Source organism: Nelumbo lutea, chromosome 2 (assembly GCF_056320005.1).
Source record: "Nelumbo lutea isolate HS-2025 chromosome 2, American lotus-T2T, whole genome shotgun sequence".
Lineage (NCBI taxonomy): Eukaryota > Viridiplantae > Streptophyta > Magnoliopsida > Proteales > Nelumbonaceae > Nelumbo > Nelumbo lutea.
In genome coordinates, this window is record NC_142685.1 from 52412044 (window position 1) to 52484132 (window position 72089).

Sequence of the window (72089 nt, forward strand, 5' to 3'; positions counted from 1 at the left end):
ACATGATGAACTCATGAACATGGCCCAAAAAGTAGAAGCAATTCAAAAACGTATCTTACAAAGTTCAATGTAAGGATGCTATATATAGCTATATACCTATTTTAATTTATTTAGGGCACTACTATACTATCTAAGAGGGAGGTCTTGAAGGATTTTTTTATTTGATTTAGGGTATTAAATTTGATTTGATTTGTGATTAAACAATTCAGTTTAGCTATAGGAATGGGATCCAACAAACGTAGGTACCATCCACGAAAAAAAAAGTAATTTGAAAGCCTAACTTTCAAATTACTTTATTAAATCAGAATTATATATTTTGTTATTGAAGAATTAAGTTAACTTTCCAATTTAAATTATAAACCAAACAACTTTAAGAGTAGAGTGGGACCCATGCCACTTTACATATATTTAATTTTGAACTGGAAATTTTTAACCCCCTTATTTTTTAGTGCGAGGCCAAGGCACTTATTTGTAGGAGAAGTTTTCCTATCTAAGGGTTTTGTTTAGGCTATGTTTGGTTTGAAGGAAAAAGTAAGAAAAGGAAGGGAAAGGTTTTTCTGTCTTTCCCTTCCTTTTCCTACTTTTTCCTTTAAATCAAACACAACTTAAATGTATAGCAGGAGTGATACGAATAAGCCAAGAAAATAGATAGAGAAAAAAAAAATATTTCTTGATTTTACATTCATTCAATATGTTACAACCCTTATTTATAATAGAGCAACGATACAAGGTCGGCTAGCTAAGTTAGAATACAAGGAGGATATGTAAACCAACTTTCCATAGGACTATCTCTCCTAGAATTAAGGAGATAATGATAGGATACTAATTGTCTCTCCTTAATTCTAGGATAGTAATGTCGATAGAATACTAACATCCCCCCTCAAACTCAAGATGGTAATGTGTCAGTCATCTAGAGTTTGCCAACTAGAACACATAAGCGAAGAGGAGAGTGAGCTTTGGTAAATATATCGGCAGACTGATCCTGGGAAGGGATAGGAACAAGGCGAACAGTACTCTCGAGCATATGATGATGAATAAAGTGACAATCAGCCTCAATATGTTTAGTGCGCTCATGGAATACATCATTGTGGGCAATCTGTATGGCGCTACGATTGTCACAGTAAAGTGAGGTTGTAGATGAATGAGTAAGTCCCATGTCATGGAGTAACCATCGTAACCATAACAGCTCAGAGGTAGTGTCAGCAAGAGCTCGATATTCAGCTTCAGTACTGGAACGAGAGACAACCGTTTGCTTCTTACTATGCCAAGATATAAGAGAATCTCCAAGAAAGAAACAATAACCAGTAGTGGAGCGTCTATCAGTAGGATCACCAGCCCAATCAACATCAGAGTATGCGACCAACTAAAGAGAGGAAGAACTGGAGTAGTAAAGCCCATCAAACAAAGTGTAACGGATGATACGAAGCACAGCAGCATAATGAGTAGTGCGAGGGGTAGACATGAACTGACTTACAATATGAACAACATACGCAATATCAAGATGAGTAACAGTAAGGTATACAAGACTACCAACTAGTTGCCGATATAAGGTGCAGTCACTAAGAGGAGTACCGTCAGTAGCTGTGAAATGGGCATTAGGCTCAATCGGAATGTTAACAGTCTTAGTATCAGTGAGTCCTGCACGAGAAATAAGATCAATAGCATACTTGGCCTGAGACAGATAATATCCCAATTGGTCGGAGGAGACCTCAACGCCTAGGAAATAACTGAGGCAACCAAGATCTTTCATTTCAAATTGTTTGCTAAAAAAAGTCTTAAAAGCGGAAATGCCCTGCAGATCATCGCCAGTAATGATCATGTCATCCACATAAAGGAGGAGAAGTACACAACCCTGAGAGGTCTTACGGATGAACAAGGCATGATCATAAGTGCTACATTTAAAACCAAACTGACAAACAATAGAACTTAATTTGGAGAACCATGCTCGAAGCGCCTGCTTAAGTCCATATAGAGCCTTACAAAGACAACAAACCTGATTAGGGAGATGATCATAACCAAGAGGGGGCTGCATATAAATCTCTTCAGAAAAATTGCCGTTGAGAAAAGCATTTTTAACATCCATCTGAAATAGCTGCCAGTGCTTAGCTGCAACAATTGCAATAAGACTGCGAACAGAGGTGAGATGGGCAACCAGGGCAAAAGTCTCCTCATAATCAATGCCATACTCCTATGTGAACCATTTAGCTACCAATCCAACTTTATACCTCTCAACAGAACCATCTGCCCGGGTCTTGATTTTGTAAACCTATTTACAACCAATCACGGATTTATCTGGAGGCAGGTCAACTAAATCCCAAGTGTGAGTGCTTGTAAGAGCTTGAATTTCTTCTGCCATAGAGAATCAGTACTAGCCTCGCGATAGGTGCAAGGCTGGTATAAAGATACAATGGTAGAATAACAATGAAAATCACGAAGAAGAATGGAAGGTTTAGTGACCCTACCAAAACGACAGAGTGGAGCATCAGAACGGTCAGAGTCGAACTCATTAGGAGCAAGCAAGGGCTTAGAAGAAGGTAGAGGTGGAGGATCCATAGCCAAGGTAGATGCAGTCGGAGAGGTTGCAGGTTGTACAGTACTGTTAGAGCTATCAGAGGAAGAAGTAGTCGGACATGCAGGTAAATCATCAGGAAAAAGCGAAATAGTATGATCAGTAAAGAAATGTGAAGGTGTTGTGGTAACTCGAAATGGGGAGAGACTTGAGAACATTTTGTGTTCCCAAAAGGTAACATGATGAGATATGCGAAGTCGTTGGGAAAGAGGATCCCAACACCGATATTCTTTATGTTCAATACCATACCTGAGAAAACAACATATACGTGCTTTTGGTTCCAATTTGGTATGTTCATGAGGTTGTAATAGAATAAAACAAGCACAACCAAACACACGAAGAGATTGGTAATCAGGGCAATGGCCATACAATCATTCATAAGGAGAAATGTTACCAATAACAGGAGAGGGAATGCGGTTGATGGTATAAACCGCAGTGAGGGTTGCTTCCCCCCAAAATCGTTAAGGACAAGAGGAAGAGATTAAAAGAGCTCGAATAGTGTCAAGAATATGCCTATGTTTTCGTTATGCACGTCCGTTTTGTTGAGAGGTATCGGGACAAGATCTATGAATGATAGTTTCATTTTGTGAAAGAAATTGGATAAAGGTAGAATCTCGATATTCCATGGCATTATCAGTGCGAAAAATTTTGATGATAGAGGAAAACTAAGTTTTGATCATGGTGGCAAATTGAATATAAATTGTAGGTAGTTCAGATTTATTACGCATGAAATAAATCCATGTATATCGAGAGAAGTCATCAATGAAAATCACAAAATAACATAAACCACCCATGGTATTATGAGGCGAAGGTCCCCAAATATCAGAATGAATAAGATCAAAAGGTGCAGAAGAAACAGAATCACTGATATTAAAAGGCAAAGCATGATGTTTTGAAAGAGGACATGAAACACAATCAAAGTGGGTTGTTTTAATAGGACCCAAACACCCATTAGAAATTAAAGATCCTAATCTAGAGGTAGAAATGTGACCAAGGCAAGCATGCCAGACACTAGAGGTGACAGCAGCAGCAAGGGATGGTAATTGAAGAGATGATAGTTCAAACAATCTCCCAACCTTACGGCCTATCCCAATGATCTTCCCTGTTCGTGGATCCTGCACAATACAACCACAACTTGAGAAATGTATTTTAAAACCAAGTTCACATAATTGTCCAATAGATATAAGATTTAGAGATAATTGAGGTACCAAAAAAGTGTTAGGAAGTGATAAACGACGTGTTGAAATAGTTCCTACACTTTTGACAGTTAAGGTGGAACTATCAGCAGTATGAACAATTAGTGCAATAGAAGGATGTGACATGGAAGTAAAGAGGGATGAATTGGATGTCATATGATTGCAAGGCAGAATCAAAATACCATGATGAGGTAGTACCTGGAGTGACGGACAAGACTGAATTAGAAGGCATACCAGAAGCAGGTTGGAGCTGGTGAAGAAGGGCTTGGAGGTCTCGAAGAGAAAATTTTGGAGAGGTGTTATTAGAAGAATCCTCTATGGCAGCAACTGCAGTAGAACTCGAAGCCTGAGAACCCACGGATGAGGACTTCTGTCCAGACGCCTTTTTGACTTGCAATCGGCGGCACTCAGAGATAGTATGACCAATCTTCTTGTAGTAATTGCAGAAAGTCCATTTTGAAGATTTAGAGGAAGTTGAAGAAGTAGCAGGCATACCCGGAGTAGCAAGAGCAGCATCAATAGATAATAAGGATCGCTCATCTCGAAGTGTTTTTAGTCGAGTTTCTTTAGAGAGTAAATCTTTGATTACAACTTCAAGGGAAGGCAATGGGCTACGATGAAGTAGAATACCACTAAAAGGTTCATATTCATCCCTGAGAGTCATCAGAAGATGCCAAACACGTTGGCGATCGTGGAGCTTAGAATAAGTAGTAGCTGTAGAGGTACTATCATATTCAGGTTCACCTGTGCTAGCTGATCCCAAAGAACTTGTAATTCAGAGATATAACTGTGAATGGTTTGTTCAGGTTGCTACTTCATACGATGAAAACACCTATAGAACTGGAACTGATGTACATCATCAGAAATAGAATAACGAGCTTGTAGGAAATCCCATACCTCTTTAGGAGAGTCATATCTGCGAAATTCCAACTTAATGCTTGCAATACAAGTATTGTGAAACCATGTCAATATTTGATGATTTTTCCCATCCCATTTTTTCAGTCGTTCAGCAAATTTATCTTCCGTTTCATCAACAATTTTAGTAGGTTTGGGAATCTCACCAGTCACACATCGCCATAGAAGGCATCCCTTAAGGAAATTGCACATCTCTTGGGACCATAAATCATAATTTGAGCCATCGAAGGTAACAGTGATGGGATGAGAGATATGTTGAGCAACTTCAGATGAATCCATGAGAAGAAACACAGATCTTTGGAGCAACACAAATCACGGGAAAATCGTAATACTGGCCGGTGTCAAGAAGCTTCACCAGATGCAAGTCGTTGGAACTTTGCTCGTTCCTATGAAGCAAACACCAGCCTGGTACTTGCCCTTTACTAGAAAACAACCCGAAAGAAGACTGACCAAAACAGTCCTTAGAGAATCACCAAATCAGTCTCAGGAATGACAGGGAAGATATGCACTTCATTCGAAGTAGATAGTACCCAGGAGAAAGAGCTTCATGGGTGCAGTCTTCTAATATATACCGGAGCTTCGAAGAAGTAGAGAACGACTGAATCCGGAAGAGACGATCGACAACAGTTCCAATAGAAGTGAGGGAATTGGTCGAATTAGTAGCCAAGCAGCTGCTACAGTAGTGTCCACCCAAGACAAGAAATTGATGTCGACCCAGATGACGAACTCGCTGCCAAGAGTGTCCTCTCGGTTCTAAAGCAATATGCGAACGGGGTTTCGCCCAACCTCAATGATCTTAGGTGTGTTCTGGACCATCTCCAGATCCGAAGCTGGAATGAGTGCAATGACGAAATCAACACGACAGGGTGCTGCTGCTAGCAGTGTGGTGGGATTTATGAGTTATTGCCACGCTGTGATGCTCGATGTCAGTGGAGAAGCTTGGACCATCAACCCAAAACTATGAAGCTCTAACAATCTTGAGGTTCTTGATTGCAAGGGGAATGGACCCAGAAAAAAAAATAAAAATAAAAAATAAAATAAAATAAAAACCAAGATGTTCGTCCCATGGCAGAATTGGAAAGCCGAATTCGTTCCTCTAGGCTTCTTCCCTGAATCTGAAATGCCAGATGAGTTGGATGCTCGAAAGATTTATTTGCAGGGTCTCTCTAAAGATGGACACCTGGTCTTGATCATCAAAGCAAGCAAGCATTTACCTTCCAAAGATCATCTCTGGCTCTGATACCATGATACGAATAAGCCAAGAAAATAGATGGAGAAAAAAAAAAGAATATTTCTTGATTTTACATTCATTCAACAGGTTACAACCCTTATTTATAATAGAGTAGGGATACAAGGTTGGCTAACTAAGTTAGAATACAAAAAGGATATGTACACCAACTTTTGATAGGACTATCTCTCCTAGAATTAAGGAGATAATGATAGGATACTAATTGTGGTAGAACCATCTCTCCTTAATTCTAGGATATTAACGTCGATAGAATACTAACAAGGAGATTTGGGGAAAATAGGTATATTTAACCACCAAAAAGAATTTAATGATTTGGAAGAAAAAGATTATGGAGTGGTAGGGAGAAAGTAGGAGATTAAAGCAAGTTAGAACTTAGAAGAGAAATGGTGAATGGTGAATGGTCATGTGGTAGGAGAAAAAAAAAAGATAAAGTAAGAAATAAGAAAGGAGAGGAAACATATTCCAGGTGTCATGTGTGAATTAAATTTTACAATTGTCTCTATCCTATGATATAGAGCATAGATACTCTCGTCCTTAGTAAGGGGCCTTCGACTATTGGTGTGGCAAGTCTTGAAGCAATTTAGATTGGTTTTTTGCTTGATTGGGGAGACTAAATTAGGCTTCATTTGCAATAAACATATTTTATCTAGGAAATTGGAATCTAACATCTTGGAATTGAACTCACTTCCTCTGTCTCCTTTCCACAGCCAATAGCAATCTGCCACACCAGCCTCTTTTCCCATTTCAAAATTAAAGTGTTTTTTTTTTTCTTTTTAATGATGTGGGAGATTGTTATTGGTCTGGTGCAGAAAATTTTTTGTACCAAGGGGGCAGAAGATGTGAACTTTTTGGAATTAAGAAACTAATTAGATTTGGTTTGTGGTGAAAGGATATGAACTAAGGCTACGTTTGAAAATGATGCAAATATGTGTGAATGCAAATATGTAGAGCGTAAAATGGTCCATATAAAAAGTAAAGTTGGGTTAGTTTTGCATCGACAAATTTAATTTTTTACCAAACAGACTTTTAGCTGTAATGGATGCAGACAAGAATTCCAAGAAAGCATATGCTTTTTTTATCAAAAGGCCACTTGAATGCAAATTCACTTCTTTTTTATTGATGTGCTTTTACGTCTTATTATCAATGTAAATATGCATTGGAAAATGTGTTTTCTATCATTTGCCAATGCATAAATTGTAGTGTTGCCAAACACAAATAAAAGTGAATCAGAGTGCAAATTCACCCTGAACTGGGATTTACACTCTATTTGCATCGTTTTCCAAATGCAACCTAAATTTTTTATTTGAATTAAGAAGCAAGATGATTTTAAAGCTAGCGTAGCGTAGGACACACTCCACATTACATATATAGTCCCTACTGTATTCTCAAGTTGAAGGAGTAGCCATGTATTTTAAGGAGAGAAGCACCCTTAGGCTGCGTTTGGAAACGAATCAAATGGAGTGTAAATCCCGGTTCAGGGTAAATTTGCACTCTGGTTCACTTTTTCTTGTGTTTGGCAACATTAGATTTATGCATTGACAAATAAATGATAGATCAACGCATATTTACATTGATAATAAGATGTAAAAATATATCAATAAAAAAGAAGTAAATTTGCATTCAAGTTCAAGTGGGCTTTCGATAAAAAAAAGCATATACTTTATTGGAATTCATGTTTGCATCCATTACAACTAAAAGTCTGCTTGGTAAGAAGATAAATTTGTCTGTGCAAAATTAACTTTATTTTACAATTTATATGAACTGTTTTACACTCTACATATTTGCATTCACACTTATTTGCATTTTTTCCAAACACAGCCTTAAAGATGGTGAAAATGTAAACTAGTAGGAAAGCCCATGCAGATGCATGGGTGCGCATGGCATGAATTGCAAAATGTAAAAATAGATCCCACATAATAGATGGCATGTTTATTGTTAAATAAGGTTATCAACGGGGCGATCTTCAATGTGAATTGTTTTTATTATATATTGCTATTTTTTCAAAACTGAAACGAGAAACGTGTTCATGAATTTCTAATTTAAAGAACATGTTTTCATCTGTTTATTTAATATCATATATTCTATAAATTATATAATTTCTATGCTACAAAATTTAATTGTTTTTGTTTTTAAAAATTATATTTTGATGATTTGAAAAATATGTATTATTTTTTAAATAAAACTAACCTTTTTGGCTTTTCAAAACAATAACACAGTTCAAGAACATTTTTATGAATATTTTCTGTTTTTTCATGTAACTTTGGTATTTTATTCACTTTGGATTGGATTGGACCCAATCCCGTCCATTTACAGGTTAATTGGTTTAGATTGGATTGCAGCAGATGTTGTAGTTTTTTTATATATTTTATGAGTTTCTTATATTATTTTGGCATTTTATTCACTTTAGATCTGATCCGATCTATTTGCATTTTATTCGAACTGGATTGAATTTGATTTGTATAAGTTTAGACTGGATTGGGTCAAATCTATTTGTTAATGGGCCAATATAGGATTAGATCGGATTGAACCAAATCCAGTCCAATAATTGACAGCCCTACCCACAATCGCTCCATCTCTCACTTTTGCATTTTATTACTGGCATAATCTGTATTTGTTCTTCACATAGCGCTTATTGCTCCTTACACCAACCTGATAAGTCATAACACTTGCAGCTGTACATAGAAACATCCCCAATACTTGTATGTCATCATTCACGGGGAGATATTCCTAACGCACAGCTTTAGCATGCTATGAGAAGCCCTCTGTGGAGAGCAAATCCGAAGCTCCAAAACTTAATAGGTGTATATATAGATTAACCTCCAAAACTTAATAGGTATATATAGGGGTGATTGTATGCATTTTGTTTTTAAAAACAAAAACAATTACCATATTGTCAAAAAACAATGTGATTTTGGTGATATATAACTGTTAATTTTGTTTTGAATGATGAAAACACACGTACTGGAGAACACTCACTGTATCTAATACTACTAAGGCCCCGTTTTAAAATCGGAATAACCTATTTCAATTCTAACTGTTTGGTTAGATAGAATCAGAATTTCATTCCCAATCCTGTTGGAATGGGATTTCCCCATTTAAGGGAATGGTCATTCTCTGCCTCTCCCTTGGGAATGAAATCTCATTCCTAGTGACTTCAATTCCTATTTCTATTCTTATCTGAACCAAATAGACTATAGGAATGGATCATTCTGATTCTAATTCCGGAGGATTTTGATTCCGATTCCAACTGTGAACCAAACAGGCCTTAATATCAAATGAATCGCTGTCCCTAATCGTGTTTATAAAGCTTGTTGAAATATTTCCCCCCTTTTTTTAAAACACTAACCAAATAAATCGAGGCAACGTTTGATTGTGGGAATAAGGGTTTGAAATCAGAATGGGTTATTCTAATTCCAACTGTTTGGTTGGGCAGAATTGAAATTTCATTCCCATTCTTGCTGAAATGGAATTTCCCCATTTAAGAGAATGACCATTCCCTACCCATTCCTAGCTTCAGAAAGAAATCCCATTCCCTATCCCTCCCTAGTTTCAGAATGAAATCACATTCCTGTCTAAACCAAACAGACTATGGGAATGAATTCTAATTCAGAAGGATTTCAATTCCAATTCTAACTACAAACCAAACGAATACTATAACAGTGATTATCAAAATATTTGGCTTTGTAAACTAAAATACGAGCAACTATGGTGAAAGATACTAGAAATGTAATTACAATGAAGGTTCGAAAATTTTCGAGAAACTGATAAAATTTGGTTTGTCATGCCATTGTACTTTCAGCGTAGCTCTTTCCCTTACAGATTACTGTATTGCCATTTTAGCCTAAGAAAATTCAGAACAACTCCTTCAACCTTTACCTAGAACAAAAACCAGAGCTATCAATTCTGCACACAATTTCCCATCGACAATTCTCAATAAACCACCTGAAGCCACCAAAAATTCATTATTGTTACTATAGATACAAAAACCATATGAGCCACATAAAGCAACATCCTTCATAAAGGTATACCCCATACTGAATTATAATTCGATCACATTCCACATTTATATTGATAAAGTATGATTAGAGGCATACCCCATACTATCCTCATAATTCCTCATCATTCCATTCAAGAAAAAAATCACTGAAGGCATCACCCAATTATCATGTCGTCTGATATTTGGTTGTAGTGCAAGTTTATTTACATAAGTACAAATGCATGGAGGTGCAAATATAAAAAATGTAAATTCTTGTTTAATTTTGTTTTGGATTTTATTTTATTCTACTTCATGTTTTAATTTACTTTCTTTATACTGCAATCAAATAAAATAAGCTAAATTTTAAAATAAAAATAGATCAGAATTTACACTCAAATCATTTGTACTGTCATGATTTTGCATTAGTGCAATCTTATTTGCATTACAACCAAACACAGCCTTAGGCTCGGTTTGGAAAGAGTACAAATGTAAATATGTACAGCATTTACATACAAAATAATACAAAATATAAGATTTTGCACTCTACATATTTACATTGCAACTAAAATATAAGGTTTTATGAGAACATATATATATTTTTTATATCATGAATGCTTTGACTTATCCAAACAACATTTGATATCATTGTTGTTTCTTAAGGAGATGTCAAATTTGGTGTTTCTATTATAAATGCCAACACCAAATTTGATGCTTATGTTTTTTTATCTGATGTGATATGATAAGACAATTTCTCAAAAACTTGTATTGATCAATGTAAAATGTTGCAAGTGGTAATGTTACCAAATACAACCTTAATGAAGGGTCAAATGTCTACAATGGCCAACAAATATTTTTTACTTTAGATTTAATTTTTTATACTAAATATTTTGATTTGAGGCCGATTTTTTTTTTTTTTTTTTGAAAAAAAGGGGATCCAAGGCACCTTCACAACATTTTAAAGGAGAACATCCCTATCTCAGTGATCACTAAGCTCAAAATTATGGCCTCCTGAAATTTTCAAATAGTTTTTAAACCAAATCAACGAGTTTGACCAATTGCTAGGTTCAGGGTTAACCTGGACCACAAGTGACGCCAGATGTTAGTTCAAAGGGTCCAACCCCTTAGGTCAATGACAGTTTGAACTTTGAAACACTTAAAAAAAAAAAAAAGAAAAAAAAAAACCCATATCTCTGCTCGCATTTCAGTTTGGTAACAGACCATAGCTTCCAAATTTCATTGTATACAACCTACTTACTTACAAATTTCCCAAATAAATGAAGCCACTTCAAGTAGGTTTACGTGAATATTTCAAGTAAGGTTTAGTTAAAGCTTTGGCTGTTTAGCGAGCTGTGGAACCAATGATAAGGTTCCACAGCAGTAATAAAATACACAGGCCTGCAACTTTCACAGTGGGCCCATGAATTTTATTATTGGCATGGAACTTGATCATTGATTCCACAGCCAAAGCATTCAGTTAATCCGAATTCAAATATTTCATCATATGAACCAATGAAATGATGCCATGTAAGGAGTGTGTTCACATCAAAGTGATGAATAAAATTTAACCGTGAAGAAGAGACTTGGGGGGTTATTCTACAACATGACTTGGTTTTCTTGTTTCTGATTTCAAGAACAAATCAAAACCATCTGATCTGAAAATAAATTGTTTTTCAAAATAAAATACAAAAAAACATGTTCTTGATTGTATATTACTTTTTTATTTTCAAAACTGAATCTAAAAATATGTTCTTTAATTTTTGTTTTACAAACATCTTTTCATCTGATTATCCAACATTATGTTTCATAAGTTATACAATATAAAAATATTTATGGTTCCATGACAAATTCAACTTGTTGAAACAAAAAACAAGTTTAGGTCTTACTTTTTTTGGGGGGCGGGGGGGAAGCAAGGGTGACCATTTGTAGTTCGGCCTAGCCCAGCCTGAACATTTCCAAGTGAATATGTTTATTCTGTGCCCAGGCCCAATGCTTTAAGCCCAACCTGTGCTTTTATATGTTACCATCCCCTCCATTAAAATGGTGAGAACTTGAAAGAACATATTCCATGGTTCTTTGGATTGTATTTGGTTCGCAATAAACAGAAGGTCGAGATAAAGTTGTTGAGAACGTAGGCTTTTTAGGAGCAGATAAAAAATCATAAATCGGACTTAAATATCAAAATCCCCCATATTGCTCATCTTGGACACCTTGTATGTAGTTTCATAGATTTTCGAAATCAGGGTCACTTTGGTTTTTCTTTAATAAGTGCCTGCAATTTGAGTCGGATTTTTTAATATAATGAATATACAATTCAAATATGCACTCTAAATATTTTCTGTATTTTTTTATATTTTATTTATATTTTTATCTTTTTATTTATATTATTAATTATAATATAAAAGGTTGACACATTTAGCATCTGTTTGGCATCCATGCCATTGCTCCAGAAAACGGTGATAAATCAGTGCCACGTTGAAAAAAAAATGGTGCTTTAGGAAATGTCAATATGTTTGGAACTGTTTTTTCATAAAAGACGGTGCTCCAAGCCATGTCTTGAAAATCGAGAAGGCATGGTTTGGAGTAATGCCGAATTCAACATTTTCTCATATTGGAGCTCGTTGCTGTCAATGAGGATATGATGTGGCACTGGCATGAACTTCCTATAATGGGTACTAGTACTGAAAACAAATATGGAGCACTGGTACCAAACAGAAAGTATTGTTGTTACTCTAAGAAACGTCCTAACTAGCAGCAAAGTTTTCAAACAAACAAAAAAAAAACATCATTTTCTCAAAAAACGATACTTCTAACCCATACATCAGCAGAAAACGATGTTGTATCTGCAGTATCGATGTCAAACATATTACTTAACTTAAAAATTAAATGTTAATGCACCGCCAAATTGAAAAAAAAAAATACAATTTCATTTTTTATTATCTTTAAATTTTTATTTAATTTCCATCATCAATTATGTCATTCATTAGCTTTTAATTATATAAACATCTCAACCAAATCTTTTTATTCCCATGTTCACTAACGATATTCTCTTCGTATCCTTCCCTTGGACAAGGTGCGCCTTCACATGGTCGAAGTACAATGTCTTCGTTTGCTGAATGCCAATGGACCCACATGTGTACCCTGCCACCATTAACCCATTAAACCCAACACTAATCGGATCTAGCATATAGCACACCGCCCCTATGGAGCCAAGGCCGAATCAAATTTCAAATGTACCAAAACCACACACATTGAGTAGAGTCTGGTGAAAGGTGTAATATTCTTTTTTTTTTTTAATATTTATGAAATGAGAATAAAAAATAAAGGCCGTATATTCTTCTTATTAAACCTGCAGCCTTCTGTGCATTGAAGTTATTGTTTTTTGCTTACCAGTACACATACCAAGCTAAGTTACATTCTTTCTAATTTCCTTTATATAGCGTCCTGTTAGAGAATCCTTGCCTTGTTTGAACCTTTATATCCTTCATCCATAATTTCTTAATTATACACACCTCTGAAACAAATCTTTTAATCCGAGAGAATTACAAATCCACTGCATCAGGATATGGATATCTTTTACATGGGCATCTATTCCTGCACCACTTTATAAATAAAGGCTAAAAACGACTTCTGAAATACTATAGTTTCCTACAAAAAACTGAAAAAAAAAATTAAAATAAGAAACCGCAACTTCCTCAAAAGAGTAATATGAAATTTAAATATATATATATATATATATATATAAGAGCCCAATGGCCAAAGAAAATAAATGAACATCGGAAAAATTATAGTTAAGTGTACTGCGCTCCTTTTAATCATCATACACCACAGCACAACACAATGCAATGTTCCCTTTATGATGCACTCACACCAATCATAAGGTACATTTGTGTCATTTCAGATGGACCTAGAGTTGAAGCTTCCCCACCCGATATATTCATGTCCGCTTGTACAAATGTAAAACATATTATGTATTTAAGCTTTTTTATTATTTTTGTTTTTTCTTTCTTTCTATTTCTTCTTGTTTGATTAGATATTGTACGTACAGCTAAGTTTAAAGGATAGGATTTTTCTTTTATAATAAGCATACTATTCTATCAGTGACCTAGGAGGGGTTAATGGCAGAGTCAGAAATTTTTCTTTTAGTCTATATTTGGTTTGAAAGAAAAAGTAGGAAAAGGTTGAAAAACAAGTGGGATAGGAGAAGACATGACAGAGAATTGAGACATGGCAAAATTTTTTTATAATACACCTAGAAGCAGAAAATATTGTACATCTCAAAAAGTTCAATTTGAAGTTTCTCCACAAGTTCAGACCCATGAAGAAGTTAGTGGACCTCACATGAAGCAGAGATATTGGGTTTTGGATTAGAGTTGGGATACGCTCCCAACAAAATCTGTCCCAATGCATTTTCGATATGATTTCTATATACACATCTCACCATGAGACTAAGCTCTACTTACACTGATCTCACAACATTTTCAGCTGTCAGGAGCAGATGCTGCGAGGTTGGTGTGATGAGTGTTCTGTGAAGGGCAAACCTGGATTCTATGATAAAAATGGGACCCATCATGATGTGTGGACATGCATTATGTTGAAACATTTTGTTAGGAACAAGCACCATCCCACCGTATGTTGGGAACATCTCCCTCACATGCCTACGCATTCCACACCAGAGTTGACCTTTTACACGATTGACGCAGGACACTACAATCAGTCAATCACGATTACACGATTTACCAAACTGTTAAATGGCAATAAGGTAAATAACTCAAGTTCCCTCCCGCTCCCGGCAAAAGAAGCCTCAAAATCATTTTTTTTTTAAATTAAAATAGTTAAAAGGGAACGTAAAAAGAATTCCCTTCACCATGCGTGCGCTTCCCGCTGTCCCGCAGCTTCTTTCTCTTCTCAGTTGTGTCTCAACCGTCCACCTCCTCTATCCTTTTCGGCTTATTTTCTTTTCGGTTTTTTTTACCCAGTGTCTTCCCAAATCCCAATCAGCAGATTCCCTTAAAATCTATCTTTTTGTCGATCGATCAACTTTCTTCGTCATTGCCTTCGAAGCAAGAATCTATCTCACTCTATCCATCTCTTTCTTTCTTCAACAGATATTCCCTTCTCCTATCTCTTTCTCTTTCTATATCTCTTTTTATGATGCCTTGTTCTTCCTTTTTCTCTCTATTCCAATATTTTCACCATTCTTCTTCTTCTTCTTCTTCTTCTTCTTCTTCTTCTTCTTCTTCTTCTTCTTCTTCTTCTTCTTCTTCTTACTTCTTTTCGTTCCACGGAGGTTCAACTAAATCTACAATTGGGTTTTGTTGTTCATGGCTTCTTCAGAAATCAACCATGTCTCTCATCCCTGCATCCATGGTGTGCTTCCTATTTTTCTTCCCTTTGTTATTACTTTTTAGTACTATTTTTATGCTTGTTTTAAGATCTTTACTCTATTTGATTCTATTTTCACCTTCAACATTTTTGGTAAAATGCATTAGCGGTACTGTTTCCTGTAAATTCACTACTATTATTGTTGTTAGATGTCACAATGGTAATAATGCCAACGATGATTATTGATGGATGGTGATATTCAACCAATTTTTGTTCCAATAAATTCTTTGGATTGCAGTTGCTACATTTTGGAATTTTTACACTTCATGTTTGGCCAAGTTAGTTGTGGTTGGAAATAATTAATGTTGGTTTGATATTAATAAACATTTGCTATTAGAAGAGTAGTGAAGGATCAGGTTTCTCTCACTTTTCTTTTCTTCTGTGTTTTTTTTTTTTTTCTGAAATTTGATTACAAAAGCAGGGCACATTTCTGCTGAGAGAAAGTTTGGCTTTATGAGGTGGATTACTAAGATACTTAAGTTGGGCTCAAATCAAGGGGTAATGAATAGACGTTCTCCGCAGTTCCTTGGTGAGGATAATGTGGCTTTTCATACTCCGGTTAGATCCATGGTAATTTCACATGTTTTTTTTTTTCACATGATTTTTAAATTTTAATTGTTCTTTTACCCATTTCGTTTTAACTTCATTGTTATAATGATGGAGATAAATAGAAAAAGTTTAGTAAACCCTTTATGCTTTAGGTACTCAAGAATTTTAGTTTCATCTTTACAGTATTTTTTTTTTTAACTTTTCCCTTTCTTTGTTAGAATGAAAAGAACTTGAATTCAGTATTGAAATCTAAGTGGTATGGGGAAAAAATGATAGATTGATGCCATTTGTGTACAAGTAGATCTAACTTTTCTTGTGTAAATAGTCTGTCACTGTTCTAAATGGCTTTGTTGCTCTCTCTGTTTTTCTTGGGATCAGTCCCCTTCAAACAATTTTCTGTCAAAAAGCTGCATGACTTGTTTTTGTATAAGCTTATCAGGATGACCATTCCAGATCTGAGCATGAGGAGTTGGACCGTGCAGCTGCGCTTTCTCTCGCTGATGACTTGAAAAGGCCTAATGGTAAGTTTAGTATGGTGAAAATTTAAACCACAGTTGCTGGCTTTGAGATTTGTTTGACCTTCACAAACGCTCCCACCCCTGAGAAAAAAGTGTGTAAGGATATGTATAATAGCTCATAATACTTCTCCTTCTCTCTTTTTCTTTGGTTTATAATATTATACTGAATATTTGAGATTTCTTCAGGATACAGAAGACACACAAACAATGATGAAGACCTAGCTAGAGCACTCCAAGATAGCTTGAACATGCCTTCATATCCTCCATATGCTCCTCCACATTTTTCGCCTGGAGGATATAGGTCAGTTTTGTTAAATCTTTCTTTGTTTTGGTCCCTCACTCTCTCACTGTACTTCAAAAAGTTGGAGTCGAACTCATGGTTCGAATTAATTACTGCTTCTAGAGTTCTGGATGGCAAACTAAGTCAAAATGCCAGGGGCCTTGGGTAGGACCAATAACAAAATTAGTAACTTTGTGATAAACTTATCCCCCCCCCCAAAAAAAAAAAAAAAGAAAAAAAAAATCTACCAAAATCATGTGGCTGGAATTGCCAACAAAAAGACTATTACACTGTGGCCAAGTCCTATTAAAACCAAAAGAGGAGTTAATAACATATTCAACAGGACGACCCTTTGATTGAAACACCCTGCTGTTTCTCTCTAATCCAACAGCCCAAATTACAGCCAGAGGAATGCAGACCAACAAATCTTGCCTCTCCTGTTCTTGCCATTTACCCTCCAAGCATTGAGCAACTCCGACACAGATTCCAGCTGAAAACCTTGGAGATGAATAGTCAACAAAGTGCATGGCTTATCAAGTAATAGACTTGATTCAACTATGTCACAGCTCACAATCTTATAAACAACTTATGGGATTTCCCAGACGTAAATTTCCTGACATTTGTCTTGATTGGTTATGGCAGTACATATACGCATGTTCCTCTCAGATACTGTAGTGGCTGCAATCGTGAAATAGGCTATGGCAAATACTTAGGATGCATGCAAGCTTTTTGGCACCCAGAGTGCTTCTGCTGTCATTCTTGCGGTTACCCAATCACTGAGAATGAGGTACATTATTCTTTGTTGGAGTTTCAGCACTCTTTCCATCTAAGTAATCTTGACTCATTACAGGAGGCTTTGAATTCTAGAAGCCCTACCTCTTTTTTCTGTTAAATCAGTTAAACTACAGTATAAAATAAAATGTCAAATGTTTATTATACCTTGTTCTTACATTTTTATTTGTCAAATCAAGTTTTCTTTGTCAGGGAAAAATCCATACCACAAGTCTTGTTTCAAAGAATTGCATCATCCCAAGTGTGAAGTTTGCCTTCAATTTGTAAGCAAAGTTTCAGTATATTTTAACTTCATTGCTTGTTTTTACTTTATTGAAGGAAAATGAATAAATTTCAACCCCTAAACCCAACATTGATAAATTAGAATATACAAGTCCTCCTATAACTGTTTTGCTTTCAGTGTAGTTCTCCCATCTTAGAGAAAAAGACAGTTTGTAGTAAATGAAACTGTATTTATAATGATAATAGAGGACTAAAATCATTCAGTTAATGTAAGAATAACTTGACTTATGTGAATTATGTAAATTTTAGTGTCCAAATCTGTTCAACCATTCCCTTTCTATGTTTGAATTACAGATCAAGTAATTCCAGAAAGGGAATGTGGATCATGATACTAAAATATTATCTCATTGACCAAAAACAAAATGTGGATCATGATACAAAAGTTTGTACACCACAATCCAGAAAAGGAAACCCATTTCAACCTCTCTCTCTCTCTCTCTCTCTGGTACATAGAAAATCCTTTTTTCCTTTCTCCATTTAACCATCTTTTCTCATTAAAAATGTAAACTCCTTGTATGAGGCTTTTTTCCATTTTTCACTTAATACATAATACAATAATCTTTAATTATGAAAAGAAAAATAAATAAATACTCCTTCAGTCCTTTATCTTATGCCAATAAGATACTTAGATACAAGTATCAATGTTTTAAAAGTGCAAAGGGCTTTTTGCATCCGAGGCATAAGGGACAAGGTGAGGTGTGCACCTTATGAAGTAAGGCACAGATTTTCTTTTTAAAATTTGCAAATAATGCAAAATAAATAAATAAAACTTAGAAATAGTATTAGTTAAAAATGCAAACTTTAATTTTAAACTAAATGTTTTAAAAAGCTTATTAGCCCAAATTAAAATACATAAACATAACATGTAAGACATATTCAAAGTGAAAATACAAAAAATAAAATAAAACATAACATCTAAACCACATTCAAGCATGTCAAACTTTCAATCTTTTTATTTCTTTTATAATCACATCACTTCAAATAGCTAGTATGATGTTAAACATCTTTTGTTCCTAATTCTATGAGCCATCCTTTGTACCAAGCCCCTTGAGGCAAGCCCAAACAAGTACATGCTAGGGTCTTAAATTCTTAGTCCACACAAAAATGATTTCATAATTTTAATTATAGTTCCTTATCTTTTAAAAGAAATGTTTTGTATTAAGAAGAATGAATATAAACATCATTAACAAAAAGGGGGTTCTTGGAGGATGCTTAAAAAGGCACCCCAAAAAAAACACTATATTTAACTAAGTCACACAGTTGAGCTGAGACGTAAGGCACACCAGGTGCCCACTATTTCAAAGGGGCTGTGCTTAGGCCTAGGTGAGGTGCAAGCCTTGAAGTGTGCCTTGCTTGTGTGCCTAGGCGCACCTTTTAAACCACTGAGAAGTACTGTAATTAATGTAGATATTTTTCCAAATTTGACTACAATATACTTAACAACCGGCTAGCAATTATGATTCCCCTATTGTAATCCAACTAAACACATACAATTAATTATTATACTTGTAAATAATAATTATATACATATACACACACAAGAGGCTAGCACATGCAACAGAAACTTATGAGAATAATTAATTATTATACTAATAAATTAGATAGTGCATAATGAACCGTTTTCTCTAAGGGCAAAAATGTTTAGTAGAATAAATATTTATGCTACTAATTAGAAGGCCAAATTGTCCTTGAGAAATGAGGAGGTAATTACTTGCCTCTTCTGCTTTTTGTACGAGGTAATTACATACACACACAAACAGGTAATTTATGCAATGCATGTCATAAACAAAAAGTAACAAATTGTGCTTTGTGCATTTGGTGAAGAATTTAAGTATATTTATATTTGTGTTGGCATTTAAAGCCTATTTATGACTTTACTATATTGACTTTAGAGGATAGAAGATGATCAATTCTGCTTCGTGTTCCAGCTCCAAGCCTAGGCTGCCTAGCACATATTGCTTTCCATTTTAATATAGTTTCATATCATTCATACTGTAGTATGCACTATGCAGTATCTCTGGCTATACTCAGCATATACTGTGGAATCTGTTTTGCTGTTAGGGTAACTGATTTTTCAAGTTATCTTACCTTGAAATAAAAATTCTTATAATTTATTCCGTTTCCAGATTCCAACAAATGGCGCTGGCTTAATTGAATATAAATCTCATCCATTTTGGTGCCAAAAATATTGTCCTTTGCATGAGTATGACAATACGGCTCGTTGTTGTAGTTGTGAACGGTTGGAGGTATGATGATTTTCTGTGATATTCATTAATGGGGCATCTAAGAAACACATCATATGAAGTCCTTTAATTTTTTTCCTAAATTATAAAGGTATAAACTAAACAGGCCATTACCCATTGTGAGGGGTGGACTGGATACAGATCAATTTTGGGTGATGAACTTGTTGGTCTGCAATCTAGAGTAAACTAAGATGAAATGATTTGAACTTGGCTTCTAAATGCCAACCAAGTAATTCCGATGGTTCAATTGTTTTTCTCCTCAGTAGATTTCACAAAAATGTTATGATTTAAAAACAGAATGGGTTTTCTGTAATTTTTCTGTTTTGTTCTTCTTTTGATGAAGTCATGGAATGCAAGATACATTTTTTTGGGGGATGGACGGAGTTTGTGTTTAGAATGTATGGAGACAGCCATTATGGATACTGGTGACTGCCAACCCCTTTACCATTCCATCAGAGACTACTACGAAGGAATGAACATGAAAATAGAGCAACAGATTCCCATGCTGTTGGTGGAGAGACAAGCACTAAATGAGGCTATTGAAGGAGAGAAGAATGTAATTAATGACCTTTTTCCCATTGTTAACATACTTTATTTCTAGAAATTCCCTCTTTACTCAAAGCAGGTTCTTGTTCCAGGGACACCATCACATGCCTGAGACAAGGGGCTTATGCCTTTCTGAGGAGCAGAATATTAGCAGTGTATGAACTGACATTTATGATATGAAGAAATGCAATTTCTTCTTCATTGAATAAATTAGCAAATATTTATTATGTACTTTCTTTCTGTTTTTGCCTTTTAACATATGCAGATATCCAAAAGGCCAAGAATTGGCGGTAACCGCCTCATAGGTATGAAAACAAAACAACAGAAGCTGGATCGGAAATGTGAGGTCACAGCCATTCTTGTTCTGTATGGCCTCCCAAGGTAGTAGTTTAAAAACTATTTTTAACTGTTTGACCCTTTTAATTATTATGTTTATGGTTCAGAGTGCAGTTTCTTCTTTAAATTTAGTATCCATATATAATATGGATTAACATAGGCAACAGAAGATGTATTTTGTGATTTGAGATATGATGATCTTCCAGTGACTAATTCTTATGTATGGAAATAAATTAGGCTAGTTTTGAAAACTGGACCATTTGTTATCACGTATTAGGTCAATGGCTTAACTGCTTAATTGGACTATGGATTTATAAGAAAATTATTTAAGAATACCAAAAAACATTAAGGGAAAGAATAATGCACAACATATGGAAATTTAAAATTAAGAAAACAATGTTATCAAGCACGAATACTTTGATGCTAAAAACATTGGAAAAATAGAAGTTAATAAAAAAAACTTAATGAAAACCCAATGCATGAAAATGTTTCAACAAGGAGTCAAATGATGCAACTATCTGGCTTCAAACAAAATGATGCGACTGTCCAACATGGTTCAATCTCAGAGATCCTAGTTTTGGTGTTTGGTCTTAAGGCCCTAGACAATGATTTAGACTTTAGAGTGACATGTTAGATCACATTGGCTTGGGGTAGAGGTGTAATGTGGGCTGTTCCATGTCGGCACACAGGCCAAGGCAGGTTGTGCCTGCTTGGCCTAGAACCCCTCAAAGTTAAAGCTTGGCACATCTAGCAGCATGACCCCAAACGGGCCCGTGCCAGGTCAAGCAAGGCTGTGCCATGAGCCTAGGTTGGGCTGGCCATAGGCTGGATCCGTTTTTTTTTTTTTGCTAAGTATTTTCCACTTTTTTTGCTAAGTAAAAATGACAATTATTTTGAAAAAAAATCAATAAAAAAATACTTAAGAAAATACAAAATAGACAACAAAATGAAAAAAGTCCAAAAATTTTATTTTATTTGAAATTAATGCATATAATTGATCATGCATGAAGTAATAAATTTAAATTGAAAAAAATACAAGGGAATTGGAATAAAATAGTATAATAAAATTGAAAATAAAAATTTACAATGGCAATGAAAAACATCACAAATAACTTTTAAATAAAATTGAAAACAAAATTTACAATAATTTTAAAAATATTGTACAATTTTTGAATATACAAAAAAACATTGACTTCAATATTTTCCACCTCCTCCATATCCTTGATCTTGATCTACATCATTTGCATTTGGTGAACCATCAATTGAGGTGTCATGTCCTCCTTGATCTTGCATTCTATTTTTCACATCCAGTCAACCCTTCAAACATATGCATCTCTAGACTTTTGTCATATAGTTTCTCTTACCGTCCAATACCCTAATACCTGCACTAAAATAAGACTCCTATGGAACTGTGGATACTAAAAGAGTTAGTAGGTCACATGCCATGGTGGTAAGCACTGGATAATTTTTTCCATATTCTTTCCACCAGGATAAAATATCAAAATTATGTAATTCCTCAGATGTGAGGAAATCTCATAAATTAGTAATAAAAATGAAATTTAGTACATGAACTTGGTTCATGAAGTGGCAACTAATCGTTGCCTTTTATTTATTAAGGGCCAAACTTTATCTATTCCACTATTGGAACCAGTAGTGGAGGCTATACAAGTTCACCTATGACCTAATGCTTGTGATTCATAATTTCATATATAATATACATTTCAAATAATAAATTTAACTTCATCTTCTTTTATTCTAATATCAACTCCCATATTTTCATAACAAGATTCAAGTTAAACATTTACACCATCGGTTTTAATCCTCAGATCTAATATTGCAGCTAAGCAATATAAAGGAAAATATTTTTTAAATTTAATTTTCACTACATCAACAATATTTTTAAATTTTAAATCATTTATATATTTTACAAAACATTCACTAATTATAAACAATTAATTAACTAAAACACAAGATGTTGAGTAATAAATACCTGAAAATACATTAGTTGTATCATAAAATAGTTGTAAAAAATCTTTTATACAAGTTGTAACTTTCCAATCATCATTAGTTATAAAATCATAGGGCATTTTCTCATTATAAAAATTAGTAAGATTGCCTTTATATGAAATACAACTGTCTAACATGGTATATGTAGAATTCCATCTATGTTGAACATCTAGTACAAATTCTTTTATATTTTATCCCATATTTTTGACATAAATATTTAAATTATTGTTTCCATTCTAGAAGTTCTAATATACATAATACAATTTCTAATTTTAGAAATATGAGGTGAAATAATTTTAAAGCTTCTTGCATAGTTTTCGAGGTGCCAAGGCGATGTTAGGCAACAGGGGTGCCTTGTCGCCTAGGCGATGGATTTTTTTAAGTAAAAACATGTATCCTAGGGTAGTTCCCCAGGTTCCATAATCATATTTCCTTAACAAATATCCATAATTTTCATAAGAAAAGTATATACTTCATGTTAAAGTATAGAAAATCAACATATTCCAACATATTCATGAGAAGAAAAGAAGAAAGAAAAGAAAATTAAAAAAATATAGGGCCTGAACCCCTATTTCTTTTATAGGAAAGGAAGAAAAGAAAAGGTGGAAGAAGAAGAAGAACAAGAACAAGAACAATAAGAAATTAGTATATGAACACACAAAATTAGTAAAGAAAAAGAAGAAAATGTGTTGATTGGACAACATTTTAAGTTCTTCCTTACTTATTGGTTTAGGTTTTGAAGTCTTTGAGGGTTCAATATGGCATTTAGCAATGTTTGTGTTGATTAAACCCTAACAAATAAGAAAATAATAAAAAGAAATTAGTATATAAACACACAAAATGAATATTTTAGTTTAAAATGTCTGTTTTATAATTAAAACCTCAAAAAATTAAGAATATAAAAAGTTTTTTATAACACGCTGTAGAAAACTGCTTGGCGATTAGGCGAGGCGAGCCTCCAAGGGCGCCTTGTCGCCTAGGCGCCTGCCAAGGCGTCGCCTTGACAACTATGGCTTCTTGTACACATTTAAAATGTGACATGCAAATCTAATACGAAATAAGTTTTCATTGAAAAATGGTTTTAATTGAGATTTTAAAAAATGTACAACTGAATCATTATTACTAGAATTATCAAAACTAATAGAAAAAACTTCATTTTCAATACAATATGTAAAGTATTTAAAATACTTGTAGCAATTGTTAGGCCAATATGTAGCCATTGAAATCTTACAAAACTTAAAATTCTTTTTTGTAAAGACCATGATTCATCAATAAAATTCCCCGTGACACATATAGCTAATATTATATTTGGAAGTTCAAATATCAGATGCAAGTGAAATTTTAGAATTAAGAATTGATAAAGTAGAAATTAAATTTTGTTTATATGAATAAAAAATTTTAAAGCATATGCTCTAATAGTATTTCTAGAAACTTTTAAATTGGGGATTTACAGATTGTTGTAAAAAACTTTCAAGTCATCTTCAACTAATAGAGTAATAGAAATGGTTGTTCAACATGTACAATATATGCTACTAGTTCTTGCCTCAATTTTTCTTGTGAATTTTCAAATTTACCAAAAAGCTCACACCCAATTTGTGATTGATTTTCATTACTTTTTTTTCTCAAATAACTGGCCATATGTCTAGCCAAATGGCCATTATCACCTTTGCTACTGTAACTAAAACCACTCCTACATTTTATGCAAACAATTATTTTTCCCTTTCCCTTAATAGTTTCTACATTAAACATATTCCAGACTTCGTTGGTCTTTCTCTTTCCACCCTTAGCTAGTGCAGCCCATTGCATGCCAACTTCGTGCCATGCTAGGCCATTGCCCACTTTTTCATGCTGTGTTGTGCCAGCCCATGGACCTCCAAACCCAAGCCCAGCACGGCATGGGGCTATCATAGTTTTCAAGGCACCAAGACGAGGCTAGGCGAGATAGGAGGGCGCCTTGTCACCTAGTCACCTAGGTGGGTGCCTAGGTGGTGGATATTTTCAAGTAAAAAATATATATCCTAGGGTAGTTCCCTAGGTTCCATAACCATATTTCCTAACTTCCTTGATAATTATCCATAATTTTCATAAGAAAAGTATAAACTTCATGTTGAAGCCTAGAAAATCAATATATTCATGAGAAGAAAAAGAAGAAAGAAAAGAAATTAAAAAAATAGGGTGCTGAAGCCCTATTTTTGTTATAGGAAAAGATGAAACTGTGTTGATTAAACAAAATTTTAAGTTCTTCCTTACTTATTGGTTCAGGTTATGAAGTCTTTGAGGGTTCAATACTGCAGTTAGCAATGTCTATGTTGATTAAACCCTAACAAATAAGAAATTAGTATATAAATACACAGAATGATCATTTTAGTTTAATAGTGTCTATTTTATTCAAAAAATTAAGAATATAAAAGTATTTTATAACACAGTATACCAAACTGCTTGGTGATTAGGTGAGGGCACCTTATTGCCTAGGCATCGTCTTGACAACTGTGGGGGTTATGGGCTGACCTGGCACAGCCCAATTGCTACAGTGACCACTTTACAGCTATAGTTTGGCGTAATTACTGATCCAAAGTGGATATGCTCAGGCAAACATTAGCGGCTCAATAAAACATAGACTAAGTTGTCTTGGTACTACTATTTTGAGTGGTCTCTTTAGTTACACATCTGTTTGTTTCCATCACTAAGTTTATGTGGACAAGGTTTTACATGTTAAACATGATTAGTGCTGTTGTTCCATGTAACTTTCCACTTGTCTGGTAATGTTGAGGTAGTTACGATTTAAAATCCATGTGAGGCCAGTATTAACACCTTTTGGCACATGACTATCTTCTGTTCAGCTATGAATTTGGGGTTGACAGGTGTTTTCACACCTGGATCATTTTGCAGCTAAATGGAACTTAAGATGTATCAGAAGACATTCTTATTTCTATTCCCACATTCATCCAAAATAGTATGGAAAACGTAGCTGAATTCTGCATATCAGACTTCAATAGTAGGCAAAAGAAAATGGTTAGTTTTAGCTATATTAAAATGAGTGAATTTGTCTAGCCAGTACTAGTCTCTCCTTGTCTGTATTCTGGTTTAGATGTCTGTGACACTTTTTATAGTACAAGAGAAGAAATTTTATTAAAAATAAAGACTGCAGAATTACAATAGATGGAAGGGGTGATGAGGTAGCACCCAATCCCAAATCTTACATAACCAGAACACATACAGAAAACCATTCATTGCAAATGAGATTCTAATGCTATCTCCAATGTAGACCATAAAGCAGATCTGAAGTTGTTACAAATTACATTTGCAAATTTTGGGAGTATTAGAATCCAGTCTATAATCATATTTCCTATATCTGAACACAAATTGTCCTTTCCTCATTTGGATTCCTTCAAATGTTCTGTTTATTTCTTAACAAATACCCCAACAAACCACAAATAGGATACAGCTCCAGAAAATTTTAGTCTTTCTGCTACCTTGAAATGCTGGTCAGATAGAGAAAATCTCACCTGGATATCTTGGCTGTGACATTGGAGCTATAGTTTCTATAATCATTTCATATCAAGCCAAGCAATAGGTTCTCATTTAGTCAATGTTCAATAGTCATTGGCTGGACAGCAAGGTGAACTACATTTTGTTGAAATTATATGGAAAAGAAGCAGGTTTAATGCAGATACTGCATTTTTTATGATAGTAAACACTAGGGAGAGATCAAAAATCCAAGATGTGTGTGTCCAGAAGATAAACAACAGAGGAACATTTTTTTTGGTAAAGAAGTTGACTCAAAATCCAACTAGATGTAAGTTGGTACAAATCATGCCTGAAAGTGCATTTCTTTGTCCAAAATGAACAAACACCAAGTGAAAAACACTAACATTTTTGTCTAAAGACTGGCATACCAGATGTCTTCACCCATTTTCACCTGCTTTCTGTTAGGCATCCTTATGAAAGGGAATATAAACTAGAGGAGTTCGACAATGATACTGAAAAAACTTGTTACCAATCAACCGATATCATAAAAGTGATAACCAATCCGATGGTATTTATCAAAATTCCCGGGGGGGGGGGGTTTGATTGGTCAAAGCCCTTCCAGCAGCATATAATGTTCCATATTAGAGATACAACTTCAAAGCCCCTCTCTCTCATGTATATATGGACTGAATTTGTGCGGTTATAGTTTTAATTCTTTAATATAAAATTTACATATAAAAGTGCAATTATTTTGCAACATGTCAAGGTTTTTGGACCATTTTTTTCCATAAATAGAGGATGAGCAGAGGAACTGAGACTCCTTTCAAGCTCCAAACTAGTTTGTCACATGTAAGATTACTTGTTCTTTTAGGGAAAGCTCACTAGATAACCTACTATAACAACTCAAACACAGGATGCCCATGCTTTTGATTCTTTGAAGAACCAATTCCCAATTCAAAGATTGGTGTCCAATGACGGGTTCTAATGGCAAGATGAAAGATACATACATGTTCCTGACTAACTAGAAACTTCCACCAAAATCTATAGAAAAGGTCTCTCACCATGTAGAGGGAATTTTGGTTTTTGGGTTTCAATTTTTTTCATTGTTCTTTTCAGATCTCTAATATCTTGTCTTTTGGTTTTTAGCTTCAAAAATACTATGGAACTAAACAACAGAAAAATCTTTTTAGTCCTTCCATTTACAAGATGAAATTACCTCTTACTGTTCAAATATTTTCGAGCCAAAGATCTGCATCTCACTGTAGGTTGTGAAAAATCATATTTCAGATATAACTGATTGATAATCAGAGATGTGGTATACATCTTCCTTTCCTTTCAACTCCTCAAGTCTTCCTTCATCATCTTTTTTTATAATATTTTTATATTCATTTGCTAATTGAAATAATTGTTAAAAGCAGTAAATTGGAGGAAGTCCGATTCTGTGTCTTCAGAAGGGAAAGCTTGAAAGTAGAACTATAGCATTTGAAATGAAATGGGAAACCTACTTTTATTTCCCCAAAGAGTCCAGTTGATAGTTGGTCCCCTTTCCTTTGCGCAAGCCTAAAGCATTGGCACACCCTGATACCTTGCCTGGTCTCTGGTTCACGTTACACCAGTTAGCCAAGAAGGGTTGTCATAGACACCAACAGAAAACCACAAGAGTAGCATTTTCTTAAAAGTTGATTTAGTTTTATTATTTTATTTTCTCCAAGCTATATTGTGAAGCGATATAAGTTGCTTAACTTATTTGACAAGGCACACAAGAGTAGCATCTTCTGTTCTTTTGTAGTAAATGCAAGTAAAAAGGCTCCAGAGTTATGTCATGAATCCCTGTGGCCTTATGGTTCACATCATAAGATGCAAGCATTTTTTTTTCCTTAGAAAGCGTAATCCTTGACAAAATCTCTTAGACCTTGATACCTGTACTGGATGGCAGATTACTTACTGGTCAAATTCTTGCTCATGAGTTAATGCATGGGTGGTTACGCCTTAAAGGTATTACACCATACCTCTACCCTTTTGTGCCTAGAGGCAGTATTTGGTTTTCTATTTCCATGGGTTTTTCATAGCCCTTTAATTTTGTTTTCTAAATTAATATAGGATACCGTAATCTAAGCCCGGTGATCGAGGAAGGTATCTGTCAGGTTCTCTCTTACATGTGGCTCGAGTCAGAGGTCATGCCTGTGTCAAGAAACATACCTTCTACCTCAGCTGCTGCTTCATCATCGTTCTCATCCAAAAAAGGTGGAAAATCCCATACCGAGAAAAAGCTAGGTGAATTTTTCATGCATCAGATTGCTCAGGACACATCGACAGCCTATGGGGCAGGATTTAGAGCAGCCAATACAGCTGTCAATAGATATGGTTTGCGTAGTACCCTAAACCACATTTACATGACAGGAACTTTTCCTGTGTAACAACTAACAACAATTACTGTGTCCCATGTTTGTGGGAAGGGTCTGGTATTTGTTTCCTTTGGAGATGGTATGTACTGCTTTCCCTTACAAGTCAACAATAGAGCTAATCAAGTAAGCTAGGATTAGCTCCCCCGTCATTTTTTATGGGGTCCTTTGAGGTTGGTTATTTTGTTAAACAAGGGTTTTTATTATAAAATGAAGGACGCATTACGTATCTATCTTCTTACGGGATTCTTCATTTTTCTATGCATTTATGTACTCGATTCCCACCACCACTCACTGAAGTACGGGTTCTCACGGTTCGGTTGTGAGGTGTTTTTTTAACCAATCGATTTGATTTGTTTTTTAATAATTCAAATTGAAATTGAATCGATGCAATTGGTTGATCGGTTAACTGTAGTTCGGCTTTTTGGTTTTTTGTGTAATAATCTTTCATTTAAAATTTAAAAAAAAGGAAAAAAACCTTCCCAATTCTCTCCATCAAAATCAATTTATATATTAAAATAAATTGATTTAAATTTAATACACTTTTTTCACTTTTATTTTATTGAACAAAAATCAATTTACATTTAGTAACAATCCAAAAAACGAAAAAAAAACATTAAAAATGAACACACTAATATTTATGTCAAAATAAAAATAAAAATAAATACCTAAAACAAGCTGAAATAAAAATACAACAAACTAAACTATTAATCATAACAATCCAAAAAATTTAAAAAAAGACACTATAAATGAAGAAACACTAATATTTATGCAAAAAAAAATACCCAAAACAAGCTGAAATGAAAATGCAACAAACTAAACTATTAATCAACATTCATTCAGTAACAGTCCAAAAAAATGAAAAAATACACTATAAATGAACAAACACACTAATATTTATGCAATAAAAAATAAAAAAATACGTAAAATAAACTGAAATGAAAATACAACAAACTAAACTCTTAATCAACATTCATTTACTCATTCAGTAACAATCCAAAAAAATGAAAAAATACACTATAAATGAACAAAGATAAAATGAAAATATAAGCTGAAGCCTGAAGGCTTGTATATTTATGCAAAAAAAAATTAAAAAAAAAAAAAGAACACTTAAACAAGCTGAAGGCCTAAAGTCGAACTTGGACAATGAACACTGAAGTGGTGGCCGATTTGCTAGTGTCAGACTAGTTGTTATCGCCTGAACCTGAAGTGAGGTGGCAGAGATGATAGGTATCGCCAAAGAGGGAGTATTTGGCGCTTGACTTTGGTGGCTTGGTGCTTGCCGGCAACCGAAGTTGCCGCTTGGCGATTGGCGCAGAGCAGTAGAGGAGATGGCAAGCGAGCGAGAGAGAGAGAAAAGACAGAAAAACAAAGACAGAGTGAGAGAAAAAATTCAGTTCTGGGCCTTCTAGCATGGCCGTAACAGAGAAGGGAGGGGGAGAGGTCATCAGAGGACAACCGTCGACCAAAACTAACGTCAAACGACGGAAGATGACAACCGGCGCTAGAGGAAAGTAAGGGGAACCTGGGAGGAAAGACAAACAAGAGATATTCCCAATACATGATTGCAGATCCCAATTCTGATCTTTGGAGTCCGGATTTTCTACCCACCCCTATGCATATATGATTGCAGCCACATAAGGAATATTTCACGTTCTTACATGTTATTATGCATGGGAGATATTCCTAATACATGGGGATAGTGTTTAGTAGGTGTGCCTAGAGTTCTTGTGGGTAGAAGATCCGGAGTCTTGATCATGCGCCTTTAATTGAGAGGTGCAAAATGACATCTCAACCAACCCAGATCTCATGCAGCAAGAACTCTGAAATACATGGAGATGATCCCAATGTGTAGCTGAATTCCTATTCTTTCAGAAAGTGTGCAGAGCTTTTGCTTGCAGGGGATCCTATTGCCCCTACAACTGGGTCACCCACGTTTGTCACAAGAAGTTGTGGATTCTGGACATTCTACCATCCTCCAATAATACCCAATAAACCCATTTTGCCATTGACATCAACTTACTGGCAAAACTTAGAATGCTAAGCAGATGCCAAGTAGCACAAGAAAAGAATTTTGGATAATAGAAAAGGAAAACTCGTATTTTCTTTAGCCAAAGGAAGAATATAATCACCTGGAGAAATGATGATTCAGAGAGAATGTTCTTGAAAAATGGAATCTAATGCAACTCAAACTGTACATTGGTAAATGAAGAGCGTTGTATGGGTCTGATCCAAATTCTAAATGTTTACAGAACGTTGTTTACTTTTCTGAATCATTTTCTCACACCACCAATACAGAATGAATTCCACAAATGCTAGATCGTGGAAGATGCCAAATTAGAAACCAAGCGGTCTTGTGCCTGTAACAATGCTTCCTGGACACCGAATTTAAACCAACAGCTCATATCTCATATGCATATTCACCTGTAAGAAAACTGGTTTTTTAATCATGTAATCATATCTAGTAATTTTTTTCTTTTGGTTAACAGACCACTTGAAGTTAAAATCTAAAAAATAAATAAATAATTTTGAGAGAAGTTGACGCTTTCCCAGATTCAGCTGTTGTTTTATCAATTTTCTTCTAGTAAAGGAAATGTCAATTGCCCCCATTGTTAGCTGTTGTTTCATTAAGCACTATCGACAATTAATTACAAAATTTACTGTCCTGAACCCTCAAGTTTTCTCAATGATAAGAAGAGAGAATAAGTTCTGTCCACTCTCAAAGACTCTGAGCTCCATTTTTCAGAAATTAAAGAGAAAAAAAATTTAGACAAGTAAAAATACAAGTTTTGAGTACTGACCAACAAAACTGTTGTGATGAAAATGATCATCAATGAATACTGAAGTCAACAACTAAATATGCTTGATACACTTGATATGATTCAACTGTTATCCTATTTATCTATCTATACATGGGAAAATATGGTTTTATGGAGGCAATCACAAAATTTACCACCATGGAATTTCCTCGCGGCACCAAAAACGAACTCTTCATTTACCTACCTACCGTTAACAAACCTGACCAGTTCCATTGGATGGCCAAGATGATTGCTGAAAAGAAACCTAAAAAGCCACAAACTCTAGTCTTCGGCAGGAACCTCTGACAAGAGCATCTTTATAGTCTCATATGTCATGAAGACAATGCCCACACTTGGCACAACCTTGTAATATTCTGGTAAGATCCCCCGGTAAAGGCCACGGAGGCCTTCAGTTCGGATAATGTGCCTGAATGTACCTAATAGGCCTGTCTTATATACACGGGCTCGACCAGCTGCCCCTTCCAACTGCATCCTCCGCCGCACAAGATCAAGAGGGAATGTTGCTGCATGTGATTCAAAGAAACATAAATAAGTAAATAAACAAGCATACTTGCTAGACATCCAAAAACATAAACTGGTTACTTTATTACAAAGTGTTACCATTTTTTTTATAAATAATTTTAATTTTATTAATAGACTTTATGTAAAATCTATACAAGCATCCCTAGAGAGGCAAAAGCTGCTACCTCTTATATCATTCACCCTTTAGCCAAAGCATCCGCCATCCCATTTACTGATCTCCTCACCCAATGGATCCTCAAATTCATATTCCTGATTAGCCATGTAAGTTTTTTCATTTCACTCCTGTAGCACCAAATTATAGACTCAGGATTCTTTAGCCATTCTACCACCACTTTTGAATCCCCTTCAATCACCACATTTTTCAAGTTTAGCTCACTATCTGCACCCCTTGAATTGCACAGTTACCATTAATTCTTTTGAAAATCTGATTATTCTATTTATTGTTATATTGCACAGTTCAACAATTTCTTGATGAAACCACACTTAAAGAATAACCACATAAACCTGTGGCTTTTCATCTTTGATTCAGTAGAGCTCCGTTGTACCATTTCAAACAGCCCTTCTCCCCTTCCCCCCTAACTTGACCATGACTTGGTCCAATGTTAAAACCGCCACCAAACATCAGTATATTAGGATTCAGGGATAATAGTAACAAGTGCATTGAGTTACTATTAAGCTTCATTTAATCCAGAAGTCTAGCATCATGCTTGTAAATGAGGTTGTACAGCTGGGTAAAGGGAACTGCTAAGTCACTCGCTGATGGGTTAGCCAAGCAAGGGGTGAATAGGTGTTCCCTCTTTTGGGTTCATTTCTAATTTTGTATCCTTTGTTTTGTGCTGGTGGGGGAGTAAAGAAAGTTTACCTCCCCCCTCTCTTGTAATTAAAGTTTCAGAATCTTAGTAAAATTTGTCGTTACTGATAAAAAAAAACCCGTCACGTATCGGTGAGTTACCAAAACACTAAATCAGAAAGCTTTGGGGGTTTGACCTATTTCAGGGGGTACACAGGCCTAAGACCTGCCCCCTGACCTATTTTTGAAAAAAAAAAACTAAAAAAAGGATGGGTGCAAGGTTCAAAGTACCAATACACCCCTTGACCTACTTTGAACCTTGAGTTTAAAGTCAATATCAAAGAAGAGAAATAGACACAAAAATTCAACATTATGAATTATTTATTACCCAAAAACACTATTGGTTATTTTATGATCATTAATCAAAACTGTGCTACCCAATTAGCAAGTGGATAAATTTTCTTCTCTACATGAAAAATAGAAAATTTTGACAACCCAGAGGATGCAACTCATTAGCAACAGCCAACAGCATGAGGCAACTTGTGGCCTGAAAAACAATAGTGATAGAAACAGAAGAATCCAAAAAAGGATGACCCATATCCTGTAGTGTAGCCAGGACCATAATTTGATAAAACGGAGTAATAAGGACATTGTCCTTATTCTGTCAATCTTCATATACTCATATAAATCCAACTCGAACAATCTCAGTATACCATACGGAACATACACCTAAAAACAACCACAGTCAAGTCATGAGATCATTTAAGAATCCAATCATGAGATCATTTTGAGGGGAAGTATGTCACTGCTGATGGCAAAGAGGGAATTGGAGGTAGAATATTGTTAGGCACCATTACAGTACAAACCTTTTTTTTTCTTTGATATAAAATCACATTATCTTATCAGATCAACTAGATCAATCTACTAATCAAACCAACTTAAACCAAAATAGCACCTTGGCCAGATTTTTATTTGGCTTCATCTTGTGGATTAGGAATAGAAATCATATATTTGTCTTTTATTTTCATGTCCTTGATCAGTAATATCAACAACATTGGCAGCAAGCAACTCAGGTATCTCACTTCCTTAAGAATGGATGGGTTTTAGGTTTTAAATCACTTACCTGTTGATGATGCAATTCCTGAAAGACTGCCACAGGCAAGGCTGACAAGGACAGGAGAATCTTGAGGCCTGGATAATAAGAGCTAGATTAGAGTAGATAATGCATGAGGCATATGAAGCTTTCAACAATAAGACCACTTCACCAACTGAATTTGATTACAAAGAAATAACCACCTCTGTGACTGCCACAAAGATCTCAAGGTCTCATAAACTGAAAAACTGATGGCTATACTAGGGCCCACTCCCTGCATAGAGTTTCACTATACAGTCAGAGTAATAAAGAAGAGAAGAGAACCACTTGATTAAGGAAACAAAAGAAGCATACCAACAAAGTTGCTCCAAGACCTTTATACAAGCCAACAACACCTTCGTCTCGGCTGATAGTACTAAGTGTATGCCACATGCCTCTATAGTAAACTACATTTGTCTGGAAAAATAGAATTACATATTAGTTTCATTTAATGAATATGAATGACATGTTAGGTTAGTGCAAAAAAAGGTCAACACTTAACCCATATCCATATGCATTACTGATGGATAAAATGGTCATTTACAAGAAGAGGCATGGTGTATATGATATAGCCTTGATTGCTGAGACTGAAGAGGGATAGATGCAGGGATGGCAAAGAAGGTAGGTTGATCAGATCAATGTTTTAAAACGTGGAGGCATGACGCAAGGCGTTCCAGAGGCGTGAGGCGTAGTTCAGAACGCAAGAGGCGTAAGCCTCCTTAAGAGGAGGGGGGTTAGGAGGAGGAAGGGGGGATCTCATTTTTTTCTTTATTTTTAATAAAAATCTTTTATATTAAGAAGAATAAAGATGCATAGCATTAGTTGAAAGGGGGGTCTTGTCGAAGCGGAGGGGCAGGGGGCAAACCACTTTCTTTCCCATTATCTTTTCTTCCCTTCCCCTTCCTTTTCTTTTCTTTCATTTTCTCTTTTTCTTCTTCTCTTTCTTTTTCTTTCCCTTCCTTTCTTTTCCTTTCCTTTCCTTTTTTTTCTTTTTTCTTTTTTTTTTTTTTTTTGTCTTTTTATATAAGATGTGCATGAGGCACATGAGGCGTACGCCTCTAGCACACCTCATGAAAAAAGCACATGAGGCGTACACCTCTTGCACCTGAGGTGTACGACTCAGAGGTGTCAGCGCCTCTGGCATACGCCTCAAGGTGTTTAGGGAGCGCCTCCAGGCATACACCTCCCTCACCTTTTAAAACACTGGATCAGATTGCCCAGTCTCACCAAATTAGCATAGCATTAATTGGGAGTAAGATTGGTACAATTCCTAAGGCCCTGTTTGGTATCGTTCCATGGGAACGTTTCTCGTGTTCCGAATGTTCTCACGGATCAGAAATATGTTTGGATGCATTTTGTCACAACTGTCACTCCAAAACAACACGTTTGGATGCATTTTGTCACCATGAAATATCATGTTCTGGAACAAGAACAAACTGCCAGGAGTGTGTTTTTTTAGAGTGACAAAACTGTCACTCCAAAACAACACGTCCTATGGAACCGGTAAAGTGTCATAAGATATAAGCCAGCAATGTCATGCAGAATGGAGTGTTGGAAAATAAAGAAATAATGTTGTTCAGAAAATGACTAAGATGAGGTCATTATGATGGATGAACATGAATATAAGGATAGAATTAAGAAATTGCACATCGAGAAAAGCTAGGAGTAGCCTAAAAGTTGCAAGATGAGGAAAAGTTAACGAAGATGGTTTGGCCAAGTGCAATAATGGCAAGTAACTAGAGGGCTCAGTAGGAAAAAGAAGAAAAAGTTTGAAGTAGAGAGACTAATAATGGACATTGAAGCGGATATCGAGTTCAGTGGCAGAGGGGAAAGGAAAAAGGGTTCTAAATGAAGGAACCCAATACTGGAGGGCTAAATTCTTGAAGGTAAATGAAAATAATCAGTTGGTAAGGGGTTTGGGCAGTGCCAAAAAGAGGAGATTGATTAAGGAGTTACTTGGGAGAGAAAGACCGGATGTTGTGATGCTGCAAGAGACAAAATTAGCTGAATTGGGTAGGAGATGGGGAAAGGAAAAAGGGTTCTAAATGAAGGAACCCGATACTGGAGGGCTAAATTCTTAAAGGTAAATGAAGATAATCAGTTGGTAAGGGGTTTGGGCAGTGCCAGAAAGAGGAGATCGATGAAGGAATTACTTAGGAGAGAAAGACCTGATGTTGTGATGCTGCAAGAGACAAAATTAGCTGAATTGGATAGGAGATGGGTTAGAGAGGTTTGGAAAATAAGAGGGGTAAGATGGTGCTCAGCTCCGTTGTGGGGAGCTTCAGGGGGAATAGTAACATTGTGGAGGGAGGACTTCATAGAACCAGTAGAGGAGTTAATAGGAAACTTTACTGTATCCCTAAAATTCAGGATGGTGGAAGATGGCTTCATTTGGGTGCTAACAAATGTGTATGGTCCAAATAATCACAGAGAGAGGAATGAGTTATGGGAGAAGCTTCATGGAATTCATGGTTTATGGGAAGGCCCTTGGTGTTTGGGGGGCGACTTTAATGCAATAAGATTCACAACTGAGTCAAATAATCCCAGACAGGCAGGCCATCACAACTAGTATGAGGAAGTTCAATGACTTCATTAATTCTTGTGAGTTACGAGAGCTTCCTTTACTACAGGCTACCTACACCTGGTCCAACTTCCAAGAAAACCCAATTTGCTCGAAGCTTGATAGGTTCCTATTTAATGAGGGTTGGGAGAGCCATTGGAGAGGTTTGGTGGCTAAGGCCCTACCTAGGATAACCTCTTATCATTGCCCTATAGAAGTAGGACAAGAACATCTTGGTAATGGACCCAAACCATTTAGATTTGAGATTATGTGGCTGACACATCCGGATTTTTTGCCTAAGGTTAAGGAATGGTGGAGTGAAGAGATGAGAGAAGTGAAATGGAATGGGGTTAGATTCCACAAAAAATTAAAAAGGTTGATAGGTAAAATAAAAGAATGGAATAGGGATCAATTTGGAAGAGTGGAGGAGGTAAAAGCTAGATTATTGATTCAGGTTGAGGATTTAGATGCAAAAGAATCCCAGGGAATGATGGATGAGCAAGACAGAGAAAAAATAAGGAAATTGAAAAAGGAGTTAGAGGAGATCTTGTTGAGGGAGGAGATTTCATGGAGACAAAAATCTAGACATAAGTGGATCAAGGAAGGGGATGGGAATACCAAATTTTTTCATGCTATGGCTAATGGGAGAAGAAGGAAAATTTTGATACTAAAGCTAGAGGTTGATGGTGTGGAGATAACGTCTCAAGAGGAGATTGCTAGTAGGATTGTGGATCATTTCAAATCAATCTTTTAGAGACCTTTAGAGAATCGGTTAATAGTGGGGGAGGAGAATTGGCCAATTTTGAACCAAACAGATACAGCATAGCTAGAAAGAATGATAAAGGAAGAGGAAATTAAACAAGCTGTCATTTCTATGGATAGGGCTAAGGCACCGGGTCCAGATGGATTTACAATGGCTTTTTACCAGGATTGTTGGGACATAGTCAAAGAAGATTTAATTGAAGCCTTTAGAGAATTTGAGGACAAACATGTTGTGAGTCCTGGAATCAATACCACCTTTCTAACCTTAATTCCTAAAAAGACTAATGCCAAACACCCCAAAGATTTTCGGCCAATCAGCCTCGTGACAAGCATTTATAAGATTCTGGCAAAAGTGCTCTCTAGGAGGATCAAAGTAGTTCTACCTTCTCTCATTAGCCAAGCACAAGGAGCCTTCATATAGGATAGACAAATTACGGATCATATCCTTATTGCAAATGAGAGTGTAGAAGAGATGAGGAGATCGGGTAGAAAAGGATTTGTCTGCAAACTGGATTTAGAGAATGCCTATGATTTAGTGGATTGGAGTTTCCTGCTGGAGGTGTCAAGAAGACGTGGATTTGGGGATAAATGGTGTAATTGGATAAGAGGATGTTTAAATTCTTGTCATTATTATGTTTTGGTGAATGGAGTGGTTAAGGACTTCTTTCCAACCAATAGAGGTTTAAGACAAGGTGATCCACTTTCCCCTTTCCTCTTTACTCTTGTTGCTGATGTCTTCAGTAGAATGATCTCCAAAGCAGATGAGGAGGGCCAAATAAAGGGATGGAGAATAGGAAACAGAGGCATTCCAATAACTCACCTTCAGTTTGTTGACGATATTGTTATTTTCTGTGAAGGGAATGAGTTAAGTAAGGTGGAGAACCTTAAGAATCTAATAAGAACCTTTGAGAGTGTCTCCAACTTGAGGGTAAACTTTGATAAAAGTTGTGTGGCAGGAGTAAATATGGAGAATAGGGAGATTGAATCCATTGCAGAATGCTTAGGTTGTAACATTTTTTCTTGGCCTTTGACATACTTAGGGCTACCCTTAGGAGCTAATCCTAAAGAAAGTAGTTTCTGGGCCCCTATTGTGGAGAAATTTGATAAATGCTTGGCGGCTTGTAAAAAGAATTACATCTCAATAGGGGGTAGGCTGACTTTAATTAAAGCTACACTTTCCAATCTTCCAACCTAATTCCTTTCAGTGTTCAGGATTCTTCCAAGGGAGGCTAAGAAACTAGAGAAGAGATTGAGGGATTTTTTGCGGGAACCAAGAGGGGTGAAAAATGATCATTTGGTTAGATGGGAGATAGTTAACAAACCAAAGGAAGAAGGGGGTCTAGGGATAGAGAACATAGTGCTAAAGAATGTACCCTCTTAGGGAAGTGGTTATGGAGATGGCCCCGAGAGAGAGATTATGGCAATGAGGTGGTGGAAAGCATCCATGGCTACTCTGGAAATGGTTGGGATTCCGGGATATCTCGTCGAGCTACCCTCACGACACCTTGGAAGGCTATACATGGTATTCTCCCTCGCTTCCTCAGTTTGATCAGGTATGATGTTGGTTCTGGTAATGTCATTCTATTCTGGGAGGATATTTAGGTGGGTACTCAACCCCTCAAAGATCGTTTCCCCTTGCTCTATTCCCTTTCCCATCACAAAAATGAGCCAATTGCAAACTTTCTCTCGAGCCCGTTAACCCCCTTGTCTTTAAACTGGGACTTCGGTTTTCGTAGAGGGTTAAGGGATGGTGAGTCGAGTTGTGTGGTTGAGCTAATTCATTTACTAGAATCTGTTTGCTTGGACCGTATTTCTTTTGATCAAAAGAAGTCTGGGCGTGACCTATTCCCCCAAAAATTGTTGTATTCTGCTGGGAAGTCTACTATGGGAAAATCAATACTTTGGAAAACTTACAGAAAAAGAGACCCTCTCTTTGTCTTTCCCCAAATTGGTGTTCCTTGTGTAAGGCCAAGTAAAGTGGTTAACCAGCAATATGAGAGTTGAGGTAAAATGGGTTAGCAGGTCTACTAATTCTATGGCTGATTCTTTAGCCAAACAGGGGGTTTCCAGGGAAGACCTTTTTTGTGCTACTTTGTAAACTATTAGTAATCTGAAATTTGTACTTAACTAGCCTGGAGAGGTTGCAACTCGTGCCTCTACTCGGGGACTTTGTACTATTGTCTATTGCTCATTAATAAACTTATTTCAATTATCAAAAAAAAAAAAAAAAACAATGGCAAGTAACTGTACCAATGAGAAGTGATTTGGAAGGAGAAGGATGTAAAGATGCAAAACCAAGACCAAAGAGGGCATTGATAGAGGCGGCATCAAATATCTAAAGATTTACAATGTCTAAAGACATGGCCTGTGCACTTATGTGCTTATGGAACAGACTTTCTGCAGCTGACCCAAAGAGGCATGTTAAGGCTTTTGTCAATCTGTGCTTTATTACCATATTTACAGTTGGGTTAAGAGTTTATTCATCTATACATATAAATACAACATCCTGAACTCAACATAGAGAAATTTCTTACAAAAAACATCAAAAGCAGATAAATATTGGAAGCTGCTTATGGCCTAATACAAATATCATAAATAGCATCTTTATCATTGTAAGCCTATATTACCTGAGCTGCAAGTCGTGTTCTCACAAGATCCAATGGATATGTGATTGATGCAGCTGTTATTCCTGCTAAACCACCACCTACTAGACGCACGCAAAGGTCTGCAGTGATGTTTTCTCTATGACTCTCTAGTCCTGGAATTGACTGTAGTAACTGCAAGAATTATAGAAGATATATAAATTAATATACATGCAAGGTACAAGAATAAGAATATCAATCCATTTCAGCTGTATACAGGCATAAACAAAGAAAGTGTGTACTGACATTCTTGTAGCGTTCATAAGCGTAGAAGCTGACAGAAGAATATGGCAGACGATGAGCAATAGTAACCAGGTTTCCTTTCCAGAATGCTCTAAAACCTTCTTCGTAAACAATACGTGAAGCCTCACGCCATATGCTAGCCTTGCTCAGTGTAGCAACATCAGAGTGCATACCTTGCACCTAAGAGATCATATGATGTGAAATAAGTAACTGAAATAAGGGAGAATACTTTCTACAACCAATACAATTATAAAACAATACCATGGAAGTGGTGTTTGGAGAATTCATCTAAAACTTAGGCGGTGTTTGGTAACTGCTGAAATAGGAGACCTACTTAATTGCTGAATAATGAAGCACAGGCATTGGGGTGATTATTTTACCTCGAAAATTTTATCATATACCAATAATGCCCCAGGGCTTAAGCCAATTCTAAGTCTGTAAACTTTTCTGCATTCCACTTTTGGCACCTATTTCAGCTGTTATCAAACACCACCTTAGAAGGAATGTGAAACTGAACAGAATGATAATCTGCAATGTGTTAGCAGCGAGTTTAAAAGTGGTATCTAACTTCTATAACATCATCTAACTTCCAAAACAGCTGAAAAGAAGTATAATCCAATTTCACTAATTTTCTTTTTAATATTCCTCTTACACAAACAAGTGGAAAACAAACTAGAGGAAAAATGCAAAATGTATTGTACAAACTAGAACTCAAATGGTGTCTTATACTTGTATGTTTCACATTAACATGCATTCTTTTACTGATTTGAATTTAGAAAAAGTAGAGTTAACATTGCATACACCTGTTTAAACTCTAAACTACATCATGTCAACAAATGAGCAAACCAGTAATCTGTATGGAGAACAGTAGAGAAGCCAACTCTTTCACAACTAGACTGTGCCCAAGTATGGTTACTAAGATTACTATATTTCTGATCAATAACAGCAACTTTTACTAAAGAGTTAATAGAAAGGTACAGAAGAAGCAAGGGGAGGGGTAAAATCTCATTACTAAGATTGCTATTAATAAGCCTACATAGTACTTCCTGTGGTCTTGTTTCGTTTTTGGATCAGTGCTCTTGTCCATTGTTCAAGCATCGTTCAATAAAGTGATAAAAATTGGAAAAAATTTCTGTTTTTGGATAATCGAAAGAAATTTTATCGCCAACAAAGCAAAGAAGGGCCAAGCCCATGATAGAGAGTGAGGACCAAGCTTCCCTCACATGAACTACAGAAATAACAGCCCCGTCTATGTACCAAACACCATGGAACTACACCCATTACAGAAGTCTGAAAACCTAAGACTTCTGAATTCTGCTAAATCAATGCCAATGAAGCTATGGTTCTTTAAATGATTCCAATCACTAAATTTTTTTCTTATGCCTTCAAAAATTTTGTTATTTCTTTCCACAAGTTCCCTTGTAACCTGGTGTATTGAGTGGTTTCCTCATCTGCTAGGGGTTTTAGTGAAAGGGGAAATCCATTCTTGGCCAAATAGCTTGACAAAATGCCATGACACTGAAGATGAAATTCTACAGTGAATAAGGAGGTGCTGAATTGACACCAAGGCAAAGGCACATAGAACACAAACATTTGGTATAGTATTTCCCCTTGTTAATAAGATTATAAACGGTCAGTGTTGTATTGAGTATGCAGTCCACATGAAAAAGCAGATCTTAGTAAGAATAGATCACCAAATCCACTACAAAGAAAAGACATTTATTTCTCCTATAAGAGCCACATAAAGAATTTAACCAAGAATACTCCAGTAAAGTTCAGATGTTAAGGAAAGACCTACTGTAATTTGGATGCCTCCTGAAGAAGGTTTCATAAAACTAAATTTCGACGGCAGCAGCCTAGGCAATCCAAGGCCTTCGGGAATTGGGGGAATGTTCAGGAATGCAAAGGCCACGTTCTTGCTTTGTTCTCAAGCCTGGCAAGATGGGGGATTCGGTTCATGCTGAGTTTCAAGCAGTTTTGCTGGGAGAACAGATTGCTAGAGAGCTGAATTATGACAAGCTACTAATTGAAGGGGACTCTAAACTGATAGTTGACTGACTGAAGGAACGGACTCAGTAATTTGGACTTATAGGGAAGCAGTGAAGCGGTTTAAATGGCTGACTACAAACATGACTGTTAGAGTTCAATGAGAAAGGAGATTGGCAAATGGGCAAACTTGTTAGCTAAGCAAGGGGTGCATAGAAATCAGTTATGGTGGGCTAAATTGTAATTCAATCTTTGTAACTGAGGCTGCACCTCACACCTCTGTTTGGGAAGCCTTCATTGTATAGCTCTCTTCTTTTGCTTTTAATAAACCATTACCAATTACCAAGAAAATGGCTCAGACTCCAAATCCTTTTGTCTTCATCCTCTATAGTAATCCTTATTTGTTGAATTCAACTTAGCAGTTAGCAACAAGATCAAAGTATCTCCCTTCCCAGTCAATGACATTCCATCTGAGATGGGGTGCCCAAATCAATCATTAGCGATCACTTCATATGACTCAAAAATGGTTTCCTACTTATCACAAACCAATTCAAACACGCTAGTGAATGATTGACATTGTCTCTTCCGAAAAGCATCTTCCTACTTCACCAATACGAAAGGAGGTGAGTTTCTCTAAGTCAACTAAATGCCTTAGGATGCCCCTCCACACTAGGACCATCAGGACCTGAAGAAGGCTTCCAATTGCACCCAATAAGTCCTGTTCTTTTGGATAAGAAATCCCTGTCCATTCCATTAGATGATATTTCTTTTTCATCAAACATCATTAGGATCACCCAACAAAAAAACCCTTTCTTTATTTTCCAGAATTTCAGCCACTGAAGCAAGCACAGAGAATAACAGCATGAACCAGAAGGTTGGCCATGGCACTTTTAAGAGTAAGCTTACCTCCTTCAAAGAGAAGGCTTTTCTTCCATCTGGCCAACTTACCTATTAAATACCCAATCACTGGGTCTCAAATCATCTTCAATTTGTAATTAGCACAATGCCGTTGCCACTTCAAAAATGTTCTCAACCTTTCCTACTCCATAGACTTTACATTACCAGTTTCCCAAAAAAAGACTTACTTTTTGCCAAGTTAATTCTCAAACCCAAGATCACTTCAAAATAAACCAAGACACCTTAGATATCTCACATATCAAAAAAAATAGCGTCATTGGTGAACTGAAGCTGAGTCTGACACCTTAGGACCACCTGGGCTCACTGCAATTCCTTCTATAAGGCCAATGACTTCCAATTTCTGAACCAACCAATTGAGAGCTTTTACCAACAGGATCAAAAAAAAAAAAAAAAGGAATGGCAGAACTGCCCTATCAAAGTGGCCTGTTGCACCACTGATTAAGATAGAGGGGGAAAACCCAGAAAGACAACACAGTCTTTCAACCTTTTATGCCATTTAGAACTTTACTGTAGCGTATATCCCACAAAAAAAAAAAAAAAACAGTTAAAATTGTCATAAACATTCCCCATGTCAATCTTACATTGTTACACCCAATGCCCAGCTTCCTAGTTTACAGCCTCAAGTTGACAAATTCGTGGCAACTATAACACTAGCTACCATTTACTGACCCTCCACAAAAGCACCTTAAGCCACAGAAATGATATGAGGAAGAACACTCTTCAATTGTAGCAAGAATTTTGGCAATCATCTTGTAGAATACATACTATGGATATGGATGAGTCTGTCGTCTTTGATTTGCTCCAACCTCCCAATTTCCAAATTAAAGCAATAAAGGTACTCTTAGAATAGTCAGAGATGGATCCATACGTATAGAATTCTTCAATCAAACTCTGACAGGATATCCATCTGGGCGAGGTGCTTTATCCCCAGATAAACCCGCAATGGCCTGCACCTTTGCTTTTTAATTGGTCTTTTAAGCCAATCAGCATCACCAATAGGGTTTTCACGGAAACCTACACCATCCAACTGACAGGATTGACTAGAGAATAACCATCAAAATTAATCAACAATTACCTTATAAACCTCCCTTTGTTCCCCAACCACCTCCCTTTGGATGCATCCTTTTCCCCCCTCTACATGCATTATGCAAAATTCATTATTATTTGCTTTTATTAGTATTTTTCTATACAAAATAATAATAAAAAAAATTGAAAACACAGTACATAGCAACATGAATCACATCGAATAAATTGTCTTATTTGTCAAAAAAAAAAACATAGCCTAACTGGTGGGCGCCGGCAGTGATGTAGGCGCCGGCAGCAGCAGCAGCAGCAGTAATTTAGTGTTCTCAGCAGCAGCAATTTAGTGTTCTCATCCTATCTTATCTGTTCAGTATTCTTACCTTTTCTGCTTTCAGTAGCAGGGATTAGTAGGAGTCTTATCTATTCAATGTTCTTATCTTATCAGTTCAGTAGTATGGATTAGTAGGGAGTCTTATCTTATCTTATCAGTTCAGTAGGATAGATTAAGGGAGTCTTATCTTATCTTATCTTATCTTATCTTATCAGTTCAGTAGGATAGATTAGTAGGGAGTCTTCCTAATTAGCAAGGAGTCTTCCTAAAAGTAGGACTCTTATCTCTTGTAATCTCCTATTTAAGGAGCTGAGAATATTGAATAAAGGCATCGAAAATTTCAGTCAAGAAAGAGAGCAAGGAGAGTTAGGTGATCTCTTGGACAAATCACCATTAAGGCACCAAGATAGGTTCATCAAGAGCAGAGAGGAACAAGGGAAAACAGGAAATTTTCCCCGTGGACCGACCCGTGACGAGATCCTATTCGCGGGCCCATAACAAGCAGTACCTTGTTACCTGGTCTCACCTTGCAGACTTGATGACTGGCCTTAAGTAGATAAACATTCCATTTGCCAGAACGGAGTTAAAAAATTTTAAACAGTCCATAAATGTGAATACTCTGTCAAGTTTATAGGAACTTTAACTTGAAATGAAGGATGCACACCAAACACCAAAATAAAAGCATGAGATTTGAAACAATTGCAATTCTTCCAAAGATGCCATCACAATCTTGTTAAAAGCAAGCAAGGTGCTCACCAAAGCCTAGAAAGTTAAGATATCATCAATCAATTGCAATAATTTCTTCTTCTAAAGATAATGTCTGTTTTGTTGTTACAATCTCAGAAAGTTAAGAATGTGAAAGTATCCAAGAGCACCATGTAAATAATATATTGGCAATTAAGTGAGACGACCCTCCGTGAGTGCCTTACCGCCTAGGCATAACTTTAAATGTTAAGCTACCTTGTTATTACCTGATTGTCATAACTAGGTAGTATATCCCAAAGGTAGCCTCTATTCTATATGATAGTTAATTGTTATTGTATCATTTAGTGTAGCAACAGCAAACATACCTTCGTTGGGTTATTTGGTTTTCCATTTCATTGATAGCAGCATTTTGTGTTTTATTGGATGGTCAGTCGCAAGAAATTGTTGTGACTATGTGAACTCATGAAAACCAAACCACCCAACCACTCACTCACTAGGTGTGTGAGAATCCGCACTCACTAGGTGGTTCAGTTTACCCTTTGACCTATAGCATAACTAGGCTTTTTTTAGGCCACATAAAAGTGTAATTCACATTAGGCTACCTTCGTATTTCTTGATATTCCTAGTAAGGTACTAGATCCTAGAGGTAGTCTCCATTTTATCATATGCTAGCAGGTAGTTAATGTGTCACTTGGGCTAGCGGTAATAAGCTGCACTCATTGGGTAATTTCACCCTTCATTTGATTGATAGAATGTCTATATTTTATTGGAGGGTAAAAAAAAGTGTTGTGACCATATGGACTAATCAAAACCAAATCACCTAGCTATGCGCTTACAAGGTGATTTGCTTTTAATTTGATTATTAGCATGTTAGTGGCTTATTAGAGGTCACAAGAAAATTTTGTGACCATGTGGATTAATCAAAACCTAATCACCTAGGCACACACTCACAAGGTGATTTGGTTTTAAATTTGATCATTAGCATGTCGATGACTCATAAAGGGTCACAAGAAAGTTTTGTGACCATGTGAACTCATTGAAATCAAATCACCCAAGCATGCATTCGCTGGGTGATTTGGTTTTTCTTTTGATTAAAAGCATGCTAGTGTTTTATTCGAAGGTCACAGGGAAGTAATGTGACCATGTGAACACATCCCAACACATCTTAGGCTACCTTGGCATTTCTTGATTGCCATGGTAAGGTAACAGACCTAGGAGGTAGTCTCTATTTTTTTTTTTTGATGAATAATAATAAATTTATTGATTCAGAAGCAAATTTAGAGTGAGTTCATACATCATCCCAGCGAGAGGTGCGAGCTGCAGCCCCTCCTTGAATCTTACAAGTAAACTAGGAAAGAAAAACAAGAATCACAACTGAGCCTAAAATAATTCTTCCCTATTTACCCCTTGCTTAGCTAGCATATCTGACAAAGTATTTGTTGATCTCCCCACCCACTGTACAGTGACCAACATATTCCTTGTCAACCAACTAAATTTCTTCATTTCATTCTTGTATCACCACATAGCCTCTTCAGAATTTTTCAACCAACCCACCACCACTTTGGAATCCCCCTCGATTATTTGGTGTTGTACCCCCAACTGGTTTGCAAATTGCACCCCTTGTACAACAGTTAAAAGTTCTGCCCTGATGGAGTTCCCAAATCCCAAGGGACCTGAGTAAAGCAACAAAATCTCTCCCTTCGCATTTCTCAAAGCACCCCCCATTCCGGATAAACATGGATTACCCATGCTACTTCCATCAAAGTTCAACTTTAGTGAGCCTTCGGATGGAGGAGACCAGCTTGTAATTGATTTGTCCTTTAGAGATGAACACCTCGCTATTGCTGACCAATTTCTCCAAAGGTCATTAAAGGAGAATTGATGAAAGATTTCCAAGGTCTTCAGCCAATGTATTGCCCTATTTAACACACAGTCTTTCAAATCCTGGCTGCTCCTTTCCTTTTCTTGAAAGATTCTAAGATTTCTTTCTTCCCAAAGAGTCCAAATCAAGGCAGCACGAGCACATCTCCACATAATTCTCCCTATTTTTGTAGGCCAATAAAAGGTAGAATGGTTGAAGAGCATGTGAACTTCTGCTGGTAGACTCCAACTACCCCCAAACAACAAAAGTAGCCAAGCCCAAAGGTCTGCAAGAAAGGGACAAGATATTAATAGATGGTAACAATCATCACCGTGAGCTCTACAGAGGATACACCAATTAGGAGAAATACAAAGGAAAGGTCTTCTCTTTTGTAGGTTATCTAAAGTGTTTACTTTCCCATGGAATACTTCCCAACAAAATGCCATAATTTTTGGGGAAACTAGCCTACACCAAATTTCTTTTGACAGAAAGGGTTGGTGAGTAGAAAGTTGAGAGATGGACCTGAAGAAAGAAGCACAAGTGAAGGTTCCATTGGGTCTAGGAGTCCAAACCCTCTTATCTGGCTTGGAGGGATCCAAACAAACCTAATTAAGACAACCAAGCAAAGCAGAAAGAGAATCAATTTCATCATCCCCAAGTCCTCTACGAAACCCAAAATCCCAAGTAGGATCTAAGGGTGTTCCTAAAGGTGAGACAAATTTTGAGGCCACCTCCTTTTTGTACAAAGAAATAGAAAATAGCGAAGGGAACAAGTCCTTTAACGGTGAGTCTCCTACCCAAATATCCTCCCAAAAAAGAACAGAGTTGCCAGAACAAACTTCATACCTGATAAAATTGAGGAATTGAGGAAGGGTGTTGTGAATAGCCTTCCAAGGTGCTGCTAGGTTAGCTTGCCTCGATACACCAGCATCCCATCCATTCTCTGACCTCCCATGAATGCTTCCCACCACCTCATGCCACAATCTCTCTCTTTCCAAAGGCCATCGCCACAACCATTTCCCTAACAAAGTTTGATTTTTTCTAGTTACCCTCCCAAGTCCCAAACCCCCCTCTTCTTTACTTCTGCACACAATTTCCCAATTAACCAAGTGATCCTTTTTTTCTTGTCCCAGCTCCCATAAGAAATCTCTCATCAACTTCTCTAGTTTCCTAGCTTCCCTAACTGGTATCCTAAAAACAGACAAATAATAGGTAGGTAAGTTAGCCAAGGTAGCTCTTATTAGGGTAATTCTCCCTCCTAAAGAGATATAATTCCTCTTCCATGAGGCTAATCTCTTCTCAAACTTTTCTATCACTGGGGTCCAAAATCTACTCTCCCTAGGATTTGCCCCTAAAGGAAACCCTAAATATGACATAGGCCAAGCAAAGGTGGAACACTCAAGACACTCCGCAATAGCCTCGACTTCCCCTACCTCCAAATTTATACCCGCTATGCAGCTCTTTTCCTGGTTTATTCTCAAATTAGAGATACTTTCAAAACCTTTTATTAGCTCCTTTAGGTTTGCTACCTTTTCGCTAAGACCTCCTTCACAAAAGATCATTACGTCATCTGCAAACTGAAGGTGGGTGACGGGGACTTGGTGTCTCCCTATTCTCCAACCCCTAATGGCATCTTCACTGTCAGCCTTAGTAATGATCCTACTAATCACATCAGCTACTAAGGTAAAAAGGAAGGGTGAGAGTGGATCCCCTTGCCTGACACCCCTGCAAGCTGGAAAAAAGTCCCTCACCATACCATTTACCAAAATAGAGTAGTGACAAGTACTGATACACCCAAAGATCCAATTACACCACTTGTCCCCAAACCCACAGTTTTGCATAACCTCTAATAGACCTGAATCCTCTCTTACTAGACCTTTTCATTTCCTCCACACACTCATTCGCGATTAAGGTCTGATCTGTTATTTGTCGCCCTTGAATGAAAGCCCCCTGTGTTTCACTAATGATAGAAGGGATGACTGATTTGATCCTCAATGAGAGCACTTTAGCCAGAATTTTATAGATGCTTGTCACCAGACTAATAGGCCTAAAATCTTTTGGGTGGTCGGCATCATTCTTCTTAGGTATCAGAGCCAAAAAGGTGGCATTAATTCCAGGGCTTATAGTGTGATTGTCTGCAAATTCCTTAAAGACTTCAACTAAATCCTCTTTCACCACCTCCCAACAGTCTTGATAAAAGCCCATTTTAAAGTCATCTGGACCCGGAGCCTTGGATCTATCCATTAGAAAGACAGCTTTCTTAATCTCTTCTTCCTCGAAATCCCTTTCCAGCCACCTTGCCACTCCATCATCAATTCTTGACCAATCCACCCTTTCCAAGACTGCTCTCTCACTCAAAGGTCTTCTATAAATAGATTTGAAGTGGCCCACAAATTTTCTGACTATGTCATCCTGGTTGGTAATTACCTCCTCTCCTATCTCTAGCTTGGTCACAAGATTCTTTCTTTGTTTCCCATTTGCCAAATCATGGAAGAATCTAATGTTCCCATCGCCTTCCTTAATCCACTTGTGTCTAGATTTTTGTCTCCAATTGATTTCTTCCCTCAATAACACCTCTTCCAAATCCTTTTTCAATTGTCTCCTTAACACTCTGTCCTCCTCGGTCAGTCCATTTTGAGATTCCTTTACATCCAAGTTCTCTATGCGAGAAATTAGGCACAGTTTTTGCTCCTCAATTCTACCAAACTGATCTCTATTCCACTCTTTTATTTTGGCTCTCAGCCTTTTTAATTTCTTATGGAACTTGATCCCCTTCCATCTTACCCCCCTCTCCTCTTCACCCCACCATTCCTTCACTTTTTTCACAAAAGCTGGATGGGTAAGCCACATATTTTCGAATCTAAAAGGTTTGGGTCATATAGAAAATGACTCGGTACCTATTTGGATAGGACAGTGATCGGAGGTGACCCTGGGTAATGCTCTAGCAACCAAGTTTTCCAAACTATTCTCCCAAGCAAGGTTAAATAAGAATATGTCCAGCTTCGAACACAAAGGGGTTTCCTAAAGGTTGGACCAAGTGTAACTGGCTTGCAGCAGAGGTATTTCCTTCAGTTCACATTCTTCAATAAAACCATTAAATTTCCTCATGCTTGTTGAAATTACCTATTGGGGATTACTAGTTTCATCAGAAAATCTAATGACATTAAAATCCCCGCCCAGACACCAAAGACCATCCCATAGCCCCTTGATTGCATATAGTTCCTCACACATCCCATTCCTCTCTCTATAGGAATTAGGGCCATAAACATTGGTTAAGACCCATACACATCCATTCTCTACATTCTTACACTTAATGGAAACTGAGAATCTGCCTATCAATTCTTCCACTACTTCCACCACATCCTCCCTCCATAGTGTTATGATCCCCCCCGAGGCTCCCTAAGAAGGAGACAAGCTCCAACCTAAACCTCTAGATCTCCAAAAACTCCACACCCATCTCTCATCTAATTCCATCATTTTGGATTCTTGTAACAGCACAATATTGGGTTTTTCCCTTCGGAGTAGGTCTTTGATCACCCTTCTCTTTCTTGCACTCCCTAACCCTCTTACATTCCAGCTAATAATTTTCATCGAGACAAACTAGCAAAAAACCCATGAAAAGGCCATAGTCTCCTCATTTTAGGCCCTTCCTCCTATCCCCTCTACCACTGAATTCTAAATCCCCCTCAATGTCTGAAATTAGCCTTTCCACTTCAGATCTTTTTTTCTTATTTGTTCCTTCCCCCCCCCCCCTTCCTAATACAACAACCATCCTTTTTCTTTTCTCCATCCTTTCCAGCCAATGTCTGAGGAAGAATTTTACCCTGCTCACACTTATTTTGGCTACAGCATCTTTCTAAGAGTCCTTCCTTTTTTTTTTCCTCCATCATTGTACAAATCAGCTCCCAAATTCTGTCCACCTCCCCCTTACTACTTCCTTCCAACACCCACTCTCCTTCTTCCACTATCACCCTCTCTCTTGCATCAGAACCTCTTGGATGGGAAGCTAGGATATCTGTTACAAGCATAGCAAACAAGTCAGTACCTATAAAAGAATTGACACCCATACCTGGTAGGACGGGGGTAGGACTAGAATCACTGGAATTGAATTGCTGACAGGCGGCAAATGGTTATAAGGCCTTTCCCCTTTTTGGACAAGGTTGTGAAGTAGACATAGTGAAATAATCACTTCCTGACGACCTACCCACTTGGAAAACCTTTCTCTGTGTTTCCAACACTAAAATACCCACATCCATCCTCACAGCCGATTCTTGTCCCTCTCCGCCAACATCCTGTAATTCATTAGACTCAAGGTCAGCTCCCTCGACGAAGGGAGGAGTTTTCACAACTTTAGAACCATTTTCTTCACCATTTCTAGTCTTCCCGCCACCTACCTCTTCAGTCTCTTCCTATTAAAACAACAGCTCTGTAATGCAAACTTTCTATTTCAAGTAACTCATTGTTGCTTTTCGGAGACAGACTTCCCAAACTTAACGTTTCGTCTCTATCAGAATCGCCACTGCTATTTTGTTCACACAACCAATCTTCAGACCCTGCTCTGTTCAAATCACTAGGCTTCAGGTATCTCGGGTTGCGCCTATCTGGTGAAAGACGGTTCGCCAGGTTGGATGGAACCCACTGTAGAGAGCCTCGAGACTGAGAGTCTTGAGATTTTGCGACTGATCTGTTCGATCGAAAGGAGGGATTCGGGGTAGAAGAAGATAGACGCTTAGTCTCGTCTATCAGCTCATCCCTCCTCCCAGTCACATGCTTACTTAAAGTGTCCCTCAGCCCATCTGTCTTGTAATGGGCCTTGGGCTCAAGACTATAGGAACTCAACTTTAAAACCTTTACTTGAGTTGCCTTCTCCAGCCCACCACAAAAGGGATCCACTCGATTGGGCCCATTTTCTAAGTCTTTTTGTCCCACGTGACCTCTTAAAAAGTCACGCCCCCCTGTTTTAATGGTCGAGCCAGCAACCTTCCCTGTCTGAGGTTGCTGGTTCAGCCCTCTCCCTTTCGCCACTGGTAAGTTTTTGTCTGTTTCCCCTAACACCACCTGCGCAAAGGATCTGCCATTTGTCATATCCTTATCTTGCTTTCTCCAAGTTTGACCTTCCAACTGCCCCAAAGCTTTTTGGCTTCCCAGAACTTGTTGGCCCTTTTTAGTGAAACATTCCTTCCCATTTGAATTAACCAATCTTACAGGTCCACGTAATGCTTCTTCTTCCTCCTCCCCTCCTACCATACAAGCCTCCTTCCACAGCCCTGCTTCAATGGAGGAAGCTAACCACACAGAGACAAAGCTCCCCTCTGTTCGTACCTCTATCTTTCGTGGAATGTCTTCTGGCTTCACACCACTTAGCAGGATTGCTACTGAGTAAAGATCACCCCAGAAAGCTCCTTTCAAGATTCCTCCACACAATACAGCTATAGACTCTGCTATTTCTTGTTTCCATAGATGAAATGGCAAGCCTATTACATGCACCACCACACCATCTTCGACAAAAAAATCATTGGAGTTGGATGTTAGATTCCATTTAAAGACTGTGAATGATCCAAAATCAGCCTGAACATTGATAGCTGATATTTCCAAATCATTCTCTATTGGATCTAGGATGGCTTTACAGCTATCGAAGGGGGTTACTATGAAGACACTCTTCAGCTTCAACCTGGTTGCCAGTAAGTCAGCTACCCTCCTCCAATCATTAACCTTTTCCTTGGCTTGTATCACAAACTTACGATCCCACTCCTCTCTCTCTCGACCTCCCACCATTCTGCATTGGCCTTTTGTTTTTGCCATGACCACTGGTCCCTTGTTCTACCCTGTTGTTGTTGAGATATGCCTTCTCCTCCCTTATGGAGGCTTTTTTATCATTTGCTACTCTTTGGACTAAGAACACTTTGAGCAACCAGTCAACTTCCCCCCAACCCTGGTTCTGTTTTCCTGCTGGTAGACACACCAGTTGCCTTCATCCCTTACCAAAAAATTCAGCCAAAGCTATGAAGAAACCTTTTCTATTCCTCTTACATTCAACAACACATCTTCTCCCTTCTAATGTACTAAAATCCTGCCAGTTTATCTACTTACCTTTTGAACAGGCTCCAGCTATGAACTCTCTTAGCCACTCGATCACTTCTAATCCTTCCAGCAATATTGTACCCTTTTTCATTTCCCTTACCTTCAGGCTTACCTTCCCCTTGATTCTCATCTCTTCGAACATGAGATTTTTTGCTTCTATCTTTAAGGATCACCTCCACTGACCTACCTGCACGAACTCCATTCATTGCCTTTCCCACACCCCAAATCTCCTCAAATGATTGATACTCGTATCTTAGACAATAAAGTCTTGGATGTAGGGTAGGAAAAATGAGTGCATTCAAACAAGGGGGCGTATTGTAGTCATATGAGTGCATGCATTTTTCCTACCCTACATTATACAAAAATAACCCACTAACAAATGAAATCACCCAATAAAGTCTTGGGGTGTGCCTTTCCCACACCCCAAATCTCCTCAGCCAGTGCATGCATTTTTGTATAATGTAGGGTAGGAAAAATCCATGCACTCATTGGGTGATTTCATTTTTCATTTGATTGTTAGCATGTCTGTGTTTGATATAGAGATGCAAGAAAGTGTTGTGACCAAGTGAACTCATCAAAACCAAAGTATTGCTTAAGAAACATATTTTCCAGCACCAACGTAGCTCCTACATGTGGCAGGAGGTAAGAGGAGATTCACAAGAATCTTCCAAGGGACATTTAACGTTTTTTTTTTTTTGAGAAATGGTAAAGTATTGATTCATTAAAAAAAAAAAAAGAAAAAGAAAACCCATGTACAACCAGAGGCTATACAATGGGGAATGCAAAATAAACGTTAAACCACTATCCCATTTGTCATTACAAAAAGGTTTTCAAAATGAAAGAGAGAACTAAGGGGAACATTGTTTCTTGATAAATGTGCAGATGACAAGGATAGCAGTTTCCCAACTATTTTTTACCACACTTCCTCTTCTTGACAGCCTTCTTTAACTTGTTCCCTCATTGATACAGCTTTTTTTCTTTAACTGGATGCTATTTCTTTATCTTTCTTCTTTTATGGATTCAACTGACATCCACATTCCCTCTTTCACTCAACAACATCCATATTCCTTTATCTTCTTTTTTGAGAAAAGGTAACTTTCATTTCAAAAAGGAATGGTAAGGATGTACAAACAAAACAAGACCTTGGTATCAAAAAAAACCAAGAACCCACCCAAGAAATAAGCCAACCAAAACAATATCTCTCTCAACTATAGATTGGATAAATGTGATAATGACTTTAGCAACAACCCTGCCCAGAAGGAACAGTGAAATGGAGAGAGCAAAATTAGAATTAAGTGTTCCAATTTCTTTCATTGGTTATGTCTAACTAAAATCATAAAAATTAAAGATAGCATAGAAAGTCGATCATATGTTATTTTTTATGAACCTTATAATGCTAAGTCCTGACTCCTAAAATTCCTCACAACCCATCCAGGCAAGTAGTTTACTAAAGATCACCCAGGTTACATGATTGAAAGTGGTTTTTAGACTATCTCAAGTAAACTGTGGAACAAACCAGAAGAAAAATCTAGTTCAAACATTAAGCTGTCCATTCATTGGTTCAAGCTGGAAATATTTTCAAAACTACTTGGAGACCTAACTCAATTCTGGCCACAGAAACATTCATCCTTACACAAACTGTAAACTTTTAGCTCAAAAAACTCCCTCTTTTTCAGGTCTTAGCTCCACACCTCCACCATAGACCCATGTCTCATCCTCGCTTGAGCAAACTAATCATTCTCAAGCTATCCGTTGTATCTCAATCTCTCCATTAACCATGACACTTCAATAACTTATGCTCCTTGTACTGCCACTAACAAATGATTTTTATGGGAAATATTCAAACTAAAAGTACTTCCAGAAAACCATTCTACGTTGCATTCACTTGTAGCCCTTAATGGGACTGGTTTTCTGGTAGGAAACCGAACTGTCTAACAAACACCTCTAGCAACCTAAGCCGAATGGAGGGTTTCTTTACCCTTTTGATCCTGATTAATGACTTACGCACATTCACTTTTGAAATAGAACAACTACCAAAAAAAAAAATCACCTTGCACAACACAATATGTGAAACCTCCATAAATTCATAATAGAATATTTGGCATGTTCCAACTAATGTTAAATTTTGTAGAGACCGCTGCACCAATAACACAAGAACCGCCCCAACCAACCAACAGATATAGGAGTAGATGGATCTTTATAAAATTGAAACCAAGCACCATCCCCTCGAAAAAGAAAATTGAACAAAATTAGAAATTAAGAGAAAGAGTAACTGCTTTTAGGAAAAACAACAAGAACGGTTAGGTAAACCGACCTGAAATAGAATGGTAAGGCGAGCAAGAGGGGCCGTGCAGGTTTTACTAACGGCGCCAGCAATGCCTCCAGCGAGTAACTGAGAAACCGTTCCTATCTGCGATTGCTGATGCAACGATTGCTGGTGTTGCTGCCGATGTTGCTGGTGGGCGAACTTCCGAGCACCAGCATCCCTCGAGGCTCCATGGCCAGAATTGAGAGCTCTCTGCCCTCCCTCAACGACGACCCCTACTCGAGCTTCCGTTTGCATAGCTGCTCTCCCCCTTCTCTCTTTTCCTTCGTATCGGAAGTCGCGAAAGCCCAAAAAAGCAAAAGCCCTGGAAATACAGAGCGACCTCTTCCAGTCACATAAAAATCTGGTTCGTACAAAGATCAAGAAACCCTAGAAAAAACCTAAGCAGGAGCATTAGCTGGAGGTCGAAGTGTCTTCTCCTGCCCTTTTCCTGGATTTCAACTGGTTTTGAGGAAACGGACGGGAGCTTCGCTACTTGGCGTGTAATAGATTTTCCTCCTCTGCGTGGTTCGAAGACGAAAGACAGAAGTTTTGAGTCATTTTATCTTAAACTACCCTTATGATTTTAGTTAATTCACTAATTCTATCCTTATCGTTAACTTTTCATTATAAATCGTTCACATGTTTACATATTGTCTTAAGTCCCCCTTATCGTTAACTTTCCATTATAAACCGATTTATTTTTCGAAAAATCCTAAAATAACCTTTTGTCACAGAGAAGAATATGAAAGCCTTTGGAAGGCTTTACTGGAACCGGAGTAGGCGTGAGGGAGATGTGCATATAAAAAGAATCCACTCAATGGCATTTTTGGGGTCACGGGAGCTGTCTATAAATTTTCTGTGGGAGTTGCGGAAGTGATGTAAGGTGTTCTCTTAAACCAGATTCACTGTAGTATTAGATATGACCACACAAATCAACAAATCTAGATTTAGGTTTTGAAAAAACAAACCTCGACATCAACATTCTCTGAACTAGGCCTTATGTTGAGATTTTGGGAGATTTGTTTGCATTAGGAATGACCTTTGACATATTTGGAGAAGGACGGCCCATAAGTGTTGACAATTGCATGTCGTATTTAAGTCCATCCAGCTAGGGGTGGCAATTTTACACCCAGCCCGCTCAACCCACTCAATCCACCCAACCTGCCCATTTATTTGAATGAAATAGGTTGTGGATAACCATTAGGTTAACCACTAAAAATATAATTATTAATTTTTTAGTCTTTTTTTTTTATTTTTTTTATTTGAATGAAATAATTTATAACTAATGTATTAATTTTTTTATTAATTATTAATTATTGACTAAAATTAGTTTTGTTTCAAATCAATACACTTAACCTAAATCGACATAAATCCAAATCAACTTGACCCGAGTTCAGACCAGCTCAACTTGGTTTAAATATGAAAAGACCCGATCACCTCGATTTGGTTCGTTTGGGTCGGTCATCCCAGTCCGGACCTAACTCGACCCAAGGAAGACCGACCTAGGTCGACTCGAAGTCGAAAAGGGTACGGACGGAACTCAATCCGGCCTGACCCAAAATCCGCTCCGCTTGTTTTGCCTAGTTTGGATTATCTGGTCCGGTCCATATCCACACAACCCACCTCGAATCTAAACCAGTTCAATTTACTTCTATTGACTCGCTTCGATCCAATCGGTTCGGTCCCAAACCTGTCCAGAAACCTGATATGGGTCGGTCCAAGTCAATCTGCCATTGACTGAACCGGTATGACCTAGTTTGACCGAACTGATCTAGATCTAAACGGTTCAACCACCCTTAATGTGATTAACTCAAAAATAATCCAATTAGATAGTTCAAGTTGGTTTGATCGGTTTGAACCTAAGTGGTTCGATCAAATGGCTTCGCCACTCATGTAAAAACAACATGCATGTAATGTAATTTAAACCTTCACCACTTGTGTAAATAGCAACTACTATTATCACTAAACTATGACCAACTTATTTGTCAAGTGAGAGTTATTTTTTGTTTTAAGTACATAAATATAAGATTAATGGGTTTGGACAAATTGGATTAGGTTAAAGTGGGTTTGGGTTGAACCCAACCCATTTAATTTTATTTAATTGGGCCATTAATGGATTGGCGGGATAGATTGAGTTGAAGCTCAACCCAAACCAATCTCAACCCAACCCGCCCAATTGCCACTGCTACATCCAGCTCCCAGGGTCTTGCATTTGAAGCCGGAGATCCCAAGCTAATATTCTTCCGAGCCAAAGCTTCTAAATCCTTCAAATAGGAGTAACAAGCTCCTACATCTTTTGATATGCACGTTTTATCTTCTCTGTTCACTTCTAAAGCTTCTTCTTTTTCCTGAGATCATGATAACCACTTCAACCCCATCATTAGCGTTCCTCTCTGTGACAGTTTTATTAGTGTTCTTTTCCGTTAATGTCCATGGAAAACCACTCACTTTCTCTCTCAAAAACTGAAAACCAGCAGCAATAGAAGCTCGTTTGCAGGTCTACACCTTGCTAGCCTGTAGCAAACCAATTCCTATACCACTACCAGTTTTTTAGGGTTGGTTTCTCTGTTCAGGAAGGCTATAGAGCTAATGGCAACGAGGGTTTCCACTCAGAGTGGTCAATCGTGTTCTTGGAATATCAGACACCACTTGATTGCCATAGAAAAGTTTAATCTTATGGTCTTCAAATCGATTGTATTCTTGCAATATCAAATGCCAATAAATGGATCGAAACTGAATGAATGTGGCCTGGAAGTTCTAGAGCAAGAGAGCTACTCAACGAAATACTATCTTCTAGACTTTTCCCGCCTTAACTTTATAGCCTTCATTTGTCATATTCCAGCATCGGACAACGTTTTCTTCGCTGCATTAGCTAGAGATAGATAATGGAGAGAGAGAGAGATTAGGAGCCACTGCCGTAGAGGAAGTGATAGAACGCTATCACCTCTGGAACTCGTTTCACTTTTGCTGCTGCAGTTTTCAGCCCCTTCGCCGGTAATGGTGGCGGTGGTGGTGGCAGTAGCAATGGTGAGGGGAAAGAAGAAAGAAGAGGGAGTGAGAGAGACGAAGGGGGAAAGAGGTTATAATTCTTCAAAATTTTTATTAGTTGGATTTTATTTTAAAAATATGAATAATAGTGAAAGACAATTTTGGCATTTCATTTTTTTCGTTTACCCTTTGGTGATATCAATTGTCATAAAACGTTAGAATAAGAATAGTCAAAGAAATTTTTCCTTTTATTTTTTCCTCTTCTCTTTTTCGTCAATGTATTTTTCGATCACGTGGAGGCTTGAGAGTTGGGGCCGGGCTGACCCACAGGGAACCAATCGTACTAAAAAGAACGATCCTTAACATACTATTGATTTAATCTGACGTAGGGCCCATGTAGATCAAAGTGAGACCTAGGAAAATGTGAGATATAAATTGTACATTACGATAATCCTTCTCATTGGACGAATGGGATTCATCAAGATCGTGATAATAGTAGTTGCTAATATGAAATTCATGAGATTTATGTATATAATTGGGTTATTTATATATATCAAAATTAGGTGTTATTTATATATCATATGGAAAGATTTTTGATCAATCAAAACTCATGGTCATGTGTTTTTTAACTTTTCCGTATCATAGTTGAACCCGTGAAAGACAGGAACTGTTTTATGGACGAAAATACCCTCCACTAAAATATCTTTCCTTTTCCCGTGCCGCTCCCTGAAAAAGCTGTGGCGCCCTAACGTTATGAGTGTGGTACTAGTTTGGGAATTGGGAGGATTATGCTCGTGGTCTTGGACCCTAATACCCTTGACCAGAGGCAGAGGGCAATAGCATATCGATTGATTTATTTTTATTTGATTTTTTGTCTTATTTTTATCTATATGCATTGGAGTTTTTTTTTGATAGATACTTGCATTGGAGTTGAAAAAACCTAATGTAGAAGCAAGGCTTTTAAAACCGACCCGAACAACGAATTGGTTAGGGGTTTGGTTTTTGGATCGAACAGTCTGATCGTTTAAATCGAATGATTAGCCTTTTGTGACAACAAAATTTAAAAAAATTAAAAAATGATTAAAACCGTTGAACGGGTCAAACGATTAAACTGCCTAGGTCAATGATTTATTGACCAAATCAACATTTTTTTGGCAAACATCTGATTTTGGGGAAAAATAAAACCTATCATCCTGGTTTTTCCAATCTAGCCATCGGGTCTGGTCTGGTTTTGAAAATCATGGGTAGAAGTAAACCAACCTGAATGTGTAATTTTCTCGTTTGCACTCTCATTCATTTGTATAGTGTAAGTGAAATCACACTACAAACAATAGGCATTATAGAACTGCTAATAGATGGAATCAAATGTATATTCAAATTTGATTCATTTATATATAATTGGTGTTCAGGTCATGGCTGAGCTGGCCCTGTAAGACATGTGGCCGCCTAGTTATCACCCGGCCACGTCGGCCTAGCTCGACTGAGCTACACTATTATGACGGCCCCCCATCTTCTCCTTTCAGCCACGTCAACTACACGTCATGTGAATGAGCACAACTACGGATAAAGAGGAATAAGGAAGATGACTCCGCTGAGGAATGGGACTCTATCCCGAATACCTCGATGGCTAACCTCGGAAGCCTAATCCGACTAGGACACAGATCTTCAGCTATACAAAGGTACTCCATGCTCGAGGTAAGGGATCCCCAACTTCTAACACCCATACTACTAATTAGCTTGGACCAACATCCCTATAGCTCGGCCCGGCCATCCATCACATCCTACTAACTTGAGCGTCAGAGTACCTACCCGGGGATAACTCCTCAAGCCTCTAACTCCTTTCTTGATCATAGGTCTTGAAGCGCGACTTCGTCCTTGTAGCTCGAGCTCGCCCTGTTAGCAACTTATAACACCCATACTACTAATTAGCTTGGACCAACATCCCTATAGCTCAGCCCGGCCATCCATCACATCCTACTAACTTGAGCGTCAGAGTACCTACCTGGGGATAACTCATTGAGCCTCTAACTCCTTTCTTGATCATAGGTCTTGAAGCGCGACCTCGTCCTTGTAGCTCGGGCTCGCCCTGTTAGCAAGGACTATCTGGTTGTTGTCCTCAATTCGTGCACAACCTCGGATTGAGCAGCATCAAATTGGCACCTTTTGTGGGAAACACACAAAAAGCCTTTCTCGAAAATCTTTCATTCCTCACCGCGCAATCAAGAAAGCGATCAAGATGCCTAAGAACTAGTCCAAACAATCAACAAGCCGACCCCCTATCTCGGGAATCTCGGCATCGCAGCCCTTCGCATCAAGAAATTCACATCATCCCAAGGACCCCAAAACACGTCGGCCAAAAAGGAGGGGAGCGTGGTCCAAGCGTGAAAAGCAAGACACAGTAAGGTGGTTTACCTCCACGGCCCACTCCCGCGAGCCCGACAACCACACACACAGCCGCACTACACAGTCGCGCTACATTGTCGTGCTACATCGCCACGCTACACAGTTGCACTACATAGTCGCGCTACACAGCCGCGCTACACTGCCATGCTACACAACCGCACTACACCGTCGCGCTACATAGCTGACTGACCGACACATTGCATTGAATCGGCTAAATCGGTTGACCTACCAACGAGCATGGCACGAAGCTCGGTAGTGTATCACCAACTAAGAAAACTGACTCAGCTGACCTATAACAGCTCGATCCCTTAACGCATAGCTAGTAGCTAGCTTGGCAGTGTATAGCTGAACATCTAACTCGGTTGATCAACGGCCAGAGCCCAAACCAGAGAAGATTGCTCCTGCCTCCGAGGCCAAAGGGCGGTCAACGTACTCTATACTTCGGCGACAAAACGTCGCAGAGCCAACTTAACAACGGCTGACCCACGAAGGGCCCCAAAGGCTCTCGAGACCAAAAACTGAGTGTCCCAAAGATAAGACCTCAGAATATACTCTGACCCCACTAGCCGGAGACTGAAGATCTCAGTCAACCCAGACCTCGGCCAAGGTAAGGCCAAGGAACCAACTCGTATGTATGCACACAAGTTCAGAACAAAACAATTTCATTAAGTGAAGCCATCAGTACAACAGGTTAAAGCTCGACATATCGAGCTATCAAAGAAGAAAAAGACAAAAGAAAAAATTCTAAGATCAACCCACAGCTATTCAATCCTCGGTAGGGCAATCGACAACAATGCCGACAAAGGGAAGCCGCACTACACTTCGGACGAGCACTCCACCCTTTGACTTCGGAACTGGGGGAGTGGTGTTCGAATTCTGAAACTTAAGCTACAAATTCCTCAATCAAAGAATAGAGAGTCCATCCTCGATGCAACATCAGGGGAGCTCGGCCCAACGGCTCAACACCTTCCTCGGCACTACGGTACCGAGCCTCGAAGAGACACAGACTTCAAAACTTGACACCTTCCTCGACACTGTGCTGTCAAGCCTCGGAGAGACCCAGACTTCGAAGTTCGACACCTCCCTCGGCACAGTGCTACCGAGCCTCGAAGAGGCACAGACTCCGAAGCTCGGCACATTCCTCGGCACTGCACTATCGAGCCTCGAAGAGACCCAGACTTCGAAGCTCGGAACCTTCCTTGGCGTGACGCTACTCGACTTTGGAGAGGCGTAAACTCTAAAACTCGGCACCTTCCTCAGCACTGCGCTGCAGAGCCTCGGAGAGACATAGACTTTGAAACTCGACACCTTCCTCGGTGGGGCACCGAAGAGGTGTAGACTCTGAAGCTCAACACCTTCCTCGACACAGCGCTATCAAGCCTCAGAGAGGCGCAGACTCTGAAGCTTAGCACCTTCCTCGATGCATTGCTACGGAGCCTCGGAGAGACCCAGACTTCGAAGCTCAACACCTTCCTCGGTGCAGCGCTACCGAGCCTTAGAGAGGCACAGACTTTGAAGCTTGGCACCTTCCTCGGCACTGCACTACCGAGCATTGGAGAGACCTAGATTTCGAAGCTCAACACCTTCCTTGGCACGATGCCACCTGGCTTCAGAGAAGCGCAAACTCTAAAGCTCGACACCCTCCTCGGCACTGCATTACTAAGCCTCGGAGAGACCTAGACTTCGAAGCTCAACACCTTCCTCAGTGGGGCATCAGAGAGGCACAGACTCCAAAGCTCAGCACCTACGAGGCCCTCAGCTTTGAAGATCGACAAGCCACAACCGAACATCACAACAAGCTCGACACCTGCAGGCCCTCGAACATAGCAACAGCTTGGCACCTGGGGGCCCTCAACTCCGAAGCTCGGCAAGTCAAAGCCGAGCATCGCAATGGCCTCAATTCCACAGCTCGGCAACCCCAAGGGCCCTGTCTCCATAGCTCGACGCCCCGTGGCCGAGCATCACAACCTCAATTCCGAAGCTCGGCCTCCGATCGACAGCAAAAAGCCTTTACTCAGCATATGACCAAGCTAAGCCCCAACTTCAGAAGCTCGACACATCATGGCCGAGCATCACAACGGCCTCAACTCCAAAATTCAGACCCAACTCCAAAGCTTGGTGCACCATGGCCGAGCATCACCACGGCACAGAAGCTCGACTTCCACTTGGAATCAGAGTCGTTCCTTGGCTCCACTAGAAGGACGGACCTGGAAGCTCAGTTCAACACCTCAATACTTTGCCGAGCTACGCAACCGTGCAACACTTCAGACCAGGCACTTCCCCTCCTCGGCTTTAGAACTGGGGGAATGGTGTTCGGATTCTGAAGTCAGAGCTCTTAGAGTTCTATAGCCGACAATGGGAAGATTCCTCTTCCACGTTCCATACTGCCCAATTCTCAAGATTGCGAAAGGCGCCGAGGAACACCAAAGAGGCCAGACGCCCATCCAGACATCAACTTGAAGTTCTTCATCCGAAGAAGGAATTGGACTACTTCATTCCTCAACTTCAGAATTGGGGGAGTGGTGTTCGGGTCATGGCTGAGCTGGCCCTGCAAGACACGTGGCCGCTCAGTTATCACCCGACCACATTGGCATAGCTCGGTCGAGCTACGCTATTATGGTGGCCCCCCATCTTCTCCTTTCAGCCACGTCAACTACATGTCACGTGGACGAACACAACTACGGATAAAGAGGAATAAGGAAGACGACTCCGCTGGGGAATGAGACTCTATCCCGACAATCCCAGAAGCCCAATCTGACCAGGACATGGATCTTTGACTATAAAAAGGTACTCCATGCTCGAGGTAAGGGATCCCCAACTTCTAACACCCATACTACTAATTAGCTCGGACCAGCATCCTTGTAGCTCGGCCCGGCCATCCATCATATCCTACTGACTTAAGCGTTGAAGTACCTACCTAGGGAAAACTCCTCGGGCCTCTGACTCCTTTCTTGATCACAGGTCTTGAAGCGCGGCCTCATCCTTGTAACTCAGTCCCGCCCTGTTAGCAAGGACTATCTGGTTGCTATCCACAGTTCGTACACAACTTCGAATTGAGCAGCATTAGTTGGGTTCAAACCAAATAAAATCCATGGGATTTATATATGTTTCTAATCGAATTTGTATTGCAACCGGTGCAATAAATTAAAGTAAAATTGATGAATATCTTATTAAAATGAATAAAAATTAATTTATATTATGAAAAAAATGTATTAAAAATAAATTTTATGAAACTCGAACCAATGATTGGCTAGCAATGCTAGTGTATATGGTAGTGGGTGAACTTGGCTATCACAACACAAGGCCTACGAAGAACATTAAGGCTTGGCATAATATTACCAAATACCAATGGAAGATTCATAGTGGAACCACTAGTGTAATTAGACAAATTCCTTTGAAAGACATTACTGTTAAAAGTGTAGAGCTCAGATTTCCTGTACACAAACTCCCACCACTTCCCCTACCCACAAGATATCACTGCTGCGTATTGGGAACATCTAGGTAGTGAGTAGGAGATCCAAAGTGACAAGAGTTGCAGCAGAAATTAAAGATTATTGATTATAAGGGCAAGTTTGTCCAAGAAGAATCTTTTATCATCTTCATGGATTCCCATATTATTTTTCTAAGCTTCACTGTTTCTATCAATACAAAAAGCTTGGTCATTTATTTTGTAAAAATTATCCAATAAATAGAATATATTTTTTATAATAAGAGAAATGTGGTGTAATGTTTTTTTATTTTTTTATTTTTTTGAAATCGCTCATAAGCATCATATTTCATTCAATCAAGAAATTGATACAAAAAAAGGCCAATGAGACCAATCAAAAAACCCAAGAACAATTTCTCAAGAGAACAAAATAAGACAGTGGATGAAGGAGGATCAAAAGATCTTCTGCAAACGAGAAATGGTGAGGACAAATCACCAGTAAAAGAAAATAAACTCATTTCCAAACCATCGAACCACCACAGACTACGGACGAAGTTGACAGAGGAGGAATCCAAATGATTGCCATCACCGGAAACTCACTATGGGCTGCATCAACTGGAGAACCGCGAACGTGACTTACCACAAATAACAACTGTTGGAGAACTGTGAACTAGCAGAGGAGGAAACCAAAAATTGCCTTTGCCTGCGAACAATGAGCTTGAGCGAGGACCTCGAACAGTATCAGACCATGAACAGAGAAAACTCAAGAGAAAAACCTCAATAAAACTTGAGAAGGGGTTCTCTCAAAACGAGAGAGAGAGAGAGAGAGAGAGAGAGAAGAGGGAGAAAAACCAAAAGGAGGAGGAAGGTGGAGGAGAGTCCAGATGGGCGGCTCTTCAGGGGACCCTAAAGGGAGCCGTCCCCAACGAAATCCCTTTGGGAGTGCTTTAGTGAAGAAACCCTAGCACTCAATATTGGAATTCCTTTGGTGTAATGTTTGCATTAATTTTTGAGATGCAAAAAGGTATAATTCTTGTATCAAGCAGTACAAATCATAATTACAAACAAATAAATGCAAAGAAGAATTTGATGCAAATTTTGTATTTGATTTGAGATTTGCATTACAATCAAATGCAGCCTTAGTGGCAAAGGTAATATGGAGGATCCTTGCAAAAACACTACTTAAATTCAGGGTCTTAACAAGTACTTTTCATTTGAGGATTTCTTGGCTGTTTCGGTCAAAAAGAGTGGTTCTTATACTTGGAAAACTATTTGTAATGCAAGGTAGATGCTCCATGTGCAATGTTGCGCGAGTATTAGATATAATCATACCATACATATTTGGAAAGACAAATCGGTCCCCTGCTCCCAAATTATGTGATGTTAAGGCCAAATGTTTAGCTAATAAAAAATATATTGCCACTGTGGCAGATCTTATTGATGAAAATTGTAAGGGATAAATGCACTGCACTCTAGCTCAGAATTCAGAATTTCACTGCAAATCTATAATAATTCAAAATCAAACACCTCTACCAATAATATCAATACCTATCTGTGTATTGGTATCGATTCTGAACTGATACCTACCTCAACTGTACTGTAGAGCTAATATTTGTTGGGGTGAATTAAACAGTAAAAACCCCAAATTATAATTGGAGACACTATAGATTCAGCATATATTTTGAGACCTATGTATAGAGAACTATTAAAAATTTGATGCTATCAAGAACAACGGTGAACGTTGATGGTTGGACAAAAGAGGAAAGTTCAATGTAAAACTTGATCAATAGAGAAGTGGTTGTGCTGTAGAGAAAGTTTTATGGAAGAGTGCAAATGTAAATGTGTATGGTTCATGAAAATGCAAAGTTGGTTTAATTTTGCATTGATAAATTTTTATTTATACCATATGTATTTGGTTGTGATGGAAACATGAATTCCAAGATTGGAATTTACCCTATTTATATTAACCAACTTTGAATGCAAAGTTTGCTTCTATATTTTGGAGGCAAATTTATTCCACTATGATACCCCGAAAAACAGTGTTATAGAAATGGTAACCAATTATGTGGTATAAATTAAAAATTGCAAAGGATTTTGATTGGTCAATGTTCTTCAAATATCATGTCTTTCCAACAATATAGACTTTCTTTGCTCCTATTTTGAGTGCAAAATTGTCCAAAAACAAAAAGTAGATTTAATGTCATTTTCAATAGAAAATACACCTATAAAACTAAACTACAATGCAACTTGGCTTTGGTTTAGTGTTTATAGTCCTACCAAACACTTTCTGATGAGGGCAGATTTGGCCCTCTAGTAAAATTGTGACACGTGGCACCTCGTGACAACTAGGAAAACACCCAGCCAACAAACTTACGAAGTTGGTGACCCACCTGGGCACCTGTCTGGCCAGCCTGGCGCGACCTGCGCGCAGCCTGACACGCGCCTGCGCGACCTGCGCGCGGCCTGCGCGAACTGTGCACGACCTGCACGACCTGGCCGACCTGGACCAGCCTAGCGCATGATCCGGCCAAGGCGCCAGCTTGACGACCTGATCTAGACACTGACCCGCCGACTAACACAGGCGCCAGTTTGACGACTTGATCTAGGCACTGTCCCGCCGACTGACATAGGCGCCGACCTGACGACCTGGCCTAAACACTGACTCGCCGACTGACGCAGGCACCCTTCTGACAACCCGACCCAGGCGCCGACCTGGCCGCCTGACACAAGCGCCAGTCTGACGACCTCGAGGAGTTCACCACCGTACCCCGGTTCTGACCGGATGTGACGAGTCTTACCGTTTGGAGGCTTTTCACCCACCTAATCCGCGAAGACTCCGGTATATAAAGACCTCACCCCCCAAAGGGGAAGGGGAGGGAAAGGAAAGGGAAGTAACCCTGCTCTCTAGCTCTCTCATATTATCTTCAAAGCTCTCTACAATATGAGTGCTAACTTAAGCATCGGAGAGCCCCCACCGGGAAAGTACCCCCGGGACCTCTGATTCAGTTCTCGCAGATCCTTCAGCTCCCGCCGCCTATGAAGAGGAGGAAAAGATGTAGTTCTCGGAAGTCCCTTAGCTCCCCCCACCTACAAGGAGGAAGAGATGGAGTTCTCGAAGGTCCCTCAACTCCCGCCACCTACAAGGAGGAGGAAAAGATGGAGTTCTCGCAGGTCCCTTAGCTCCCGCCACCTACAAAGAGGAGGAAAAGATGGAGTTCTCGCAGGTCTCTCAGCTCCCGCCACCTACAAAGAGGAGGAAAAGATGAAGTTCTCGCAGGTCCCTCATCTCCCGCAGCCTACAAAGGAAAGAAGACCGCCTCATGCTGAGGGCAGTCGGATTGCGCCGCACCAGGGAGCTCCAACATTCTCTAAGGCATCGACCGCCTAGTAGGGAGTTCGCCACCAAGGCAGTTCGCCCCCAGGCAGTTCACCACCAGGGAGTTAGCCTCCAAGGCAGTTCGCCCCCAGGGAGTTAGCCTCCAAGGCAGTTCGCCCTCGCCACCAGGGAGTTAGCCTCCAAGGCAGTTCGCCCCCAGGTAGTTTGCCCCCAGGCAGTTCGCCACCAGGGAGTTCTTCACCAGGGAGTTCGCCCCCAGGCAGTTCGCCACCAAGGCAGTTCGCCCCCAGGCAGTTCGCCACCAGGGAGTTCGCCCCCAGGTAGTTCGCCCCCAGGTAGTTCGCCCCCAGGCAGTTCGCCACCAAGGCAGTTCGCCCCAAGGCAGTTCGCCCCCAGGCAGTTCGCCCCCAGGAAGTTTGCCACCAAGGCAGTTCGCCCCAAGGCAGTTCGCCCCCAGGCAGTTCGCCACCAGGGAGTTAGCCTCCAAGGCAGTTCGCCCCCAGGCAGTTCGCCACCAGGGAGTTCGCCACCAGGCAGTTCGCCCCCAGGCAGTTCGCCACCAAGGCAGTTCGCCCCCAGGCAGTTCGCCACCAGGGAGTTCGCCCCCAGGTAGTTCGCCCCCAGGTAGTTCGCCCCCAGGCAGTTCGCCACCAAGGCAGTTCGCCCCAAGGCAGTTCGCCCCCAGGCAGTTCGCCCCCAGGAAGTTCACCACCAAGGCAGTTCGCCCCAAGGCAGTTCGCCCCCAGGCAGTTCGCCACCAGGGAGTTAGCCTCCAAGGCAGTTCGCCCCCAGGCAGTTCGCCACCAGGGAGTTCGCCACCAGGCAGTTCGCCCCCAGGCAGTTCGCCACCAAGGCAGTTCTCCCCCAGGCAGTTCGCCACCAAGGCAGTTCGCCACCAAGGTAGTTCGCCCCAGGTAGTTTGCCACCAGGCAGTTCGCCACCAAGTAGCTCGTCACTAAGGTATGCCACCACCGTGTCGAATAACGAGGTACTTTGCCAAAAAAATTTACATCACAAAACATTGGTACGTGGCCGAAAACGGTTACATCAATTGGCGCCGTCTGTGGGAAACCGCTACAAAAAGCTAAGTTCTCATCCTACCAAAGCTAAGTTCTCATCTTGCCAAAACCAAGTCATCACTTTTTAGAAATTGAAGCTATCGCTTTATAGTTTACATTTTTTATGAACTCAGAGACTATGCAGGGAGCTAACGGACTAAGTAGCTCTACCAACCTTACTTTCAATTCAGATAATGCCACATCAGTCCTCTCCGCAAGGTTCCCCCTACAAAGATGAGCTCTTCGTGGCTTCCGCGGAAGTTGGAGGCCAACTGACTACATAGGCGCCCTTACCGGTCGAGCCTTCCAAGGCTCCCGTGTGAGCTGGCAACCTAAAGTTAGTGGTGTTGCCCTCGAAGGTCGAGCCCCTAGTAGCTTCTTGTAGGAGTAGGTGACCGGTATTACGAAGCTGATGCAGGCCAAGCCTATGGGCCACCTCACTACTTAAGACTCGGTTGCCTCTCCGGCACGGGCAAAAGTAAAAAAAGAGTAGACTACGAGTCGCTCCCAAAAGCCTACGGGCCACATTACTGCTTAAGACCCGGTCACCTCTCCGGCACGGGCAAAAGTAAAAAAAGAGTAGACTACGAGTCACTCCCAAAAGCCTACGGGCCACATTACTGCTTAAGATCCGGTCGCCTCTCCGGCACGGGCAAAAGTAAAAAAAGAGTAGACTACGAGTCACTCCCAAAAGCCTACGGGCCACATTACTGCTTAAGACCCGGTCACCTCTCCCGCACGGGCAAAAGTAAAAAAAGAGTAGACTACGAGTCGCTCCCAAAAGCCTACGGGCCACATTACTGCTTAAGACCCGGTCGCCTCTCCGGCACGGGCAAAAGTAAAAAAAGAGTAGACTACGAGCCGCTCCCAAAAGCCTACGGGCCACATTACTGCTTAAGACTCGGTTGCCTCTCCGGCACGGGCAAAAGTCAAAAAAGAGTAGACTATGAGTCACTCCCAAAAGCCTACGGGCCACATTACTGCTTAAGACCCGGTCGCCTCTCCGGCACGGGCAAAAGTCAAAAAAGAGTAGACTACGAGTCGCTCCCAAAAGCCTACGGGCCACATTACTGCTCAAGACCCGGTCGCCTCTCTAGCACGGGCAAAGTAAAAAAAGAGTAGACTACGAGTCGCTCCCAAAGCCTACGAGCCATACTAGTAATTGGATCAGCACTTACTAGCTCATCGACTTACGGGCCAAAAGAAATCTACTCCCTTCACTGAGTTACTATCAGCTCGGGAGTGGGGGGCTATTGATGAGGGCAGATTTGGCCCTCCAGTAAAATTGTGACACGTGGCACCTCGTGACAACTAGGAAAACACCCAGGCAACAAACTTACGAAGTTGGTGACCCACCTGGGCACCTGTCTGGCCGGCCTGGCGCGACCTGCGCGCGGCGCACGCGGCCTGCCCGAACTGCGCGCGGCCTGCGCGAACTGCGTGTGGCCTGCGCGAACTGTGCATGGCCTGCGCGACCTGGCCGACCTGGACCAGCCTAGCGCATGATCCGGCCAAGGCGCCAGCTTGACGACCTGATCTAGACACTGACCCGCCGACTAACACATGCGCCAGCTTGACGACCTGATCTAGGCACTGTCCCGCCGACTGACACAGGCGCCGACCTGACGACCTGGCCTAAACACTGACCCGCCAACTGACGCAGGCACCCCTCTGACAACCCGGCCCAGGCGCTGACCTGGCCGCCTGACACAAGCGCCAGCCTGACGACCTCGAGGAGTTCACCACCGTACCCCGGTTCTGACCGGATGCGATGAGTCTTACCGTTTGGAGGCTTTTCACCCACCTCACCCGCGAAGACTCCGGTATATAAAGACCTCACCCCCCAAAGGGGAAGGGGAGGGAAAGGAAAGGGAAGTAACCCTGCTCTCTAGCTCTCTCATATTATCTTCAAAGCTCTCTACAATATGAGTGCTAACTTAAGCATCGGAGAGCCCCCACCGGGAAAGTACCCCCGGGACCTCTGATTCAGTTCTCGCAGGTCCTTCAGCTCCCGCCGCCTACGAAGAGGAGGAAAAGATGTAGTTCTCGGAAGTCCCTCAGCTCCCCCCACCTACAAGGAGGAAGAGATGGAGTTCTCGGAGGTCCTTCAACTCCGCCACCTACAAGGAGGAGGAAAAGATGGAGTTCTCGGAGGTCCCTTAGCTCCCACCACCTACAAAGAGGAGGAAAAGATGGAGTTCTCGCAGGTCTCTCAGCTCCCACCACCTACAAAGAGGAGGAAAAGATGAAGTTCTCGCAGGTCCCTCATCTCCCGCAGCCTACAAAGGAAATAAGACCGCCTCATGTTGAGGGCAGTCGGATTGCGCCGCACCAGGGAGCTCCAACATTCTCTAAGGCATCGACCGCCTAGTAGGGAGTTCGCCACCAAGGCAGTTCGCCCCCAGGCAGTTCGCCACTAGGGAGTTAGCCTCCAAGGCAGTTCGCCCCCAGGGAGTTAGCCTCCAAGGCAGTTCGCCCTTGCCACCAGGGAGTTAGCCTCCAAGGCAGTTCGCCCCCAGGTAGTTCGCCCCCAGGGAGTTCGCCACCAGGGAGTTCGCCCCCAGGTAGTTCACCCCCAGGCATTTCGCCACCAAGGCAGTTCGCCCCCAGGCAGTTCGCCACCAGGGAGTTCGCCCCCAGGCAGTTCGCTCCCAGGCAGTTCGCCACCAGGAAGTTCGCCCCCAGGCAGTTCGCCCCTAGGCAGTTCGCCACCAGGGAGTTCGCCACCAGGCATTTCGCCCCCAGGCAGTTCGCCACCAAGGCAGTTCGCCACCAAGGCAGTTCGCCCCCAGGTAGTTCGCCACCAGGGAGTTCGCCACCAGGCAGTTCGCCACCAAGTAGCTCGTCACTAAGGTACGCCACCACCGAGTCGAATAATGAGGTACATTGCCAAAAAAATTTACATCACAAAACATTGGTACGTGGTCGAAAACGGTTACATCACTTTCTAATGAGTCATTATAGTACTTAATCCGAGTGAATTCTTAAACCTCGTGTGTTTGAGGTCATAAATCTTTAATTATTAATTGATATTATTAAGTAAAAGAAATTTACAACCCAAGGACCACTCTTTTTTTTGGAAAGTATCACATTCGTTGTTTTCATTCACATTCGCTGTTTTCATGGGTTTCTCTCATACCATCTTTGAAGGTGATAATGAATCAATTATCAAGTTCTTGTTAGAGGAAAACTCTCAGCCTCCTTGGAGTATTATTACTCTCTTATCTAGTTGCAGGAGTCTCCTCAATCACCTTGATGGTTCCTCAGTTATTTTTACTCCGATTTCTGATAACCAGGTACCTCACCACATAGCCAAATTTACTATTATTTGTCACTGTACTCAAATCTGGTCCTCTATTCCCGAGTTTATTTCTTTTGTATTGATCAAGGATGTAATTGAGATTGAAAGTTAAATGAAGTTGCCTAAGGGCTATCAAAAAAAAAAAAAAAAATCAAGTCAAGCCAAGCTCTTTAATATTTAGG

General features: G+C 39.2%; 2 protein-coding genes across 4 annotated transcripts; one reads left to right on the forward strand and one right to left on the reverse strand.

Annotated features, from left to right (window-relative positions):
* The first annotated feature begins 14770 nt into the window (after window positions 1–14770).
* On the forward strand, window positions 14771–28941 carry LOC148870679 (protein DA1-related 2-like). 3 transcript variants are annotated; one of them, XM_088973007.1, is made up of 12 exons: window positions 14771–15272; window positions 15709–15857; window positions 16276–16357; window positions 16541–16655; window positions 17277–17421; window positions 17606–17689; window positions 19835–19954; window positions 20295–20507; window positions 20590–20652; window positions 20763–20878; window positions 28245–28303; window positions 28409–28941. In XM_088973007.1, exons 1-12 carry the CDS (start codon window positions 15227–15229, stop codon window positions 28723–28725), a joined length of 1509 nt encoding a protein of 502 aa, XP_088829133.1. In that variant the 5' UTR covers window positions 14771–15226; the 3' UTR covers window positions 28726–28941. The 3 variants fall into 3 exon arrangements, with proteins under 3 accessions (XP_088829133.1, XP_088829132.1, XP_088829135.1); XM_088973006.1 differs by having other exon boundaries at window positions 14777–15272; window positions 15706–15857; XM_088973009.1 differs by lacking the exon at window positions 20295–20507 and having other exon boundaries at window positions 15083–15272; window positions 15706–15857.
* A 2507-nt stretch (window positions 28942–31448) lies between these two features.
* On the reverse strand, window positions 31449–56166 carry LOC148870680 (uncharacterized). Its single transcript, XM_088972591.1, has 7 exons — window positions 55400–56166; window positions 40184–40360; window positions 39923–40072; window positions 34289–34390; window positions 34138–34208; window positions 33965–34032; window positions 31449–32032 (listed from the first exon to the last, which is right to left on the reverse strand). Exons 1-7 carry the CDS (start codon window positions 55646–55648, stop codon window positions 31791–31793), a joined length of 1059 nt encoding a protein of 352 aa, XP_088828717.1. The 5' UTR covers window positions 55649–56166; the 3' UTR covers window positions 31449–31790.
* Window positions 56167–72089: the final 15923 nt, after the last annotated feature.

Bases quoted from the DNA above. Each gene is read 5' to 3' on its own strand.
- LOC148870680 (XM_088972591.1), bottom strand. From the start codon at position 55,648: ATGCAAACGGAAGCTCGAGTAGGGGTCGTCGTTGAGGGAGGGCAGAGA. The intron at 40,073-40,183 runs GTCAGTACACAC...TAATTCTTGCAG, and splicing joins CTTATGAACGCTACAAGAAT to TTACTACAGTCAATTCCAGG. The intron at 34,033-34,137 runs GTGGTTATTTCT...CTTATTATCCAG, and splicing joins TCTTTGTGGCAGTCACAGAG to GCCTCAAGATTCTCCTGTCC.
- LOC148870679 (XM_088973006.1), top strand. From the start codon at position 15,227: ATGGCTTCTTCAGAAATCAACCATGTCTCTCATCCCTGCATCCATG. The intron at 16,656-17,276 runs GTCAGTTTTGTT...TGGTTATGGCAG, and splicing joins TTTTCGCCTGGAGGATATAG to TACATATACGCATGTTCCTC. The intron at 20,879-28,244 runs GTAGTAGTTTAA...ACTGGATGGCAG, and splicing joins GTTCTGTATGGCCTCCCAAG to ATTACTTACTGGTCAAATTC.